The sequence below is a fragment of the Oncorhynchus gorbuscha genome, linkage group LG10 (genome assembly GCF_021184085.1).
Source record: "Oncorhynchus gorbuscha isolate QuinsamMale2020 ecotype Even-year linkage group LG10, OgorEven_v1.0, whole genome shotgun sequence".
Lineage (NCBI taxonomy): Eukaryota > Metazoa > Chordata > Actinopteri > Salmoniformes > Salmonidae > Oncorhynchus > Oncorhynchus gorbuscha.
Window position 1 is genome coordinate 96,185,385 of NC_060182.1, and position 72,089 is coordinate 96,257,473.

Consider the following 72,089-nt stretch of genomic DNA (forward strand, 5'->3'; position numbering starts at 1 on the left):
TGTGTTGTCTTGTCAACTAAAATGAAAACCATAGGGGAACAGGGTACACATCATTCACTGAGTCAACCAAAACCCTGCTGAGTCAACCAAAACCCTGCTGAGTCAACCAAAACCCTCCTGAGTCAACCAAAACCCCTCTGAGTCAACCAAAACCCCCCTGAGTCAACCAAAACCCCTCTGAGTCAACCAAAACCCCTCTGAGTCAACCAAAACCCTCCCATTTATGAGGTAGGATCGTGACCGGCGGTGACAGTAACTCCAGTAATAACAACAACATTACAGTGTCACACTTATCGGGCCAACCACGTTTGTGTATCCAGAGCCACGTTGTCTGACCTGGTACTGAGCGCTCTAATGTCCCTCATTGATGACCTGGTACTGAGCGCTCTAATGTCCCTCATTGATGACCTGGTACTGAGCGCTCTAATGTCCCTCATTGATGACCTGGTACTGAGCGCTCTAATGTCCCTCATTGATGTCCTGGTACTGAGCGCTCTAATGTCCCTCATTGATGGCCTGGTACTGAGCGCTCTAATGTCCCTCATTGATGACCTGGTACTGAGCGCTCTAATGTCCCTCATTGATGACCTGGTACTGAGCGCTCTAATGTCCCTCATTGATGACCTGGTACTGAGCGCTCTAATGTCCCTCATTGATGACCTGGTACTGAGCGCTCTAATGTCCCTCATTGATGACCTGGTACTGAGCGCTCTAATGTCCCTCATTGATGTCCTGGTACTGAGCGCTCTAATGTCCCTCATTGATGGCCTGGTACTCTTTAATAATGGAACACTGGTCCCTTTAATAATGGAACACTGGTCACTTTAATAATGGAACACTGGTCCCTTTAATAATGGAACACTGGTCCCTTTAATAATGGAACACTGGTCCCTTTAATAATGGAACACTGGTCCCTTTAATAATGGAACACTGGTCCCTTTAATAATGGAACACTGGTCCCTTTAATAATGGAACACTGGTCCCTTTAATAATGGAACACTGGTCCCTTTAATAATGGAACACTGATCCCTTTAATAATGGAACACTGGTCCCTTTAATAATGGAACACTGGTCCCTTTAATAATGGAACACTGGTCCCTTTAATAATGGAACACTGGTCCCTTTAATAATGGAACACTGGTCCCTTTAATAATGGAACACTGGTCCCTTTAATAATGGAACACTGGTCCCTTTAATAATGGAACACTGGTCCCTTTAATAATAATATAATAATAATATATATAATAATATGAATGTATGCACACATGACTGTAAGTCGCTTTGGATAAAAGCGTCTGCTAAATGGCATATATTATATCCTTTAATAATGTTTGCACACTGTTTTACCCACTTCATATGTATATGCTGTATTCTAGTCAAGTCCATCCTGTTCAACTATTGCTGTAAATGTACTATTCGATCCACGTATTCGTCAGATAAACTATATATTCTATCCACATACCGTCCATAATGTCTATACATCCCATGGGGTAGTCACCTGGAATGCATTTTAATTAACAGGTGTGCCTTGTTAAAAAGTTAACTTGTGTAATTTCTTTCCTTCCTAATGCATTTGAGCAAATCAGTTGTGTTGTGACACGGTAGGAGGGGTGGTATACAGAAGATAGACCTATTTGGTAAAAGACCACGTCCACATTATGGCAAGAACAGCTCAAATAAGCAGAGAGAAACAGCAGTCCATCATTACTTTAAGACATGAAGGTCAGTCCATCATTACTTTAAGACATGAAGGTCAGTCCATCATTACTTTAAGACATGAAGGTCAGTCCATCATTACTTTAAGACATGAAGGTCAGTCCATCATTACTTTAAGACATGAAGGTCAGTCCATCATTACTTTAAGACATGAAGGTCAGTCCATCATTACTTTAAGACATGAAGGTCAGTCCATCATTACTTTAAGACATGAAGGTCAGTCCATCATTACTTTAAGACATGAAGGTCAGTCCATCATTACTTTAAGACATGAAGGTCAGTCCATCATTACTTTAAGACATGAAGGTCAGTCCATCATTACTTTAAGACATGAAGGTCAGTCCATCATTACTTTAAGACATGAAGGTCCGTCAATCTGGAAACTTTCAAAGTTCTTGACATGTTTCTTCAAGTGTAGTCTCAAAAAACATCCAGCGCTATGATGAAGCTGGCTCTCATGAGGACCGCCATCGGAGAGGAAGACCCAGAGTTACCTCTGCTGCAGAGGATAAGTTCATTAGTTACCTGGCTCTCATGAGGACCGCCATCGGAAAGGAAGACCCAGAGTTACCTCTGCTGCAGAGGATAAGTTCATTAGAGTTACCACCCTCAAAAATTTCAGCCCAAATAAATGCTTCACAGAGTTCAAGTAACAGACACATCTCAACATCATCTGTTCAGAGGAGACTGTGTGAATCAGGCCTTTGTTGTCAAATTGCTGCAAAGAAACCACTACTAAAGGACAATCGTTATCATCAGGTTAAATTAGGTTTGTAAACAAGTATGGCTCATCATCAGGTTAATTTAGGTCGTTAACAGTTGTGCCAGTCCATTATTCTTTGAAGTGACTAATCACTTCAGTGTATTGTAGGCCTACAGTGTATTGCATTGGGACCAATGGAGTGGGTGGAGTAGAAAGTGTTGCTGGGCATATAGATGTCAGTCCCCCAGGAAATAACACCCTATATGGATTCTACAGAACCTAGTGATTAAGCCCAACCCCACTTTTACTTCTGCACCTAAAATAGTTTTCTCTTTGTAAGCCAATATGTATTTCATATACAGTGTATTCCCTTACGAAAAAATATTGCAGTCAGAGTGCAGTATAACTGCAGTTTCCTGTCCTGTTAAGCAGTTCAACTGTGTTTCCTGTCCTGTTAAGCATTGCAAATGTAACCAGTACTTTTGGGTGTCAGGAAAAATATATGGAGTAAAAAGTACATAATTTTCTTTAGGAATTTAGTGAAGTAAAAGTAAATGTTGTCAAAAAATATAAATAGTAAAGTACAGATACCCCCAAAAAAACAAGTAGTACTAATAGTGTTTTTATGTAAGTACTTTACATCACTGCTTTTACTGCAGTTTTAAAACTGCAATCTTTTTGTTGTTGTTGTAAGGGTTGAATTGGGAGCATTGATTTGCCCTTGGAACATGTTTTAAAAGCCTAATTTTATTTTTTATTTTTTATTTCACCTTTATTTTAGTGTGCAAAAGAGCAGAAAGGTAAATAAATAAAAACAGTATGGGGATGCGGTAGGTAAATTGGGTGTGCTATTTACTGATAGACTATGTACAGCTGCAGCGATCGGTTAGCTGCTAAGATAGCAGATGTTTAAAGTTGGTGAGGGAGATAAAAGTCTCCAACTTCAACGATTTTTGCAATTCGTTCCAGTCACAGGCAGCAGAGAACTGGAAGGAAAGGCGGCCAAATTATTATATATTATATTATTATTACAAATGAGGTGTTGGCTTTAGGGATGATCAGTGAGATACACCTGCTGGAGCGCATGCTATGGGTAGGTGTTGCCATCGTGACCAGTGAACTGAGATAAGGCGGAGCTTTACCTAGCATGCACTTGTAGATGACCTGGAGCCAGTGGGTCTGGCGACGAATATGGAGCGAGGGCCAGCCGACTAGAGCATACAGGTCGCAGTGGTGGGTGGTGTAAAGTGCTTTAGTAACAAAGTGGATGGCATTGTGATAAACTGCATCCAGTTTGCTGAGTAGAGTATTGGAAGCCATTTTCTAGATGACATCGCCAAAGTAGAGGATCGGTAGGATAGTCAGTTTTAATGCAAATGCAAAGATAGTTTGAATATAATGCAAATTTCACTTAATATGAACAAATATGAATGATTGTTAATGTTTAGACAATTATTTTTTATACGGAATATCATGAATAAATACAGGTTAATTACACTTTTTTTTACTATTACGTAGGCGAGTTTTATTTTGAAATGACCGAAATTCCGTGACCCGGAAGTACTTTTTTGGCCGATACCGTTTCCTAGATAGTACAGCCACAAAGTCCAAATTTGTTTTATGTTAAAAATGCATAAAAACAAAAATAATTCGCTTTGTGTTATTAATTTAAGGCTAGAGTTAGACATACGGTTAGCTGTGTGGTTATTAAGGTTAGGTATTAATTACAATTTTAAGAACATAGATTTTTAGAAATAGGCGGGGTTTATGACTTTGTGGGTGTGGTAACTAGTGACGAGACGCTGCTATCGAGTAGAACAAGATACCTTACTTACGCCAAGACCTCGGTGCAGGAATTATCCAAAACATGGTTAGTTTTTGTTTGTTTTAAAATAGCATATCTAAATTTGTGTTTAAGTGGTTTTCCAGAGTTAAAAATAAAAAAAATATTTGATTGCTGGCTAGCCTTTTGAAATGTTGCGTGCATGTCAGTCAACGGATGCTAACGCGTTAGCTAGCTAGCTAGCGAAGTGTGTTGTTTTTAAATGTCTTGGTTATAAACCAGTCTGACATATTACATGGTGTTGTATTAATCTTCAACTAGATGTTGTAGTCTGCGTGTTCATTGACATGTCTCTGTTAAATTCCGAGTTTTACGCCTAGTTCCAGTACTAACGTTTTTATTTAGCGACAACAATAATTGTATCAATGGGGGATGGTAGCGAAACAGATGCCTGGCTTTCGGTCCTGTGTTGCAGGATGATCCAGCTCATAACTTTGGACTGAGGTCGTCTAGAAATATTAAGTTACTGAAATTAAAGCATTTTTATTGATGCTCTTCAAAGTAATATATACAGTTGTACTCGTTACTCACAGGTCGTGTTAGTTCAAAGGCCGGTAGATGGCGATGTTGAGTCGTGTCATTTAACCGTCCGAGGGGAATGGATGCAGCCAACTTGATCGGTTGAAATATGACGATAACCAGCGCTCACTTCAAAAAATGCCCCGTAAGCCACGCCCCAGTGGGCAGAGCTAAGCATGTTGCCCTGGGACACGTTTTAATGTGGTGAACCGCATATCATTTTACAATGGGGCCACCTTGGTTCTGTGTATTCTGATTATGCTAATGTATTTGAGACCAGTGTATTGCAGTTAATTTCGTTTTTGACTTTAAGTCAAGTATCTGTGAGTAGTAGACCTAAACAGGGGAAACAACGGAGTCCCAGACAGTTCACAATATAATAAACCGGAGAGGGGGTGTTTACTACATAAATGACTGGGACCCTTACAAAACAAGAGAGCAGTTTTGAAAGTGCAGTAACTTCAGTCGACTGGTATTTTGGACACAGTAACTGCAATTATACTGCATTGTAACTGTGGCTACACTACAAAAGTAATGCATTAAAAAATAAAATAATTTGGATGCAGTATTTGCAGTTATACTGCACTCTGACTGGAATCTTTTTCTTGTAATGGGACGTGGTTCATCTGGAATACAATCTAAATGTAAATGGAGAGAGAATTAAATGGTGTATTTGTTGAAAAGATGGGTCTGGTGGAGAATAGAACATTGTGGTTGAGAATAGAACATTGTGGTTGAGAATAGAACATTGTGGTTGAGAATAGAACATTGTGGTTGAGAATAGAACATTGTGGTTGAGAATAGAACATTGTGGTTGAGAATAGAACATTCTGTTTGAGAATAGAACATTCTGTTTGAGAATAGAACATTCTGTTTGAGAATAGAACATTCTGTTTGAGAATAGAACATTCTGTTTGAGAATAGAACATTCTGTTTGAGAATAGAACATTCTGTTTGAGAATAGAACATTCTGTTTGAGAATAGAACATTCTGTTTGAGAATAGAACATTCATAGAACATTCTGGTGGAGAATAGAACATTCATAGAACATTCTGGTTGAGAATAGAACATTCATAGAACATTCTGGTTGAGAATAGAACATTCATAGAACATTCTGGTTGAGAATAGAACATTTGGGTGGAGAATAGAACATTTGGGTGGAGAATAGAACATTTGGGTGGAGAATAGAACATTTGGGTGGAGAATAGAACATTTGTTTGGAGAATAGAACAGTCATAGAACATTCTGGTGGAGAATAGAACATTCTAGAACATTCTGGTTGAGAATAGAACATTTGGGTGGAGAATAGAACATTCTGTTTTCTGCCTGAGTGTGGTGGTGTTTCCCACAAGTTTCTCGAAGTCCATAATGAACCTTTTCTCTGTCTTACCAACTACAGCAACAACTTATTATTGAACCCTTTTATAGAAAACCTTTTTAATGTATATTTTAAGCTAATGACTAAAAGGTGTGACCATTAACATTGGCTGCATATCTATTGTCCTTCTCCCAAAGTGTGGACTTGCACAATTTTAAAACATTTTCTTTAACCTTTATTTAACTAGGCAAGTCAGTTAAGAACAGATTCTTATTTACAATGACGGCCTAGACCGGCCAAACCCGGACGACGCTGGGCCAATTGTGCGTCGCCCCTATGGGACTCTCAATCACGTCCGGGTTGTGATACAGCCTGGATTTGAACCAGTGACGCCTCTAGCACTGAGATGCAGCGCCTTAGACCGCTGTGCCACCTTTCTTCTAATCTCAGGGATTTAACGATGGTGTAAAGTAGCTCAAGCCAATGCTTGGATATCCATGAGGAGAGGGATTGATTTCAGGGTGCTTCGTCAACAGACGGGCTGTGTCCCCAATAGGCACCTTATTCCCTATACATAGTGCACTAATGCTGACCAAGGCCCTTAAGGCTCTGGTCAAATGTAGTACATTATACAGGGACAGTTGTAGGGAATAGGGTGCCCTTTGGAACCCCCCCCCCCCCCCGGTTAAGCAAACAAAGGGGGAGAGCCTGTGACTGTTAATTATTTATTTTTTGAAAGGGAAAAAAAAACTGGCAATGACTATTTGATTGTGTAAAAGCATACATTAAATTCTCTAACAATGTCTTTAATTTAAAATTGAAAGCATATTCTTCCTTCATTTGTCATTTTTAATAAGGAAAGGGCAAACGCGGTAACAATGGCCAGCAGGCTCAGACGATATCCATAATGACTATGTAGAAAGTACTAAGACTGGGCAGATGGCTTTTCATAAAGATGTCATGGTCTTCATGTTTCTGGGTGTGTGGCAACTCGGTGACTTGAGGGGGAGAAAGAACCAATGGAGGCAGGTATCAGGTAGAGGGGGGGGGCAGGTATATCCAGGTGCCTGGCCAGGGTGTCCTCTGCCCCCCCCCCCCCTGGAAGGGGAGACAGGGAAAGACAGTGTTGCTGTGGACACTGGATAATCTGACTCGCAAACACACACATGTTTGACCTGGCTGTGATACTGTAGTACTACTTATGTATCTTCACTGAGTCGAGTCGGGTAGCATTCAACGTCCTGCGTTTTGTGTTAACCATGGCAACCAGAACTGTAAATAAAAGAGATGTGCCTCTGTCGCCTTTAAATGTATTTTTCATGTCAGCCAGGAACATCCCTTTCAAAAGAAACACCATTTATTTAAATCTCTAGTTGAGGAAAATAAGTTTGTGTTTTTGTTCTGATCACAAGGAAATCCTAACAAATCAGTTAACGAGGCCAGTTAGGCAGAACAATCTGAATGTTCTGGCAGGGAGTGAGAACAATTAATTTCTCTGTCTGTTTATATGGCTGCTACTAGAAATACTATAATTAAGCAATACGTCCCGAGGAGGTGTGGTATATGGCCAGTATACCACGGCTAAGGGCTGTTCTTAGTTACGGAGTGCCTGGACACAGCCCTTAGCCGTGGTATATTAGCCATATACCACAAACCCCAGAGGTGCCTTATTGCTATCATAAACTGGTTACCAACGTAATTAGAGCAGTAAAAATAAAATGGTTTCTTAAACACGTGGTGTACCGTCTGATATACCACAGCTGTCAGCCAATCAGAATTCAGGGCTTGAACCACCCAGAGTTGAACAGTAATTAAATATACTATAAACTTCTCTCCGTATTAAATCGCATAGCCTGCACAGACTCACCGCGGACCTTTTGACAAATAACTGTGTGTGAAGAGGCGCCCCCCCCATGGTCTGTATTATCAACGAGCTCCATGTTTTCCAAACACTGATAATAACCAGATGTTCCCAATCATTTAGGTTGTAAATGAAGCACGCCACTGGTATGTTCTATTGAGACCTGTCTGGCACTCGTTGTTTCCCTGTTTTACTACTCCCAAAATATATTTTACTTATTAAGTCAAAAGAGTACATTTTAAATGCAATATACTGGTCTCAAATATATTAGCGTAACTCGGCTACACTGAACCACGACGGACCCGTAGTAAAATGAGAGGCGTTTCACCATATTAAAACAGCAGCATGTCTATCGTTTCCTTTTGAAATAAGTGCTCGCGTCGTACCAACTGATCGCCGCGTCGTACCAACTGATCGCCGCGTCGTACCAACTGATCGCCGCGTCGTACCAACTGATCGCCGCGTCGTACCAACTGATCGCCGCGTTGTACCAACTGATCATCGTCTATACACCCCTTATCCCTCTGGACCGGTTCCATTCAGGCTGCATAGGCGTTGACATCAATAGATTTTAAGGATAAAAATCAATCTAATAAAACATGTTTTTTAAATGTATTTTTTTATCTTCATCTGTAAATTTAAACTACAGATATTTTTTGTTGTTGCATGGGCTGCGTCTCATTCAGCCCAATGTCGGATTTCTGCGGCAAAAAAAAAGCTATTTTTATGCTTGCTCCAAAAAATGTGGCCTGAGGTCTGCGGGGTGTGGCCTGAGGTCTGCGGGGTGTGGCCTGAGGTCTGCGGGGTGTGGCCTGAGGTCTGCGGGGTGTGGCCTGAGGTCTGCGGGGTGTGGCCTGAGGTCTGCGGGGTGTGGCCTGAGGTCTGCGGGGTGTGGCCTGAGGTCTGCGGGGTGTGGCCTGGGGTCTGGCCTGAGGTCTGTGTGGGCCTGGGGTCTGAGGTCTGGGGTGTGGCCTGGGGTCTGCTGGGGCCTGTGGCCTGGGGTTCCTGGGGTCTGAGGGGTGTGGCCTGGGGTCTGCGGGGTGTGGCCTGGGGTTCCGTATCGCTCCACATTAACATTTTTGTAGTTATTTTTCATTTAACTAGGGAAGTCAGTTAAGAACAAATTCTTATTTACAATGACGGCCTCCTTGGGGGATGGGAATATAGGACAAAACACACATCACGACGAGAGACACCACTACATAAAGAGAGGCCTAAGATGACAACACAGCATGGCAGCAGCCCAACATGGTAGCAGCCCAAAACATGGTACAAACATTATTGGGCACAGACAACAGCACAAAGGGCAAGAAGGTAGAGACAACAATACATCACGCAAAGCAGCCTCAACTGTCAGTAAGAGTGTCCATGATTGAGTCTGAATGAGGAGATGGAGATAAAACTGTCCCCGTTTGAGTGTTTGTTGCAGCTCGTTCCAGTCGGTAGCTGCAGTGAACTGAAAAGAGGAGCGACCCAGGGATGTGTGTGCTTTGGGGACCTTTAACAGAATGTGACTGGCAGAACGGGTGTTGTATGTGGAGGATGAGGGCTTTCATAGATATCTCAGATAAGGGGTGGGAGAAGAGGCGTAACACGGAAACCAAACCCGGCTGCGCATGTGCGCCATCATGCATATATTTATTTTATCCCCCACACCTAACACGATCACAACATGCAGGTTAAAATATCAAAACAAACTGAACCAATTCTATTCATTTGGGGACAGGTCGAAAAGCATTAAACATTTTATGGCAATTTAGCTAGCTAGCTTGCACTTGCTAGCTAATTTGTCCTATTTAGATAGCTTTCTGTTGCTAGCACATTTGTTCTGGGATATAAACATTTAGTTGTTATTTTACCTGAAATGCACAAGGTCCTCTAATCCGCCAATTAATCCACACATAAAACGGTCAACCGAATCGTTTGTAGTCATCTCTCTTCTTTCCAGGCTTTTTCTTCTCTTGACTTTATATTGCGATTGGCAACTTTCATAAATTAGGTGCATTACCGATACTGGCCTTGTTCGTCTATGTCACCCACGTGGGTATAACCAATGAGGAGATGGCACATGGGTACCTGCTTCTATAAACCAATGAGGAGATGGGAGAGGCAGGACTTGCAGCGAGATCTGCGTCAGAAATATAACTGACTATTTTATCCCTTGGCAAGGCAGATGTTCGTTGGCATGTTCGAGCAGTGTGGGTGCAATAATTGAATAATGTAGATTTCTAAATTTATTTTGCTACGCTCACGCACGCGTGACGCAAGTGGTGTCGTCAGCCTGTAAGACATGATCGGTTGGTGGGAGCGGGAGGTCCTGTATAAACACAAACTCACTTCCTTGACAACAGCTCTGTGCTGCTCCGTGAAGGACCAGAAGTATGAATGGCCTGATTTCTACAGAGGCCGTATGATTGTAAATGCTCAATGGCCAATGCAGACGTCAGATTGATCATGCGGTGCCTTTTATGCCATATGTCCATCAGATGCACATGCGTTTTGCCATATGTTGTTTTTGCCTGATGTCTAGCCTGCATTTTCCACACTTGATGCACTCATTGTGTATTTGTTCCTCGTTCTTTTTAAAATCTTTTTTCCCTCTCTGCATTGTTGGAAAGGGCCCGTAAATCAGCTTTTCACTGTTAGTCTACACCTGTGTTGTTTAGGATGCATTTCACTGTTAGTCTACACCTGTGTTGTTTAGGATGCATGTAACCAATAACATGAGATCGTGTGTTGTTTAGGATGCATGTAACCAATAACATGAGATCGTGTGTTGTTGTTGCAGTCTCACACGATCTTGTTGGTCCAGCCCACCAAGAGACCAGAGGGACGGACGTATGCTGACTATGAATCAGTCAACGAGTGCATGGAAGGTAAAATTGACAACCAACTGTGGTCCTTCTGTAGCTCAGTTGGTAGAGCATGGCGCTTGTAATGCCAGGGTAGTGGGTTCGATCCCCGGGACCACCCATACATAGAATGTATGCACACATGACTGTAAGTCGCTTTGGATAAAAGCGTCTGCTAAATGGCATATATTATTATTATATTATTAACTAAACTGACAGAGAAGGATATAGAACCCACATAGTCTGTGAGACTACTGACCCACTGAGCAAAATAAACAACAACGTGCTGGAACATTTAAAAAAAAAATGCTGTTAGATGGTCAATCAGGTTAAACTTATCACTAATCTATAAATCTCTTTTCCAGGTGTGTGTAAGATGTACGAGGAACACCTAAAGAGAATGAACCCAAACAGTCCATCCATCACCTATGACATCAGTCAACTGTTTGACTTCATCGACGACCTGGCTGACCTCAGCTGTTTGGTGTAAGTCTGGGGGCGTTCCAGGAGGTGTTGCAACTTGTCTGTGTAGGCAACCTGGAACGTCTCCCAGTCCTAGTTGTTGTTCTTTCGTCTGAATGAGTCTTGTCTGAACGATATCAAATTTTTATCACATTATTTTAAAAATTTAAATTTTTAAAAAATGTATTTATTAATAACCTGGTTTTAATTTGCGTTACAGTTGTTGTAAGGGTATTGTTGTAAGGGTATTATGAATGCCTATAATGTCTTATAGTTCACTGTAACACCAGTGTTAGATCTGCAGGTATTAAGTAAAGTGTCACCTAAGTTAGAAACATCCTAGGGTTGAGGATTTCTATCGCCTCATAAGGCTCAATTTTGATGGGGACACTCAGTCTCTCTGTCTCCTCTAGGTACCGTGTGGACACAGACGTACCAGCCCATGTTTTAATGAATCGTTCCATCTGTCTCCTCTAGGTACCGTGTGGACACAGACGTACCAGCCCATGTTTTAATAAATCGTTCCATCTCATGTTTTAATAAATCGTTCCATCTGTCTCCTCTAGGTACCGTGTGGACACACAAACGTACCAGCCCATGTTTTAATGAATCATTCCATCTGTCTCCTCTAGGTACCGTGTGGACACAGACGTACCAGCCCATGTTTTAATAAATCGTTACATCTGTCTCCTCCTAGGTACCGTGCCGACACACAGACGTACCAGCCCATGTTTTAATAAATCGTTCCATCTGTCTCCTCTAGGTACCGTGTGGACACAGACGTACCAGCCCATGTTTTAATAAATCGTTCCGTCTGTCTCCTAGGTACCGTGCCGACACACAGACGTACCAGCCCATGTTTTAATAAATCGTTCCGTCTGTCTCCTCTAGGTACCGTGCCGACACACAGACGTACCAGCCGTACAACAAGGACTGGATCAAGGAGAAGATTTACGTGTTGCTGCGACGACAGGCCCAACAGGCTGGGAAATGAGACCTACAGCCTCTAGTTCCAGGCGGACTGCACTGCAGACTCAAGCCAGATGGCAACACATCTGGTTTGGTGTTTAACATGTCACCTAACCACATCCATTACAATACAGCAATCTGATGACAACTGCGTAGTCAATGACATTGGTTGATGCAGTGCGACTTCTGCAACGTAGTCTGCCTGGAACGTGACCAATCTGTGACGGAAGGGGGGGGGGGGGGGGGTTTGATAGGAATAGAGAAGGGTTGAATTATGTTATGAGTCCTGGACATTATACTATTTTATAAGGTGTCTCGATGAGAACTTTTCTAGTAGGATGGGGTGAAGTGTGATTTTTTTTTTTTTGTATTTAAAATTGTTTCCCCCCTCCTTTATGAAGATGTATTTTGTCTTTACTTAAATAAAATAAAAACAGCAAGAAAAACTCTGGGTTTTTGTGTTTAATGTTCTGTACTCCTATGGAGAGGACTTGTCCACTGTGGCCTACTTTGATGTCCTACTAAACTCAGAAACAAAAAAAAAACACAAAAAGTCCCCTTTTTCAGGACCCTGTCTTGTCAACGATCATTTGTAAAAATAAATTAAAATCCAAATAACTTCACAGATCTTCATTGTAAAGGGTTTAAACACTGTTTTCCATGTTTGTTCAATGAACCATAAACATCATGAACAGGCACCTGTGGAACGGTTGTTAAGACACTAACATCTTACAGACTAAGAATTAAGGAATGAGCTTCACATCGGGGCCTGTACTCTGGAGCGGGATCGAGGTGGAGGGTCCGTCATGGTCTGGAGCGGTGTGTCACAGCATCATGAGGCATTCTCATCGCTGTGCGTTACAGGGAAGACATCCTCCTCCCTCGTGGTACCCTTCCTGCAGGCTCATCCTGACATGACCCTCCAGCATGACAATGCCACCAGCCACAATGATCATTCTGTGTGTGATTTCCTGTAATACAGTTAGTGTTCTGCCGTGGCCAGTGAAGGGCCCGGATCTCAATCCCATTGAGCACGTCTGGGACCTGTTGGATCGGAGGGTGAGGGCTAGGGCCATTCCCACCAGAAATGTCCGGGAACTCGCAGGTGCCTTGGTGGAAGAGTGGGGTAACATCTCACAGCAAGAACTGGCAAATCTGGTGCAGTCCATGAGGAGGAGATGCACTGCAGTACTTAATGCAGCTGGTGGCCACACCAGATACTGACTTTTGATTTTGACCCCCCCCCCCCTGTTCAGGGACACATTCAATTTCTGTTAGTCACATGTCTGTGGAACTTGTTGAGTTTGTCTCAGTTGTTAAATCTTATGTTCATACAAATATTTACACATGTTAAGTTTGCTGAAAATAAACGCAGTTGACAGTGAGAGGACATTTCTTTTAATATTGTTTATATTGTTTATATTGTAAGAACCTTAGGGATATTGACAGAATGGTATACTAATGGTTGTTTCTTTTTAATTAGTAATTTTTCGCATCAATGAGAAGTTTGATGCTCACTTTGGAAATAATATTTATCAGGGGAAGTTCAATGATCTTTACTGAAATATGAATGTGCACTTATTGATGCATTATTTCAGTCATATATCGTTTGGTTTATTATGGGGGTAAGGCCTGTCCGTCAGTGGCTATTTGACGATGTTTTAATCGTGGTCCTTCTGTAGCTCAGTTGGTAGAGCATGGCGCTTGTAACGCCAGGGTAGTGGGTTCGATCCCCGGGACCACCCATACATAGAATGTATGCACACTTGTCTGTAAGTCGCTTTGGATAAAAGCGTCTGCTTTGGATAAAAGCGTCTGCTAAATAGCATATATTATTATTATTATATTAATTAGCTGCATGGGTAATTTATTTTCTCACAAGGCCATTTCTGGACATTTTACATGTGGAAATGTTTCAAATGTCATTGATGCCGTTTAACGAATCATTCATTGTAAATGTATGCAACATGATATGATTTTAGACCGTCGCGACTGGAATATATGAGAAATCAGACCGCTAGCTGAATTATAGGTCTATGAAAATGATATATATATTTTTTTATTTAACCTTTATTTAACTGGGCAAGTCAGATCTTTAGAGGACAGGTATTTCCATTGGCTTTCCGTAGTCCTCATACATGCATAATGAAATAGCTCCGAAAATTATCCAAGAGAGCTTGGGATATTTAAAGCAGCGTTTGTAGAACGTCCGCATGATGACAGGAGCAAACAAGAGAGAGAGAACATGCAGCATTCCCATCTCTTCTTCACCAGTGAAGGACGTAGCGGCAGCTGGGCCACATCTCTTCTTCACCACTGAAGGACGTAGCGGCAGCTGGGCCACATTGCTGCCTTCTACTGTTTTCTACCTTTTGTGTTCTGGTCGGCTCTCTCTCTCACTCTTGTTTCGCGCACCCACCCCAGTCCCACCCCTCCTCTTAGCATCTCAAAAGACCACTGAGAGAGAATCGATGGCGCAGAGGCCCGCCTTGCTGACAGGACAATAAAACCACAAAAGAAGAAAAGGGTGAGTTTTTTTTTTCTAAGTTGAATTGCGGGAATTTTCTCTAATGGCAGAAGGAGACTGTGGACGAAGGAGTCTGTAGCTATATTTACACAGCATCCTTTGTTGTTTTCCGCTGTCTCCCCCCCCCTCATCTCTCTCACCTCTCGAAAGAAATAAGCATCACCACCATCCATAGCAACTATCTGTACATTATTTTAGATGTGAGATCTAACTCTCACCACCAAATGTACAGTGTATAGCTTATTCGAAATATAACGACAAAAACACCAGTGTATTATCTAAGACATATATAGATCAACGTTTAAAATTGTGCGGGATGGTTCGAGGTCGGTCGTTTTTAATTCAATGCTCGCTGCGGTAACGTTTACCGTTTACCGTTTACCGCGGCGGGTGTGTGTGTGTGTGTGTTGTGGTTGTAAACAAAAAAAAATATGACAGATCGGTGGAGGAGGTCGGTCTATTTTAAGGGACCTCCCCTGGAAATTGAGCGAGAGGGGTAGGAAATGGAACGAGTAGCCTAATGTTGTTACAATGTGTTATGGGTTAATTCGCACTCGCTTCTCAAGACTGCTCGCTTAAAGGGAGGGGGTGTTTTGGGGGTACCCATCTCCACCACAATCGCCCAGAATAATCTGTTTTCAAATAGGATACTATTTTTCTCACCTACATTTTAAAGCCCATAACATAGGAAAATGGCATATAAACAGAATCATATGAACCATTTCCCACAACATAAAATATGATGTTCAATGCCATTGATATTGTCTGTTATTGTGTGGTTACTGTTTCTTACATGCCATTGATATGGTCTAATGGATACCCATTCATGTCTGCAATCACCCTACACATCTGTTATACTGGGCTGTAATGTATCACACATACATCATACAACACAGCAATGTGTTGGGGCTCCCGAGTAGATCAGCGGTCTAAGGCACTACATCTCAGTGCTAGATGCGTCTGGTTCGATTCCAGGCTGTATCACAACCGGACGTAATTGGGAGTCCCTTAGGGCGGCGCACAATTGGCCCTGAGTCGTCCAGGGTTTGGCCAGGCTAGGTCGTCATTGTAAATAAGAATTTGTTCTTAACTGACTTGCCTAGTTAAATAAAAACACAAATGTTTTGGATGCAAATAAGAATCCAAGCGACACACATAATATATTTGGTTGCTATCATTTCTATAGAATACAGTAACCAAATGACAGATTCATTACGAGAGATGTCCTGAGAGGACTAAGCCCGGACTGTTGTGGGTAACAGACATAGGTCTAAAGCAGAGGACTGGTGCTGTAAGACTTTAGTAGTAACTTTAAATAACCCCATGTTGTGCCTTTAGGACCTGCCTTAGTCCGCTCCGTTGTGAGATCCAGGGATGCCCCGTCAGTCCGAGGACCTTCCCCACAGTCCTGCCTCCTCAACTGGGCACCGCTTTGCTGCCAGCCTCTAATCCCCTGGAGCTTCTGAATCCTCAAACCCAAGGCAGAGGTTCCCATGAGGCCCCCCAGGAGAACTCAGCGTGACACCTCTGTATGGGGCCTCCAGCATATGAAGTAGGTCTGAATTCATCCGTGCCCTTCACAGCAGAGATATAGTATGTTTCACTCTGTTAAACCACTGAAGGAGGAAGAGTATGAGGTGCCCTTCACACCAGAGATATAGTATGTTTCACTCTGTTAAACCACTGAAGGAGGAAGAGTATGTGGTGCCCTTCACACCAGAGATATAGTATGTTTCACTCTGTTAAACCACTGAAGGAGGAAGAGTATGAGGTGCCCTTCACACCATTCACACCAGAGATATAGTATGTTTCACTCTGTTAAACCACTGAAGGAGGAAGAGTATGAGGTGCTGAAAGAGGAAGAGTATGAGGTGCTGAAGGAGGAAGAGTATTGCATGTTACGTTTATATTCAGTGGACAGTACCAGTCAAAAGTTAGGACACACCTACTCATTCCAGGGTTTTTCTTTATTTTGACTACCGTCTACATTGTAGAAAGACTTCAAAACTGTGACATAACACATATGGAATAATGTAGTAACCAAGTGTTAAATCTAAATATATTTTATATTTGTGATTCTTCAAATAGCCACCCTTTGCCTTGATGACAGCTTTGCACACTCTTGGCATTCTCTCAACAAGCTTCACGAGGTAGTCACCTGGAATAGATTTCAATGAACAGGTGTGTCTTGTTAAAAGTTAATTTGTGGAATGTATTTCCTCTTAATGCATTTGAGCCAATCAGTTGTGTTGTGACAAGGTGGGGGGGGATAGCCCTATTTGGTAAAGGCCAAGTCCATATTATGGCAAGAACAGCTCCAATAAGCAGAGAGAAACGACAGACCATCATTACTTTAAGACATGAAGGTCAGTCAATACGGAACATTTCAAGAACTTTGAAAAATTCTTCAAGTGCAGTCGCCAAAACCATCAAGCGCTATGATGAAACTGGCTCTTATGAGGACCGCCACAGGAAAGGAAGACCCAGAGTTACCTCTGCTGTAGAGGATAAGTTCATTAGAGTTACCTGGCTGTCATGAGGACCGCCACAGGAATGGAAGACCCAGAGTTACCTCTGCTGTAGAGGATAAGTTCATTAGAGTTACCTGGCTGTCATGAGGACCGCCACAGGAATGGAAGACCGAGAGTTACCTCTGCTATAGAGGATAAGTTCATTAGAGTTATACCAGCCTCAGAAATTGCAGCCCAAATAAATGCTTCAGAGTTCAAGTAACAGACATCTCAACATCAACTGTTCAGAGGAGACTGTGTGAATCAGGCCTTCATGGTGGAATTGCTGTAAAGAAACCACTACTAAAGGATACCAATATCTCTATACCAGTGTATTTATCCCTGTGTTTCCTGTCTCTCTATACCAGTGTATTTATCCCTGTGTTTCCTGTCTCTCTGTACCAGTGTATTTATCCCTGTGTTTCCTGTCTCTCTGTACCAGTGTATTTATCCCTGTGTTTCCTGTCTCTCTCTACCAGTGTATTTATCCCTGTGTTTCCTGTCTCTCTCTACCAGTGTATTTATCCCTGTGTTTCCTGTCTCTCTCTACCAGTGTATTTATCCCTGTGTTTCCTGTCTCTCTATACCAGTGTATTTATCCCTGTGTTTCCTGTCTCTCTCTACCAGTGTATTTATCCCTGTGTTTCCTGTCTCTCTCTACCAGTGTATTTATCCCTGTGTTTCCTGTCTCTCTCTACCAGTGTATTTATCCCTGTGTTTCCTGTCTCTCTCTACCAGTGTATTTATCCCTGTGTTTCCTGTCTCTCTCTACCAGTGTATTTATCCCTGTGTTTCCTGTCTCTCTCTACCAGTGTATTTATCCCTGTGTTTCCTGTCTCTCTGTGCCAGTGTATTTATCCCTGTGTTTCCTGTCTCTCTGGGCCAGTGTATTTATCCCTGTGTTTCCTGTCTCTCTCTACCAGTGTATTTATCCCTGTGTTTCCTGTCTCTCTCTACCAGTGTATTTATCCCTGTGTTTCCTGTCTCTCTCTACCAGTGTATTTATCCCTGTGTTTCCTGTCTCTCTCTACCAGTGTATTTATCCCTGTGTTTCCTGTCTCTCTCTACCAGTGTATTTATCCCTGTGTTTCCTGTCTCTCTCTACCAGTGTATTTATCCCTGTGTTTCCTGTCTCTCTCTACCAGTGTATTTATCCCTGTGTTTCCTGTCTCTCTCTACCAGTGTATTTATCCCTGTGTTTCCTGTCTCTCTCTACCAGTGTATTTATCCCTGTGTTTCCTGTCTCTCTCTAAGTGTATTTATCCCTGTGTTTCCTGTCTCTCTGTACCAGTGTATTTATCCCTGTGTTTCCTGTCTCTCTCTACCAGTGTATTTATCCCTGTGTTTCCTGTCTCTCTCTACCAGTGTATTTATCCCTGTGTTTCCTGTCTCTCTCTACCAGTGTATTTATCCCTGTGTTTCCTGTCTCTCTCTACCAGTGTATTTATCCCTGTGTTTCCTGTCTCTCTCTACCAGTGTATTTATCCCTGTTTTCCTGTCTCTCTGTACCAGTGTATTTATCCCTGTGTTTCCTGTCTCTCTGGGCCAGTGTATTTATCCCTGTGTTTCCTGTCTCTCTCTACCAGTGTATTTATCCCTGTGTTTCCTGTCTCTCTCTACCAGTGTATTTATCCCTGTGTTTCATGTCTCTCTAAATTAATGTATTTATCCCTGTGTTTCCTGTCTCTCTCTACCAGTGTATTTATCCCTGTGTTTCCTGTCTCTCTCTACCAGTGTATTTATCCCTGTGTTTCCTGTCTCTCTCTACCAGTGTATTTATCCCTGTGTTTCCTGTCTCTCTCTACCAGTGTAATTTATCCCTGTGTTTCCTGTCTCTCTCTAAAAATGTATTTATCCCTGTGTTTCCTGTCTCTCTCTACCAGTGTATTTATCCCCAAAATGTGTTTCCTGTCTCTCTCTACCAGTGTATTTATCCCTGTGTTTCCTGTCTCTCTCTACCAGTGTATTTATCCCTGTGTTTCCTGTCTCTCTCTAACCAGTGTATTTATCCCTGTGTTTCCTGTCTCTCTCTACCAGTGTATTTATCCCTGTGTTTCCTGTCTCTCTCTACCAGTGTATTTATCCCTGTGTTTCCTGTCTCTCTCTACCAGTGTATTTATCCCTGTGTTTCCTGTCTCTCTCTACCAGTGTATTTATCCCTGTGTTTCCTGTCTCTCTGTACCAGTGAATCCCTGTGTTTCCTGCCTCTCTGTACCAGTGTAAAACATCCCTGTGTTTCCTGTCTCTCTCTACCAGTGTATTTATCCCTGTGTTTCCTGTCTCTCTCTACCAGTGTAATCCCTGTGTTTCCTGTCTCTCTCTACCAGTGTATTTATCCCTGTGTTTCCTGTCTCTTTGTGCCAGTGTATTTATCCCTGTGTTTCCTGTCTCTTTGTGAGTGTATTTATCCCTGTGTTTCCTGTCTCTTTGTGCCAGTGTATTTATCCCTGTGTTTCCTGTCTCTCTCTACCAGTGTATTTATCCCTGTGTTTCCTGTCTCTCTGTACCAGTGTATTTATCCCTGTGTTTCCTGTCTCTCTCTACCAGTGTATTTATCCCTGTGTTTCCTGTCTCTCTCTACCAGTGTATTTATCCCTGTGTTTCCTGTCTCTCTCTACCAGTGTATTTATCCCTGTGTTTCCTGTCTCTCTCTACCAGTGTATTTATCCCTGTGTTTCCTGTCTCTCTCTACCAGTGTATTTATCCCTGTGTTTCCTGTCTCTCTCTACCAGTGTATTTATCCCTGTGTTTCCTGTCTCTCTCTACCAGTGTATTTATCCCTGTGTTTCCTGTCTCTCTCTACCAGTGTATTTATCCCTGTGTTTCCTGTCTCTCTGTACCAGTGTATTTATCCCTGTGTTTCCTGCCTCTCTCAACCAGTGTATTTATCCCTGTGTTTCCTGTCTCTTCTACCAGTGTATTTATCCCTGTGTTTCCTGTCTCTCTCTACCAGTGTATTTATCCCTGTGTTTCCTGTCTCTTCTACCAGTGTATTTATCCCTGTGTTTCCTGTCTCTCTGTGCCAGTGTATTTATCCCTGTGTTTCCTGTCTCTCTCTACCAGTGTATTTATCCCTGTGTTTCCTGTCTCTCTGTACCAGTGTATTTATCCCTGTGTTTCCTGTCTCTTTGTGCCAGTGTATTTATCCCTGTGTTTCCTGTCTCTCTCTACCAGTGTATTTATCCCTGTGTTTCCTGTCTCTCTGTACCAGTGTATTTATCCCTGTGTTTCCTGTCTCTCTCTACCAGTGTATTTATCCCTGTGTTTCCTGTCTCTCTCTACCAGTGTATTTATCCCTGTGTTTCCTGTCTCTCTGTACCAGTGTATTTATCCCTGTGTTTCCTGCCTCTCTGTACCAGTGTATTTATCCCTGTGTTTCCTGTCTCTCTCTACCAGTGTATTTATCCCTGTGTTTCCTGTCTCTCTCTACCAGTGTATTTATCCCTGTGTTTCCTGTCTCTTTGTGCCAGTGTATTTATCCCTGTGTTTCCTGTCTCTTTGTGCCAGTGTATTTATCCCTGTGTTTCCTGTCTCTCTCTACCAGTGTATTTATCCCTGTGTTTCCTGTCTCTCTGTACCAGTGTATTTATCCCTGTGTTTCCTGTCTCTCTCTACCAGTGTATTTATCCCTGTGTTTCCTGTCTCTCTCTACCAGTGTATTTATCCCTGTGTTTCCTGTCTCTTTCTACCAGTGTATTTATCCCTGTGTTTCCTGTCTCTCTCTGTATTTATCCAGTGTATTTATCCCTGTGTTTCCTGTCTCTCTCTACCAGTGTATTTATCCCTGTGTTTCCTGTCTCTCTCTACCAGTGTATTTATCCCTGTGTTTCCTGTCTCTCTCTACCAGTGTATTTATCCCTGTGTTTCCTGTCTCTCTCTACCAGTGTATTTATCCCTGTGTTTCCTGTCTCTCTCTACCAGTGTATTTATCCCTGTGTTTCCTGTCTCTCTCTACCAGTGTATTTATCCCTGTGTTTCCTGTCTCTCTCTACCAGTGTATTTATCCCTGTGTTTCCTGTCTCTCTCTACCAGTGTATTTATCCCTGTGTTTCCTGTCTCTCTCTACCAGTGTATTTATCCCTGTGTTTCCTGTCTCTCTCTACCAGTGTATTTATCCCTGTGTTTCCTGTCTCTCTGTGCCAGTGTATTTATCCCTGTGTTTCCTGTCTCTCTCTACCAGTGTATTTATCCCTGTGTTTCCTGTCTCTCTGTACCAGTGTATTTATCCCTGTGTTTCCTGTCTCTCTCTGCCAGTGTATTTATCCCTGTGTTTCCTGTCTCTCTCTACCAGTGTATTTATCCCTGTGTTTCCTGTCTCTTTGTGCCAGTGTATTTATCCCTGTGTTTCCTGTCTCTTTGTGCCAGTGTATTTATCCCTGTGTTTCCTGTCTCTCTGTGCCAGTGTATTTATCCCTGTGTTTCCTGTCTCTCTCTACCAGTGTATTTATCCCTGTGTTTCCTGTCTCTCTCTACCAGTGTATTTATCCCTGTGTTTCCTGTCTCTTTGTGCCAGTGTATTTATCCAGTGTATTTATCCCTGTGTTTCCTGTCTCTCTCTACCAGTGTATTTATCCCTGTGTTTCCTGTCTCTCTCTACCAGTGTATTTATCCCTGTGTTTCCTGTCTCTCTGTACCAGTGTATTTATCCCTGTGTTTCCTGTCTCTCTCTACCAGTGTATTTATCCCTGTGTTTCCTGTCTCTCTGTACCAGTGTATTTATCCCTGTGTTTCCTGTCTCTCTCTACCAGTGTATTTATCCCTGTGTTTCCTGTCTCTTTGTGCCAGTGTATTTATCCCTGTGTTTCCTGTCTCTTTGTGCCAGTGTATTTATCCCTGTGTTTCCTGTCTCTCTCTACCAGTGTATTTATCCCTGTGTTTCCTGTCTCTCTGTGCCAGTGTATTTATCCCTGTGTTTCCTGTCTCTCTGTACCAGTGTATTTATCCCTGTGTTTCCTGTCTCTCTGTACCAGTGTATTTATCCCTGTGTTTCCTGTCTCTCTCTACCAGTGTATTTATCCCTGTGTTTCCTGTCTCTCTGTGCCAGTGTATTTATCCCTGTGTTTCCTGTCTCTCTGTGCCAGTTCGTCTTGTATGTTTCCAAGTCAACCAGCGGTTTTTTTCCCCGTTCTCCTGATTTTTTGCATTCTCCTTTTTCTAGTCCTCCCGGTTTTGACCCTTGCCTGTTTCTGGACTCTGTACCCTTCTGCCTGACCCTTCTGCCTGCCTTGACCACGAGCCTGTCTGCCACTCTGTACCCTCCTGCCTGACCATTCTGCCTGCCTTGACCACGAGCCTGTCTGCCACTCTGTACCCGTCTGCCTGACCCTTCTGCCTGCCTTGACCACGAGCCTGTCTGCCACTCTGTACCCGTCTGCCTGACCATTCTGCCTGCCTTGACCACGAGCCTGTCTGCCACTCTGTACCCTCCTGCCTGACCATTCTGCCTGCCTTGACCACGAGCCTGTCTGCCACTCTGTACCCTCCTGCCTGACCATTCTGCCTGCCTTGACCACGAGCCTGTCTGCCACTCTGTACCCGTCTGCCTGACCCTTCTGCCTGCCTTGACCACAAGCCTTTCTGCCACTCTGTACCTGCCTGCCTTGACCACCAGCCTGTCTGCTACTCTGTACCAGTGTATTTATCCCTGTGTTTCCTGTCTCTCTGTACCAGTGTATTTATCCCTGTGTTTCCTGTCTCTCTGTACCAGTGTATTTATCCCTGTGTTTCCTGTCTCTCTGTACCAGTGTATTTATCCCTGTGTTTCCTGTCTCTCTGTACCTCCTGGACTCTGAACTGGTTGTGACCTTTTAGTCTGTCCACGGCCATCCTCTTGTCTACGCTTTTGGATTAATAAACATTTTAAGACTCCAAACATCTGCCTCCTGTGTCTGCATTTGGGTCTCGCCTTGTGCCTTGATAGCTTTACATGTCTATAATGTCTGTAATGTATCCAAGGAGCATCTCCTAACCAGTTCAGGTGACAGAGGTGTTCTCTTGGCAGCCGCCTTGGCAGCTCTGTCAGCCAGGTCATCACCTTTACTCTCGTCTGTAAAGTTTTTCCCCATGTGCTTTCATTTTCAAAAATTGCAACTTGTCCAGGTAACTGGAGAGCATTCAGTAGAGTCGTCACCTCCGGTACCATTCTTCACAGGAGCTCCCAGTGATGTCATGAATCCTCTGTTTTCCTATATTTATTCAAAATCCTGGGTAGCTCCGAAAGCATACCTCGAGTCTGCGTACCTCGAGTCTGCGTACCTCGAGTCTGCGTACCTCGAGTCTGCGTACCTCGAGTCTGCGTACCCCGAGTCTGCGTACCCCGAGTCTGCGTACCCCGAGTCTGCGTACCTCGAGTCTGCGTACCCCGAGTCTGCGTACCCCGAGTCTGCGTACCCCGAGTCTGCGTACCCCGAGTCTGCGTACCCCGAGTCTGCGTACCTCGAGTCTGCGTACCTCGAGTCTGCGTACCTCGAGTCTGCATACCTCGAGTCTGCGTAGATATTAGCTGTTTTTCCCTTCCGCCTGTTCACCTGCTTCTGTCAAAGCCACCCTTTGGATGTTCCTGCAGGTGCCTGTCACTATCACATTATCCATTGTTACATAACTACCCAAGCCTGCCCTTCTCCCCCCTTCCATAATGTGCAATCAAATCTATCTCTTGATATTGAATAAAGTTCTCAGCTTTCGAAGTATTATTTTTTTCTGCCGAATGATGAGGTGTGCTCCGATGGCTACTTCAAAAACATCTCAATGTCACCAGGTGCTGAAGATGCATCTAGAACGAGAGAGAGAACTATGTGATGTGACTTTCTCGTCCTCGTCCTCCTCTTCTCCTTCAGTTGACATGGAGAATGAAGACGGAACCTGTCTGCTTGATGTTTTGTGGTGAGCGTTGCTGACGAGATCTTTCTGCAAAAAAAGCAATATTGAAATGAAATATGATATTGGTCTGAGATAGCATGTTTAAATGAGCCAGTCCTGTTCTAAGAGCTATATTTCACCCTGTTCTATTTCTCCTTCAGTGATCCCCAAGCCTTAAATAACTTCCTTCATGGAACAAACGAGGTAATGATTTATCTTATTATCCAGCGTTAATCAGAACATGTATCTCAGAGAGACAATGCCAAATGTATTATTGATTTATAAATAGCTGTAGGTGTTGTTTATGGTTACACGAACGATGAAAAGACAACTATTGTTGTCACAGAGAACCAGAGAAAATAGCAATCGGAATACTAGCTCAGTAGGATCTCTATGGTCAGAACTGACTGTCATCTCTATGGTCAGAACTGTCTGTCATCTCTATGGTCATAACGTCTGTCATCTCGATGGTCATAACTGTCTGTCATCTTTATGGTCATAACTGTCTAACTGTCTGTCATCACTATGATCATAACTGTCTGTCATCTCTATGGTCATAACTGTCTGTCATCTTTATGGTCATAACTGCCTGTCATCTCTATGGTCATAACTGCCTGTCATCTCTATTGTCATAACTGTCTGTCATCTTTATGGTCATAACTGTCTGTCATCTCTATGGTCATAACTGTCTAGCTGTCTGTCATCACTATGGTCATAATTGTCTAACTGTCTGTCATCACTATGATCATAACTGTCTGCCATCTCTATGGTCATAACTGTCTAGCTGTCTGTCATCTTTATGGTCATAACTGTCTGTCATCACTATGGTCATAACTGTCTGTCATCTCTATGGTCATAACTGTCTGTCATCTCTATGGTCATAACTGTCTGTCATCTTTATGGTCATAACTGTCTGTCATCTTTATGGTCATAACTGTCTGTCATCTCTATGGTCAGAACTATCTGTAATCTCTATAGTAATAAATGTCTAACTGTCTGTCAGCTCTATGGTCATAACTGTCTGTCTGTCATCTCTATGGTCATAACTGTCTGTCATCTCTATGGTCATAACTGTCTGTCATCTTTATGGTCATAACTGTCTGTCATCTTTATGGTCATAACTGTCTGTCATCTCTATGGTCATAACTGTCTGTCATCTCTATGGCCAGAACTATCTGTAATCTCTATAGTAATAAATGTCTAACTGTCTGTCAGCTCTATGGTCATAACTGTCTGTCTGTCATCACTATGGTCATAACTGTCTAACTGTCTGTCATCTTTATGGTCATAACTGTCTTTCATCGCTATGGTCATAACTGTCTCTCATCTCTATGGTCAGAACTATCTGTCATCTCTACAGTAATAAATGTCTAACTGTCTGTCATCACTATGGTCATAACTGTCTGTCTGTCATCTTTATGGTCATAACTGTCTGTCATCTCTATGGTCATAACTGTCTCTCATCTCTATGGTCAGAACTATCTGTCATCTCTACAGTAATAAATGTCTAACTGTCTGTCATCTCTATGGTCATAACTGTCTGTCTGTCATCACTATGGTCATAACTGTCTGTCTGTCATCACTATGGTCATAACTGTCTGTCATCACTATGGTCATAACTGTCTGTCATCTCTATGGTCATAACTGTCTGTCATCTCTATGGTCATAACTGTCTGTCTGTCATCACTATGGTCATAACTGTCTGTCTGTCATCACTATGGTCATAACTGTCTGTCATCACTATGGTCATAACTGTCTGTCATCACTATGGTCATAACTGTCTGTCATCTCTATGGTCATAACTGTCTAGCATCACTATGGTCATAACTGTCAGTCATCTCTATGGTCATAACTGTCTTAACTGTCTGTCATCACTATGGTCATAACTCTCTGTCTGTCTGTCTGTCTGTCATCACTACGGCCATAACTGTCAGTCATCACTATGGTCATAACGGTCTAACTGTCTGTCATAACTGTCGGTCATCTCTATGGTCATAACTGTCTTTCATCTCTTTGGTCATTACTGTCTGTCTGTCATCACTATGGTCATAACTGTCTAACTGTCTGTCATTACTATGGTCATAACTGTCTAACTGTCTGTCATCACTATGGTCCTAACTGTCTGTCATCTCTCTGGTCATAACTGTCTGTCATCTCTATGGTCATAACTGTCTAGCTGTCTGTCATCTTTATGGTCATAACTGTCTGCCATCACTATGGTCATAACTGTCTGTCATCACTATGGTCATAACTGTCTAACTGTTATCCCTTCAGTCAAAGCAGTCTGTAATCACTATGGTCATAGCTGTCTGTCATCACTATGGTCATAACTGTCTGTCATCTCTTTAGCCATAACTGTCTGTCTCTCTGTCATCACTATGGTCATAACTGTCTAACTGTTATCTCTACGGTCATAACTGTCTGTCATTACTATGGTCATAACTGTCTAACTATCGGTCATCACTATGGTCATAACTGTCTAACTGTCTGTCATCTTTATGGTCATAACTGTCTAACTGTCTGTCATCACTATGGTCCTAACTCTCTGTCATCTCTCTGGTCATAACGGTCTGTCATCTTTATGGTCATAACTGTCTAACTGTCTGTCATCTCTCTGGTCATAACTGTCTGTCATCACTATGGTCATAACTGTCTGTCATCACTATGGTCATAACTGTCTGTCATCTCTATGGTCATAACTGTCTGTCATCACTATGGTCATAACTGTCTAACTGTCTGTCATCACTATGGTCATAACAGTCGGTCATCTCTATGGTCATAACTGTCTAACTGTCTGTCATCACTATGGTCCTAACTGTCTGTCACCTCTCTGGTCATAACGGTCTAACTGTCTGTCATCTTTATGGTCATAACTGTCTATCTGTCTGTCATCTTTATGGTCCTAACTGTCTGTCATCTCTCTGGTCATAACTGTCTGTCATCACTATGGTCATAACTGTCTGTCATCACTATGGTCCTAACTGTCTGTCATCTCTCTGGTCATAACTGTCTGTCATCACTATGGTCATAACTGTCTGTCATCACTATGGTCATAACTGTCTGTCATCACTATGGTCATAACTGTCTGTCATCACTATGGTCATTACTGTCTGTCATCACTATGGTCATAACTGTCTGTCATCACTTTAGCCATAACTGTCTGTCTGTCATCACTATGGTCATATCTGTCTAACTGTTATCTCTACGATCATAACTGTCTAGCTGTCTGTCATCTCTATGGTCATAACTGTCTGTCTGTCATCTTTATGGTCATAACTGTCTGTCACCACTATGGTCATAACTGTCTAACTGTCTGTCATCACTATGGTCCTAACTGTCTGTCATCTCTCTGGTTCTAACTGTCTAACTGTCTGTCATCTCTATGGTCATAACTGTCTGTCTGTCATCACTATGGTCATAACTGTCTAACTGTCTGTCATCTCTATGGTCATAACTGTCTTTAATCTCTTTGGTCATTACTGTCTGTCATCACTATGGCCATAACTGTCTGTCTGTCATCTTTATGGTCATAACTGTCTGTCATCACTATGGTCATAACTGTCTAACTGTCTGTCATCTCTATGGTCACAACTGTCTTTCATCCCTTTGGTCATTACTGTCTGTCATCACTATGGTCATAACTGTCTGTCATCACTATGGTCATAACTGTCTCATCACTACGGTCATAACTGTCTGTCATCTCTATGGTCATAACTGTCTAACTGTCTGTCATCACTATCGTCATAACTGTCTAACTGTCTGTCATCTCTATGGTCACAACTGTCTTTCATCCCTTTGGTCATTACTGTCTGTCATCACTATGGTCATAACTGTCTGTCATCACTATGGTCATAACTGTCTCATCACTACGGTCATAACTGTCTGTCATCTCTATGGTCATAACTGTCTAACTGTCTGTCATCACTATCGTCATAACTGTCTAACTGTCTGTCATCTCTCTGGTCATAACTGTCTGTCACCACTATGGTCATAACTGTCTAACTGTCTGTCATCACTATGGTCCTAACTGTCTGTCATCTCTCTGGTTCTAACTGTCTAACTGTCTGTCATCTCTATGGTCATAACTGTCTTTCATCTCTTTGGTCATTACTGTCTGTCTGTCATCACTATGGTCATAACTGTCTAACTGTCTGTCATCTCTATGGTCATAACTGTCTAACTGTCTGTCATCACTATGGTCCTAACTGTCTGTCTGTCATCTTTATGGTCATAACTGTCTGTCATCTCTTTGGTCATTACTGTCTGTCATCACTATGGCCATAACTGTCTGTCTGTCATCTTTATGGTCATAACTGTCTGTCATCACTATGGCCATAACTGTCTGTCTGTCATCTTTATGGTCATAACTGTCTGTCATCTCTATGGTCACAACTGTCTTTCATCCCTATGGTCATAACTGTCTGTCATCACTATGGTCATAACTGTCTCATCACTACGGTCATAACTGTCTGTCATCTCTATGGTCATAACTGTCTAACTGTCTGTCATCACTATCGTCATAACTGTCTAACTGTCTGTCATCTCTATGGCCATAACTGTCTGTCATCTTTATGTTCACAACTGTCTGTCATCACTATGGTCATTACTGTCTGTCATCACTATGGTCATAACTGTCTGTCATCACTATGGCCATAACTGTCTGTCTGTGATCTTTATGGTCATAACTGTCTGTCACCACTATGGTCATAACTGTCTAACTGTCTGTCATCACTATGGTCCTAACTGTCTGTCATCTCTCTGGTTCTAACTGTCTAACTGTCTGTCATCTCTATGGTCATAAATGTCTTTCATCTCTTTGGTCATTACTGTGTCATCACTATGGCCATAACTGTCTGTCTGTCATCACTATGGTCATAACTGTCTAACTGTCTGTCATCTCTACGGTCATAACTGTCAGTCATCTCTATGGCCATAACTGTCTAACTATCTGTCATCTCTATGGTCATAAATGTCTGTTATCAATATAATAGTATTGTAAACCTTGTGAATGTGATATTGATATGATTATATTATATTGTGAACGTCTCTCAGTGTGATCATGGTATTGTCTCTCTGTTTCACCAGCTGCAGAATGATGACCTGCTCATTACCTGTTCCTCTGGAGAGCCCTCCTCCCTCTTCACTGACACCCCGGTGAGTGTCCTTCCCTCTCCATCTTTCTATCTCTCCCTCTTCACAGACCCACCAGTTTGTCTCTCTCTCTCTCCCTCTTCACTGAGCCTGCGGTGAGTCTCCATCCCTCTCTCCACCGCGCTCTCCCTCCTTTTTCACATCCCTCTCTCCCCCATCCCTCCCTCCTTCCTCACTGACCCCCTGGTGAGCCTGCCTCCCTCTCTCCCCCATCCCTCCCTCCCTCCTTCCTCACTGACCCCCTGGTGAGCCTGCCTCCCTCTCTCCCTCCATCCCTTCCTTCCTCTCTCCCTCGCTCTTCACTGACATCCTGCTGAGTCAGCCTCTGTATGCACAGACAAACCCACACCTACAAAACAAAATATGCTATCAAGAACATAAAAGGGTCCTTTGGCTGTCCCCATAGGATAACCCATAGGATAACCCATAGGAGAACCTATAGGATAACCCATAGGATAACCCATAGGAGAACCCATAGGAGAACCTATAGGAGAACCCATAGGAGAACCTATAGGAGAACCTACAGGAGAACCCATAGGAGAACCTATAGGAGAACCTATAGGAGAACCCATAGGAGAACCCATAGGAGAACCTATAGGAGAACCCATAGGAGAACCTACAGGAGAACCCATAGGAGAACCTACAGGATAACCCATAGGAGAACCTATAGGAGAACCAATAGGAGAACCCATAGGAGAACCTATAGGAGAACCCATAGGATAACCTACAGGATAACCCATAGGAGAACCTATAGGAGAACCAATAGGAGAACCCATAGGAGAACCTATAGGAGAACCCATAGGAGAACCTACAGGAGAACCTACAGGAGAACCTTTTGAAGAATCCTTTTTGGTTCCAGCAAGAACCCTTTCGGGCGGCAAGTTGCCTAGTGTTTAAGAGCATTGGCCAGTAAACGAAAGGTAACAGGTTCAAATCCTCAAGCCGTAGGTGAAAAATCTGTCTGCTGAATTAAATCAATTACTAAAATGTTAACTGTAAATATTCCAGGTGGAACCCTTTCCTTTTTTCTAAGGGTTCAAATCAAGGACTAGCCGTTGCTCATTATTTATCCCTCACACTGTAACTCTAGGAACATTCTGATGTTCTCCTACTCTAGGAACATTCTGATGTTCTCCTACTCTAGGAACATTCTGATGTTCTCCTACTCTAGGAACACTCTGATGTTCTCCTACTCTAGGAACATTCTGATGTTCTCCTACTCTAGGAACACTCTGATGTTCTCCTACTCTAGGAACACTCTGATGTTCTCCTACTCTAGGAACACTCTGATGTTCTCCTACTCTAGGAACACTCTGATGTTCTCCTACTCTAGGAACACTCTGATGTTCTCCTACTCTAGGAACACTCTGATGTTCTCCTACTCTAGGAACACTCTGATGTTCTCCTACTCTAGGAACACTCTGATGTTCTCCTACTCTAGGAACACTCTGATGTTCTCCTACTCTAGGAACACTCTGATGTTCTCCTACTCTAGGAACACTCTGATGTTCTCCTACTCTAGGAACACTCTGATGTTCTCCTACTCTAGGAACACTCTGATGTTCTCCTACTCTAGGAACACTCTGATGTTCTCCTACTCTAGGAACACTCTGATGTTCTCCTACTCTAGGAACACTCTGATGTTCTCCTACTCTAGGAACACTCTGATGTTCTCCTACTCTAGGAACACTCTGATGTTCTACTACTCTAGGAACATTCTGATGTTCTCCTACTCTAGGAACATTCTGATGTTCTCCTACTCTAGGAACATTCTGATGTTCTCCTACTCTAGGAACACTCTGATGTTCTCCTACTCTAGGAACATTCTGATGTTCTCCTACTCTAGGAACATTCTGATGTTCTCCTACTCTAGGAACATTCTGATGTTCTCCTACTCTTTTATCTCCCTCCCTCAGAGCCCAATGTCTCTGTTGTCAGATGACATTACCCCCCCTGCAGAATGCGTTGACCTGTCCTTCCTGGAAGAGGCTCTACTGGGGGGTTCCCCCGAGGGAGGGGGGGAGAGAAGAGGGGAGGGAGAGGAAGTGCAGGAGGAAGAGGAAGTACCGCCCTGTGACATTCTCCAGCAGAGTCTTCAGGAGGCTGACATCACAGAGCACACTATGGCTCAGGAGGCGGGGCTCGTCCAAACAGGGCCTGGGGAGGGCCACACCCTGTCTCTCTACACACCTGGCCCCCCACTCCTCCTCCCTCCTGCTGCAGTGCCGTTCCTCTCCAAAACCCTAGCCTTCCCTCACCCCCACCCTGGTCCCCCCACCCCGCAACACAGGGACACCCAGGCTGCGGTGGAGCCTCCCCAACCATCCCTGCTGGCCGTGGGACCAGGCTGCCCCTCCCTGAAGCCTGCTGCTCCCCAGCTGATGGGCCTCCTCCCTGGGAACATCTTCCCTGCACCCCCGCCAGAGACTTCCTTCTCCCTGACCCCTGCACAGGCCTCCAACACCTCCTTTTCCCTCATCCAGAAGGCAGTTCCTAGCCTGACAGGGCGCCCCCTACTGGCCCCAACCCTCAGAGCAGCTGCAGCCCCCGGGATCTTTCTCCAGAGAGGACCCCTGCCCATCCAGCCCAAGCTGCCTATCAGCATCCAACCCCGACTCGTTCAGATCAGCCCTAAGCCTCCGGGCCCTGGTGGGCCTGGTCAGAAACCCTCTCCAGGTCTCACCTTCCTCCCTGGGACGCCCTCGTCAAACATCCTCCTGTCCCCCCCTCCTCCCCAGCCCAAGCCTGCCCAACACCTCACCAAGCCCCATCCCCAGCCTGCCCAACACCTCACTGCCCCCCACCTCACCAAGCCCCAGCCCGTCAGCCTGCAGCTGGTCAACCAGGGAGGAGGCTCCTTCCTGATCCAGCCTCAAGGTCTCTTCCATGGCCAGAATCAGTTCCTTCTGCCTGGCCAATCCCCTGTCACTCTGTCCCAGCTCCCTGGCCAATCCCCTGTCACCCTGTCCCAGCTCCCTGGCCAATCCCCTGTCACCCTGTCCCAGCTCCCTGGCCAATCCCCTGTCACCCTGTCCCAGCTCCCTGGCCAATCCCCTGTCACCCTGTCCCAGCTTCCTGGCCAATCACCTGTCACCCTGTCCCAGCTTCCTGGCGGTTCCGCGCGGCCCCTGTTCACCTCTGGCCACCAGGGAGCAACAGTCCAGTCTGTCCAGGGTATGACACCCTCCATGGGCCACCACCTGGTAGATGGCTCCCAGATCCTGACGGCCGTGCCCCACCACAGACAGCTCAACTTCAGCCCCCACACAGTCTTCAGCACCACATCAACAGGCCAGCTCTCCCTCCGCCAGGGAACCCTGCTCTCTGGCTCCCTGCAGCTACAGTCAGGGTCGCCTACTGTCTTCCAGATGCCAGCCCAGTTGGCGGGTGCCTACAATCCCCAGGGGTCCCAGGGGCAGGGGGGTCCAGGCCAGCATGCCACCCTGCTCCACAGCCCTGCTCTAGGGAGCCACATCACCCTGATGCAGTGAGTGTGATATAGAGCCTGAGTCCCAATTGGCTCCCTATTCCATGCAGGGCCCTAGTGAATGTCTACGCACCCTTTGCACAGTAGTCAAGGGGTGTGTTCATACTTGTCGAAAGAACCTCATTACACCTGTGAATAATTCTGAATAAGATTCTACCATCGATGCACAACTCATAGAGCAACATATATATCCATTGTTTTTGTCAAAATTGCTCAAAGCACAGTAATTTTGGTTGGGAATCATTGATGGACAGCAATATTCGAACCTTGTCTCATATATATATATATATAGATAAAAAAAATTTTTTTAAATCGTCCACTATGTTTACAACAAGGCCCTTAATTAATACGGTAAAAAAAACATGGCAAAGATGTTTATGTCTTCAATGGAAAAAGGTTATGGTCCTTCTGTAGCTCAGTTGGTAGAGCATGGCGCTTGTAACGCCAGGGTAGTGGGTTCGATCCCCAGGACCACCCATACATAGAATGTATGCACACATGACTGTAAGTCGCTTTGGATAAAAGCGTCTGCTAAATGGCATATATTATTATATTATTATTATATTATTATATTATTATTATTATCTTATAAAAACTTCAAGTTTCCTTCGTCAGTCAGTCAGTTTCGGTACAGCATACTATGGGGATCGTACTCCTGACAAGGCCAATACTATGGGGATCGTACTCTCACGACGCCTGACAAGGCCAATACTATGGGGATCGTACTCCTGACAAGGCCAATACTATGGGGATCGTACTCCTGACAAGGCCAAAACTATGGGGATCGTACTCCTGACAAGGCCAATACTATGGGGATCGTACTCCTGACAAGGCCAATACTATGGGGATCGTACTCCTGACAAGGCCAATACTATGGGGATCGTACTCCTGACAAGGCCAATACTATGGGGATCGTACTCCTGACAAGGCCAATACTATGGGGATCGTACTCACGACGCCTGACAAGGCCAATACTATGGGGATCGTACTCTCTGACAAGGCCAATACTATGGGGATCGTACTCCTGACAAGGCCAATACTATGGGGATCGTACTCTGACAAGGCCAATACTATGGGGATCGTACTCCTGACAAGGCCAATACTATGGGGATCGTACTCCTGACAAGGCCAATACTATGGGGATCGTACTCCTGACAAGGCCAATACTATGGGGATCGTACTCCTGACAAGGCCAATACTATGGGGATCGTACTCCTGACAAGGCCAATACTATGGGGATCGTACTCCTGACAAGGCCAATACTATGGGGATCGTACTCCTGACAAGGCCAATACTATGGGGATCGTACTCCTGACAAGGCCAATACTATGGGGATCGTACTCCTGACAAGGCCAATACTATGGGGATCGTACTCCTGACAAGGCCAATACTATGGGGATCGTACTCCTGACAAGGCCAATACTATGGGGATCGTACTCCTGACAAGGCCAATACTATGGGGATCGTACTCTCACTCCTGACAAGGCCAATACTATGGGGATCGTACTCCTGACAAGGCCAATACTATGGGGATCGTACTCCTGACAAGGCCAATACTATGGGGATCTACTCCTGACAAGGCCAATACTATGGGGATCTCCTGACAAGGCCAATACTATGGGGATCGTACTCCTGACAAGGCCAATACTATGGGGATCGTACTCCTGACAAGGCCAATACTATGGGGATCGTACTCCTGACAAGGCCAATACTATGGGGATCGTACTCTCACGACGCCTGACAAGGCCAATACTATGGGGATCGTACTCTCACGACGCCTGACAAGGCCAATACTATGGGGATCGTACTCCTGACAAGGCCAATACTATGGGGATCGTACTCCTGACAAGGCCAATACTATGGGGATCGTACTCCTGACAAGGCCAATACTATGGGGATCGTACTCCTGACAAGGCCAATACTATGGGGATCGTACTCCTGACAAGGCCAATACTATGGGGATCGTACTCTGACAAGGCCAATACTATGGGGATCGTACTCTAGACTGACAAGGCCAATACTATGGGGATCGGCCAATACTCACCTGCTCACGACGCCTGACAAGGCCAATACTATGGGGATCGTACTCAATCACGGCAAAAACGCCTGACAAGGCCAATACTATGGGGATCGTACTCTCACAAGGAACGCCTGACAAGGCCAATAAATAGGGACTATGGGGATCGTGTGGGAAGACTAAATGATGATTAGGGGAATAGGAACAGCTGACAAGGCCAATACTATGGGGATCGTACTCCAAATGACAAGGCCAATACTATGGGGATCAAGACATGATGACAAGGCCAATACTATGGGGATCGTACTCCTGACAAGGCCAATACTATGGGGATCGTACTCCTGACAAGGCCAATACTATGGGGATCGTACTCCTGACAAGGCCAATACTATGGGGATCGTACTCTCACGACACAAGGCCAATACTATGGGGATCGTACTCCTGACAAGGCCAATACTATGGGGATCGTACTCCTGACAAGGCCAATACTATGGGGATCGTACTCCTGACAAGGCCAATACTATGGGGATCGTACTCCTGACAAGGCCAATACTATGGGGATCGTACTCCTGACAAGGCCAATACTATGGGGATCGTACTCCTGACAAGGCCAATACTATGGGGATCGTACTCCTGACAAGGCCAATACTATGGGGATCGTACTCTCACGACGCCTGACAAGGCCAATACTATGGGGATCGTACTCCTGACAAGGCCAATACTATGGGGATCGTACTCCTGACAAGGCCAATACTATGGGGATCGTACTCCTGACAAGGCCAATACTATGGGGATCGTACTCCCGACAAGGCCAATACTATGGGGATCGTACTCCTGACAAGGCCAATACTATGGGGATCGTACTCCCGACAAGGCCAATACTATGGGGATCGTACTCTCACGACGCCTGACAAGGCCAATACTATGGGGATCGTACTCCTGACAAGGCCAATACTATGGGGATCGTACTCCTGACAAGGCCAATACTATGGGGATCGTACTCCTGACAAGGCCAATACTATGGGGATCGTACTCCTGACAAGGCCAATACTATGGGGATCGTACTCCTGACAAGGCCAATACTATGGGGATCGTACTCCTGACAAGGCCAATACTATGGGGATCGTACTCCTGACAAGGCCAATACTATGGGGATCGTACTCCTGACAAGGCCAATACTATGGGGATCGTACTCTCACAACTTCAGTTAAAGGATTTACAATCAATTAAATCTGTGCCTGGCTGGAACACCCCGCTGTCCAAAGGTGATAGGAGTCTCGGGTTCATTCCTTCAATTATTCCACTCTTCACCTCGGTGTGAACAGGAACGATTCACGCTATTAAAATAAACAATTGTAGCACGAGACTGTCTTAATTGCGCCAACTAAACTGTCCCTTAGTGGTAGAGCGAGCGCACCCCCTAAAAAAATGTGTTTAGAAAAAAATTCTTATTTACAACAACGGCCTAGGAACAGTGGGTTAACTGCCTTGTTCAGGGGGCAGAACGACAGATTAAAATTAGTCAACTCGGGGATTCAATCCAGTAACCTTTCGGTTACTAGTCCAACGCTCTAACCATTAGGTTACCTACCTCCCCCCTCTAACCACTAGGTTACCTGCTTCCCCCTCTAACCACTTGGTTACCTGCCTCCTCGCTCTAACCACTAGGCTAACCCACTAGGCTACCTGCCTCCCCCTCTAACCACTAGGCTACCTGCCTCCCCCTCTAACCACTAGGCTACCTAACCTCCCCCTCTAACCACTAGGCTACCTACCTCCCCCTCTAACCACTAGGCTACCTGCCTCCCCCTCTAACCACTAGGCTACCTGCCTCCCCCTCTAACCACTAGGCTACCTGCCTCCCCCTCTAACCACTAGTCTACCTGCCTCCCCCTCTAACCACTAGTCTACCTGCCTCCCCCTCTAACCACTAGTCTACCTGCCTCCCCCTCTAACCACTAGTCTACCTGCCTCCCCCTCTAACCACTAGGCTACCTGCCTCCCCCTCTAACCACTAGGCTACCTGCCTCCCCCTCTAACCACTAGGCTACCTGCCTCCCCCTCTAACCACTAGGCTACCTGCCTCCCCCTCTAACCACTAGGCTACCTGCCTCCCCCTCTAACCACTAGGCTACCCCCCCCCTCTAACCACTAGGCTACCCCCCCCCTCTAACCACTAGGCTACCCCCCCCCTCTAACCACTAGGCTACCCCCCCTCTAACCACTAGGCTACCCCCCTCTAACCGCTAGGCTACCTGCTCCCCCCTCTAACAACTACACCATTTAACACTACTACTATACCCTTTAACACCACCACTACTACTACACCCTTTAACAACACTACTACTACACCCTTTAACTACACTACTACTACACCCTTTAACAGCACTACTACACCCTTTAACAGCACTACTACACCCTTTAACAGCACTACTACACCCTAACAACACTACTACTACACCCTAACAACACTACTACTACACCCTTTAACCACACTACTACTACACCCTTTAACAACGCTACTACTATACCCTTTAACAACACTACTACTATACCCTTTAACACCACCACTACTACTACACCCTTTAACAACACTACTACTACACCCTTTAACAACACTACTACTACACCCTTTAACAACACTATTACTACACCCTTTAACAACACTATTACTACACCCTTTAACAACACTACTACTACACCCTTTAACAACACTACTACTACACCCTTTAGCCACACTACTACTACACCCTTTAACAACACTACTACTACACCCTTTAACAACACTACCACTACACCCTTTAACCATACTACTACTACACCTTTTAACCACACTATTACTACACCCTTTAACTACAATACTACACCCTTTAACTACACTACTACTACACCCTTTAACAACACTACTACTACACCCTTTAACAACGCTACTACTATACCCTTTAGCCACACTACTACTACACCCTTTAACAACACTACTACTACACCCTTTAACAACACTACTACTACACCCTTTAACCATACTACTACTACACCTTTTAACCACACTACTACTACACCCTTTAACTACAATACTACACCCTTTAACTACAATACTACACCCTTTAACTACAATACTACACCCTTTAACTACACTACTACTACACCCTTTAACAACGCTACTACTACACCCTTTAACAACGCTACTACTACACCCTTTAACAACACTACTACTATACCCTTTAACACCACCACTACTACACCCTTTAACAACACTACTACACCCTTTAACAACACTACTACTACACCCTTTAACAACACTACTACTACACCCTTTAACAACACTACTACTACACCCTTTAAGAACACTACTTCTACTACTACACCCTTTAACAACACTACTACTACACCTTTTAACAACTCTACTACTACGCCTTTTAACAACACTACTACTACATCCTTTAACAACACTACTACTACACCTTTTAACAACACTACTACTACACCCTTTAACAACACTACTACTACACCCTTTAACCACACTACTACTACACCTTTTAACAACACTACTACTACACCCTTTAACTACAATACTACACCCTTTAACTACACTACTACTACACCCTTTAACAACACCACTACTACACCCTTTAACAACACTACTACTACACCCTTTAACCACACTACTACTACACCCTTTAACCACACTACTACTACACCCTTTAACCACACTACTACTACACCCTTTAACAACACTACTGCTACACCCTTTAACAACACTACTACTACACCCTTTAACAGCACTACTACACCCTTTAGCCACACTACTACTATACCCTTTAACCACACTACTACTACACCCTTTCACTCTGTCTTCCTCAACAGCTCTGGGATGCAGCTCACCTCAACCCACCCAGACAGTCACATGACCTCGATATCCATCCTCAACACCACCCCTCCTGCTGTAGTACAGGGCCTGCCCTTCACCCCCCAGACCTCCAGACCCCTAGGGGGCGTTAAAGATGGACAGATCAGTGTTCAGCAGGCGTCTGTAGTGTTGCTGCCTGACAGAGCTGGCCATGAGGAGAGGAGGGAGCAAGCGGCGTCCCCACACCTGCCTCAGGTGAGAAGTCAACACTTGAGTGATTGATTGATTGATTGATTAATTAATTGGTTGGTTGGCTGGTTGATTACTTCATTTATTAATTGATTGGTGCTCAGTTAATTGATTGGTTAATTAATATATCCTCCTAAGTCAAATGCTAGGTGGATCTAGTAAACTAGCAAAACAAATGTACACCAGAACATTCTCTAATCAGTTTGTTGTTCCCCTCAGTCGACAAGGCACCTTTTCCAGCAGCATGCCTCTCTCCAACCCACCACCGCCAGTCTCCAGTCCACTTCTCCCCCTGTAATGGCCCTCCTACAGACCCCGCTGGAGGCCCCACAGGCCCTGGACCCACCTGGTATGCTACCCAAATACCTGCTAGACCAAGTTGGGACGTTACACAAACACCTGCTGGACCCAGTTGGGACGTTACCCAAACACCTGCTGGACCCAGTTGGGACGTTACCCAAACACTTGCTGGACCCAGTTGGGACGTTACCCAAACACCTGCTGGACCCAGCTGGGACATTACCCAAACACCTGCTGGACCCAGTTGGGACGTTGCCTAAACACCTGCTGGACCCAGTTGGGACGTTGCCTAAACACTTGCGGGACCAGACGGAGACAGGGACAAAACCAAGGGTGGAGAAGGTTCACAGCCCCACCCAGGCCTTCATCCATCATCTACAACAGGTCAACTAGCCTTTATGCTCTCTGTTGTGACTTTTTGTTGACTTATAGGGGCAATCAGCAGTTGCTCCATCCATTTGTTGAGGTATAAATTAATTATACAGTGGCAAGAAAAAGTATGTGAACCCTTTGGAATTACCTGGATTTTTTGGGGCATAAAATGGTCATCAAATTTGATCTGATCTTCATCTAAGTCACAACAACAGACAAACATAGTGTGCTTAAACTAATAACACACAAATGTTTGTATTTTTCTTATCTATTTTTTTATATTTTATTTTTATTTTTTACCTTTATTTAACTAGGCAAGTCAGTTAAGAACAAATTCTTATTTTCAATGACGGCCTAGGAACTGTGGGTTAACTGCCTGTTCAGGGGCAGAACGACAGATTTTGTACCTTGTCAGCTCGGGGATCTGAACTTGCAACCTTTCGGTTACTAGTCCAATGCTCTAATCACTAGGCTACCCTGCCGCCCCCATCTATATTAAATGCATCATTTAGACATTCATAGTGTAGGTTGGGAAAAGTATGTGAACCCCTAAGCTAATGACTTCTCCAAAAGCTAATTGGAGTCAAGAGTCAGCTAACCTGGAGTCCAATCAAAGAGACGAGATTGGAGATGTTGGTTAGAGCTGCCTTGTCCTTTAAAAAACACTCACAAAATTTGATTTTGTTATTCACCAGAAGCATTGCCTGATGTGAACCATGCTTCGAACAAAAGAGATCTCAGGGCCTGAATTGTTGACTTGCATAAAGCTGGAAAGGGTTACAAAAGTATGTCATTAGCCATGATGTTCATCAGTCCACAGTAAGACAACTTGTAAATGGAGAAAGTTCAGCACTGTTGCTACTCTCCCTAGGAGTGGCCGTCCTGCAAAGATGACTGCAAGAGCACAGAGCAGAATGCTCAATGAGGTTAAGAAGAATCCTAGTGTCAGCTAAATCTCTGAAATCTCTGGAACATACTAACATCTCTGTTGACGAGTCTACGATACGTAAAACACTAAACAAGAATGGTGTTCATGGAAGGACATGATGGAAGAAGCCACTGCTGTCCATAAAAAAACATTGCTGCAAGTCTGAAGTTTATAAAAGAGCACCTGGATGTTCCACAGCGCTACTGGCAAAATATTCTGTGGATGGTCCAAAATTCCTCCTGACCGTTGTGCAGGTCTGATCCGCAACTACAGAAAATATTTTGTTGAGGTTATTGCTGCCAAAGGAGGGTCAACCAGTTATTAAATCCAAGGGTTCACATACTTTTCCCACCCTGCACTGTTACACGGTGTGTTCAATTAAAGACATGAAAACGTATAAGTGTTTGTGTGTTATTAGTTTAAGCAGACTGTGTTTGTCTATTGTTGTGACCTAGATGAAGATCCAATCAAATTTTATGACCAATTTATGCATAAATCCATGTACTTCCAAAGGGTTCACATACTTCTTCTTGCCACTGTATGTACCCATTGATTCTTGAAGAATTGAACGTATAAATGCCTCATGAGCTTAGTTCAACTGTCATACCCTACGAGAAGCTTAAAATATAAGCTTGTTTTACTGTTTGTAAATAATGTACACTACCGTTCAAAAGTTTGGGGTCACTTAGAAATGTCCTTCTTTTTGAAAGAAAAGCAAAAAATGTTTTTGTCCATTTAAAATAACATCAAATTGATCAGAAATACAGTGTAGACATTGTTAATGTTGTAAATGACTGTTGTAGCTGGAAAGGTGTACAGAGGCCCATTATCAGCAACCATCACTCCTGTGTTCCAATGGCACGTTGGGTTAGCTAATCCAAGTTTATAATTTTAAAAGACTAATTGATCATTAGAAAACCCTTTTGAAATTATGTTAGCACAGCTGAAAACTGTTCTGATTAAAGGAGCAATAAAACTGGCCTTCTTGAGACTAGTTGAGTATCTGGAGCATCAGCATTTGTGGGTTCGATTACAGGCTCAAAATGGCCAGAAACAAAGACCTTTCTTCTGAAACTCGTCAGTCTATTATTGTTCTGAGAAATGAAGGCTGTTCCATGGCGAGAAATTGCAAGAACCTGAAGATCTCGTACAACGCTGTGTACTACTCCCTTCACAGAACAGCACAAACTGGCTCTAACCAGAATAGAATGAGGAGGGGCAGGCCCCGGTGCACAACTGAGCAAGAGGACAAGTACATTAGAGTGTCTAGTTTGAGAAACAGACACATCACAAGTCCTCAACTGGCAGCTTCATTAAATAGTACTGGCAAAACACCAGTCTCAACGTCAACATTGAAAAGGTGACTCCAGGATGCTGACCTTCTAGGCAGATTTCCTCTGTCCAGTGTCTGTGTTCTTTTGCCCATCTTAATCTTTTCTTTTTATTGGCCAGTCTGAGATATGGCTTTTTCTTTGCAACTCTGCCTAGAAGGCCAGCATCCCGGAGTCGCCTCTTCACTGTTGACATTGAGACTGGAGTATTGTGGGTAGTATTTAATGAAGCTGCCAGTAGTACATTGCGCTGTACGAGATCTTCAGTTTCTTGGTAATTTCTCGCATGGAATAGCTTTCATTTCTCAGAACAGGAATAGATTGACGAGAAAGAAAGTCCTTTGTTTCTGGCCATTTTGAGCCTGTAATCGAACCCACAAATGCTGATGCTCCAGATACTCAACTAGTTTAAAGAAAGCCAGTTGTATTGCTTCTTTAGTCAGCAACAACAGTTTCAGCTGTGCTAACATAATTTCAAAAGGGTTTTCTAATGATCAATTAGCCTTTTCAAATGATCAACTTGGATTAGCTAACACAACGTGCCATTGGATCACAGGAGTGATGGTTGCTGATAATGGGCCTCTGTACGCCTGCCTTTTCCAGTTACAATAGTCACTTTCAACATTAACAACATCTACACTGTATTTCTGATCAATTTGATGTTATTTTAAAATGCACAAAAAAAATGTGCTTTTCTTTCAAAAAATACAAATATTTCTAAGTGTGCACGTAAACAAACAATGTATGGGTAAAATGGGTAAAACTATAATGTTGATATCATGGATGATCAGTCCTGGCATCCATAGCTCTATGAATTTGAGTGGTCACATTTCTCCATCCCCGTCCCTCAGCTTTTTACCCGAAAACAGGGTAGGGTTTGAACTGCTGATTGCCACTCTAAATGTTTATTGAATTAAATGTTGAAGATATTGTCTTGATTTACATAACATAACCTTATTGTTTTCCTTCGTCACACCACAATTTCTACCATAGCAAGCACTTACCCCTCCCAATCCCTCCCCATCACCTGAGGGCCTGGCTGGGACTGTGTCAGTGGAGGATCACACTGTCTCCGCTGTGGCCAGTGAGATGGAGGAGGCCCCTCCACCCATCCAGCCAGCAGTTCTAGGACATGCAGGAGCCCAGTCTGCGATGCCCCTCAGCCCTTGTGTGTTGGTGGCCTATCCAGCTTCACTACACCCAGAGACAAAGGAGACTACCCTGCTATGCCACTCTCCTACCCTGCTATGCCAATCTCCTACCCTGCTATGCCACTCTCCTACCCTGCTATGCCAATCTCCATCTGAGCAGGGTTTAGGGACCACACCCCCGGCTGGGCAGGGCTTATGGACCACACCCCCGAATGGGCAGGGCTTATGGACCACACCCCCGAATGGGCAGGGCCTAATGAGCACCCCCCCGAATGGGCAGGGCTTAGTGAGAACACTCCGGAATGGGCAGGGCTTAGTGAGCACACCCTTTACTAGGCAGGGCTTAGGGTCCACACCACAACAAGACAGTTTATCTTCCCCACCAAGTGGGGCCACCTCCCTGGGACTGGCTGGGTCTGGATCTGGGTCTGGAAGTGCCGTCCCTCAAACCCAGGCTGCAGTGTTCAGAAGCCCCTCCCCTCTGCCTGTCAGCACCTCCCCCCAGCTCCAGACTGCAATGTTCAGAAGCCCCTCCCCTCTGCCTGTCAGCACCTCCCCCCAGCTCCAGACTGCAGTGTTCAGACTGTCAGTGCTCCAGACTGCAGTGTTCAAGCCCCTCCCCTCTGCCTGTCAGCGCCTCCCCCCAGCTCCAGACTGCAGTGTTCAGCAATCCCAGCCCCTCTCCTCTACCTGTCTGTGTGCCTCAGCAGCAGCTTGACCCCCTCCTAGCGCAGCCTGACCACCTCCTAGCGCAGCCTGACCCCCTCCTAGCGCAGCCTGACCACCTCCTAGCGCAGCCTGACCACCTCCTGGCGCAGCCTGACCACCTCCTAGCGCAGCCTGACCCCGTCCTAGCGCAGCCTGAACCCGTCCTAGCGCAGCCTGACCCCGTCCTAGCGCAGCCTGACCCCGTCCTAGCGCAGCCTGACCCCGTCCTAGTGCAGCCTGACCCCCTCCTAGTGCAGCCTGACCCCCTCCTAGTGCAGCCTGACCCCCTCCTAGCGCAGCCTGACCCCCTCCTAGCACAGCCTGACCCCCTCCTAGTGACTCCCAGCTCCCATGGAGATCAGGCTAACCAGCAACACACAAAGCAAAGCAGTGAGTCTGATCACACAGATCTGCAACCCAAATGGCACCCTATTCCCTATGTAGTGCACTACTTTTGACTAGGGTTGGCACCCTATTACCTATGTAGTGTCCTACTTTTGACCAGAGTCCTATGGGAATAGGGTTCCATCAGGGCAGCACACAGAGTATTAATACAAATCATCATGCAACAATTCTAACGATCCCTTTCACAGTCTTCCTAACCCACTCCTTTCACTCTGTCTCCCTGCCTCACACACATCATCACCACCACCACCACCATCATCACCATCATCATCATCACCACCACCAACACAATCACCACCACCAACATCACCACCATCACCAAAACCATCATCATCACCACTACCAACACCATCATCATCACCACTACCAACACCATCATCATCACCACTACCAACACCATCATCACCATCACCACCACCACCACCAAAACCATCATCACCACTACCAACATCATCACCACCACTACCAACACCATCACCACCATCATCTCCACCACCACCATCATCATCACCACTACCAACACCATCATCACCACCACCACCATCATCACCACTACCAACACCACCATCATCATCACCACTACCAACACCATCATCACCATCACCACCATCATCACCAACACCAACACCATCACCAAAACCATCATCAACATCATCACCAACACCATCACCAAAACCATCATCAACACCACTACCAACACCACCATCATCATCACCACCATCATCACCACCACCACTACCAACAACACCATCATCATCACCACCATCATCACCACCACCATCACCAAAACCATCATCACCACTACCAACACCACCATCATCATCACCACCATCACCACCACTACCAACAACATCACCACTACCAACACCATCACCACCACCATCACCACCACTACCAACACCATCATCAACACCATCACCAAAACCATCATCAACATCATCATCATCACCACTACCAACACCACCATCATCACCATCATCACCATCATCACCACCACTACCAACAACACCACCATCATCATTACCACCATCATCATCACCACCACTTCCAACACCATCACCATCATCACCAAAACCATCATCATCACCAATACCAACACCACCATCATCAACACCATCACCAAAACCATCATCAACATTATCACCACCACCACTACCAACACCATCATCACCATCACCACCATCATCATCATCACCATCATCCACACCATCATCATCACCACTACCAACACCACCATCACCAAAACCATCATCAACATCATCACCACCACTACCAACACCATCATCATCACCACTACTACCAACATCACCAAAATCATCATCATCACCATCATCCATACAATCATCACATCACAACCATCACCATATCACCCCCATCATCATCACCATATCACCACCATCATCATCATCATCATCACCCCCATCATCATCATCACCCCCATCATCATCATTACCCCCATCATTACTATCATCACCCCCATCACCATCACCCCATCACCACCATCACCCCTCCATCATCATTACCTCCATCATCATCACCTCCATCATCACCATCACCTCCATCACCATCACCCCCATCATCATCACCTCCATCACCATCATCATCACCTCCATCACCATCACCCCCATCACCACCATCACCCCCATCATCATTACCTCCATCATCATCACCTCCATCATCACCATCACCTCCATCATCACCTCCATCATCACCCCCATCATCATCACCTCCATCATCATCACCTCCATCACCATCATCATCACCTCCATCACCATCACCCCCATCACCCTCATCATCACCCCCATCATCATTACCTCCATCATCATCACCTCCATCATCACCATCACCTCCATCATCACCATCACCTCCATCACCATCATCATCACCTCCATCACCACCATCACCCCCACCATCACCTCCATCATCACCTCCATCACCATCATCATCTCCTCCATCACCTCCATCACCATCATCATCACCTCCATCACCACCATCATCACCTCCATCATCACCACCATCATCACCACCATCACCACCATCACCATCACCATCATCATCACCTCCATCATCATCACCACCACCCCCATCATCTTCTGTATTATAATGCTCAGAACCACCAGCTGCCTTGGCCATGGATGTAGAGGGTAAAGCCTTTACTCTTGATGTCCATCCACCTTCTCCCAGACCCCAGTGGCCACCAGGCCCCCACACAGTCCAGGGGCCCAACACAGTTCGGTGGCTCCACACTGTCCCGGAGCCCCAGTACGACCAGGGGCCCCAATCCCATAGAGATCAGGACCAGTGGCTCAGAGCAGTTCAGACAGCCCAACAGTCAAAGACAAAGGTGAGAAACATGGACCCCTATTCCCTTTATAGGGAATAGGGTGCCATTTCAGATATGTCCATTCTCAGATTCTAGGCCTTCCATCCAGCATATTGGTCTGAAACCACAATGCTCTTCATTCTACTCACATTCTGAAACCACTATACTACTCAGATTCTGAAACCACGATACTACTCAGATTCTGAAACCACGATACTACTCAGATTCTGAAACCACGATACGATAGATTCTGAAACCACGATAGATTCTGAAACCACGATACTACTCAGATTCTGAAACCACGATACTACTCAGATTCTGAAACCACTCATTCTGAAACCTACTCAGATTCTGAAACCACGATACTACTCAGATTCTGAAACCACGATACTACTCAGATTCTGAAACCACGATACTACTCAGATTCTGAAACCACGATACTACTCAGATTCTGAAACTACGATACTACTCAGATTCTGAAACTACGATACTACTCAGATTCTGAAACCACGATACTACTCAGATTCTGAAACCACTATACTACTCAGATTCTGAAACCACTATACTACTCAGATTCTGAAACCACGATACTACTCAGATTCTGAAACTACGATACTACTCAGATTCTGAAACCACTATACTACTCAGATTCTGAAACCACGATACTACTCAGATTCTGAAACCACGATACTACTCAGATTCTGAAACCACGATACTCTTCATTCTACTCAGATTCTTCAATCTCCAGTAAACCTAAGGTCATATCTCATCCATACCAGGTGGCCGGTCCTGTGGCGAAGGAGAGAGAGCAGAGACTGACTGAAACGATGTGCAGGTGAGAAGCAGGACACGTCAGGTCGTCAGTCTCTGATATTGACGACGTCCATATCGCATGATGATGAAGTGCAGTACCAAAAGGTTTTCTGGGAAAGAAGGACAGATGCCCTGCTGTTTTATGGTGCAACGGTTCATCCTTAAAGGGATATTTGGCAATGAAGTCATTGCGCTAACGCTAGTTAGCATTTGTTCATTAAACTACCTCTAACTTCCTTCATGTTGGATGCAGAGACATACAAATTGTATCCATGAGTTCATCGGACTCTGGGGAAGCAGATAAAATGGCTTTTAAAAACAGCAGGAGCAGAGTATTGATCCTCTGGTGACTTTTACATTGTTTGAACCCAAACCTAGTGTCTGTGATGTCATCCTCAGGCTCCAGCAGCAGCTGTGTCAGGACCAGAGACCGGTCCAGAGTCCTTACATCTGTTCTCCCTTCTCCTCATTGGGGGAGGCTGTGACACACCTGTTACCATACCACACCTGTGCCGGACACCTGCCTAGTCAGGACGACTTCAACTTAGGTCAGAACACCGCTTTTAATTCACTCTGTAGAGACTGGCAGTACACTCTTAGAGAAAAAGGGGTTCAAAAAGGAACCCTTTGTGAAAAGGGTTCTACAAAAAGGGTTCTACATGGAACCCAAAAGGGTTCTACATGGAACCCACAATGGTTCTACAAAAAGGGTTCTACATGGAGCCCAAAAGGGTTTAAACTGGAACCCAAAAGGGTTCTACATGGAACCCAAAAGTTATACCTCAAAAAGTTATCCCATGGGGACAGCTGAGCAACCCTATTATGTTGTAGATATAACCTTGTTTTTCTAAGAATGTAGTAAAAACGGGAGCATGATGCCATTACGAGTATCTGTATGTCTGATTATTGACGTGTCCCCTTCTCTCTCCAGTGGACAAGCAGTTTGACACTGTGTCAGGGTTCCTACTGAAACGCACCAAGGACATGCTCAACAAATACAGACAGCTACTGCTCGGGGAGGCACTGGTACGACACTGCTCACGCATCTATATTTCCCTTTTTTTCTCCTAAATCATAAATCGCAACTGTCTTTGCTAAAGTTATTTTATTTTCTTCTGTATTTTGCTTTTATTGGATGGAAATTCCTCTAAGTTTTTAGTTTTGGAGTTCCTCAAGGGTCAGTTCTAGGACCACTACTGTTTTCAATTTTACAGTTGAAGTCGGAAGTTTACATACACTAAGGTTGGAGTCATTAAATCTCATTTTCAACCACTCCGCAAATTTCTTGTTAACATATTATAGTTTTGGCAAGTTGTTTAGGACATCTACTTTGTGCTTGACACAAGTAATTTTTCCAACAATTGTTTACAGACAGATTTCACTTATAATTCACTGTATCACAATTCCAGTGGTTCAGATGTATACATACACTAAGTTTATTGTGCCTTTAAGCAGCTTGGAAAATTCCAGAAAATGATGTCATGGCTTTAGAAGCTTCTGATAGGTTAATTGACATCATTTGAGTCAATTGGAGGTGTACCTGTGGATGTATTTCAAGGCCGACCTTCAAACTCAGTGCCTCTTTGCTTGACATCATCGGAAAATCAAAAGAAATCAGCCAAGACCTCAGAAAAAAAAATTGCAGACCTCCACAAGTCTGGTTCATCCTTGGGAGCAATTTCCAAATGCCTGAAGGTACCACATTCATCTGTACAAACAATAGTACTCAAGTATAAACACCATGGGACCACGCAGCTGTCATACCGCTGAGGAAGAAGACACGTTCTGTCTCCTAGAGATGAACGTACTTTGGTGCAAGAAGTGCAAATCAATCCCAGAACAACAGCAAAGGACCTTGTGAAGATGCTGGAGGAAACATGTACAAAAGTATCTATATCCACAGTAAAACGAGTCCTATATCGACATAACCTGAAAGGCCGCTCAGCAAGGAAGAAGCCACTGCTCCAAAACCGCCATAAAAAAACAAGACTACGGTTTGCAACTGCACATGGGGACAAAGATCATACTTTTTGGAGAAATGTCCTCTGGTCTGACAAAAATATAACTGTTTGGCCATAATGACCATTGTTATGTTTGGAGGAAAAAGTGGGAGGTTTGCAAGTCAAAGAACACCATCCCAACCGTGAAGCACGGGGGTGGCAGCATCATGTTATGGGGGTGCTTTGCTGCAGGAGACTGGTGCACTTCACAAAATAGATGGCTTCATGAGGGAGGAAAATTATGTGGATATATTGAAGCAACATCTCAAGACATCAGTTAGGAAGTTAAAGCTTGGTCGCAAATGGGTCTTCCAAATGGACAATGATCCCAAGCAAACTTCCAAAGTTGTGGCAAAATGGCTTAAGAACAACAAAGTCAAGGTATTGGAGTGGCCATCACAAAGCCCTGACCTCAATCCTATAGAAAGGCCTACAAACCTGACTCAGTTACACCAGCTCTGTCAGGAGGAATGGGCCAAAATTCACCCAACTTATTGTGGGAAGCTTGTGGAAGGCTTCCCGACACATTTGACCCAAGTTAAACAATTTAAAGGCAATGCTACCAAATACTAATTGAGTGTATGTAAACTTCTGACCCACTGGGAATATGAGGAAAGAAATGAAAGCTGAAATAAATCATTCTCTCAACTATTATTCTGACTTTTCACATTCTTAAAATAAAGTTGTGATCTATCAGACGTAAAATAGGGATTTTTTTACTAGGATTAAATATCAGGAATTGTGAAAAACTGAGTTTAAATGTATTTGGCTAAGGTGTATGTAAACTTCCTACTTCAACTTTATATGCTACTGCTTGGTGATGCTATTCGGAAACACAGTGTCAACTTTCACTGATACACGGACAATACAAGGATGCTGATGCAGGCTTTATAAGTACATGTGATTTGTAATAATAATAATATAATATATGCCATTTAGCAGACGCTTTTATCCAAAGCGACTTACAGTCATGTGTGCATACATTCTACGTATGGGTGGTCCCGGGGATCGAACCCACCACCCTGGCGTTACAAGCGCCATGCTCTACCAACTGAGCTACAGAAGGACCATTATCCGATTATTTTGTGCCCAACAGAAATGAATGGTAAATAATGTATTGTGTCATTTTGTAGTCCCTTTATTGTAGATAAGAATAACACTTCTACATTAATGTAGATACTACCATGATTACGGATAAGCCTGAATGAATCGTGAATAATGGTGAGTGAGAAAGTTACAGACGCACAAATACCAAGACATGCTAACCTCTCACCATTACAACAGGGAGGTTAGCATTTCATATCATGCCCCTACGACATGCTAACCTCTCACCATTACAATAACAGGGGAGGTTAGCATTTCATATCATACCCCCACGACATGCTAACCTCTCACCATAACAATAACAGGAGAGGTTAGCATTTCATATCATACCCCCACGACATGCTAACCTCTCACCATTACAATAACAGGGGAGGTTAGCATTTCATATCATTTCACCATTACAATAACAGGGGAGGTTAGCATTTCATATCCCCCCCACGACATGCTAACCTCTCACCATAACAATAACAGGAGACATTTCTCATCATACATACATGCTAACCTCTCACCATTACAATAACAGGGGAGGTTAGCATTTCATATCATACCCCCATCATGCTAACCTCTCACCATTACAATAACAGGGAGGTTAGCATTTCATATCATGCCCCTACGACATGCTAACCTCTCACCATTACAATAACAGGGGAGGTTAGCATTTCATATCATACCCCCACGACATGCTAACCTCTCACCATAACAATAACAGGAGAGGTTAGCATTTCATATCATACCCCCACGACATGCTAACCTCTCACCATTACAATAACAGGGGAGGTTAGCATTTCATATCATACCCCCACGACATGCTAACCTCTCACCATTACAATAACAGGGGAGGTTAGCATTTCATATCATACCCCCACGACATGCTAACCTCTCACCATTACAATAACAGGGGAGGTTAGCATTTCATATCATACCCCCACGACATGCTAACTTCTCACCATTACAATGACAGGGGAGGTTAGCATTTCATATCATATTACCAAGACATGCTTACCTCTCACCATTACAATAACAAAGGAGTTTAGCATTTCATATCATACCCCTACGACATGCTAACCTCTCACCATTACAATAACAGGGGAGGTTAGCATTTCATATCATACCCCTACGACATGCTAACCTCTCACCATTACAATGACAGTGATATTTGTGCATCCGTAACTTTCTCAGTTATTATATTATTATTATATTATTATTCATGATTCATTCAGGATGAACTGTAACCATGGTAGTAGCATCAACATTAACGTAGAAGTGTTTAGAAACATTATATTCTTATTTAAAACAAATGTGACTCCAAAATGACACAATACATGATTTACCATTTGTTTCTGTTGGGCACAAAATCATCTGAAACACAACCTAAACAAACAGCAAATACATCCAACAAGTTTTTGTCAAAAGTCAAAAGGTTGATATAATCATTGCATGCTGTGAATATGAGACCAAATACTTAACGGGGCGGCTAGACAGTTGGACTAGTAACCGGAATGTTGCGAGTTCAAACCCCCGAGCTGACAAGGTACAAATCTGTCGTTCTGCCCCTGAACAGGCAGTTAACCCACTGTTCCTAGGCCGTCATTGCAAATAAGAATTTGTTCTTAACTAACTAGCCTAGTGGTTGGACTAGTAACCGGAAGGTTGCGAGTTCAAACCCCCGAGCTGACAAGGTACAAATCTGTCGTTCTGCCCCTGAACAGGCAGTTAACCCACTGTTCCCAGGCCGTCATTGCAAATAAGAATTTGTTCTTAACTGACTTGCCTAGTTAAATAAAGGTAAAATAAAAATTAAAAAACGTTTGACTATTTAAATACACGTGTAAGTGAATATGGCCCAATACTTTGGTCCCAGAAAATGGGGGGTGAACTATGTACAAAAAGTGTTATACTTTCTAAACTGTTCACCTGATATGGATAAAAAAATACCCTCAAATTAAATCTGACAGTCTGCATTTGAACTTTATAGTCAATTAATTTCAAATACAACAATTTGGAGTTTTATATCCAAAAAAATAAAACACACTTCAATGTCCAATAATAATAATAATAATAATAATAATATAATAATAAGAAGAAGAATAAATAATATAATAACAATAATAATAATATATAATAATAATAATATATAATAATAATAATAATATAATAAAAATATAATAATAATAATATATAATAATAATAATATATAATAATAATAATATATTATATAATAATAATAATGATAATAATAATAATATATAATAATAATAATATATTATATAATAATAATAATGTTCAATAATTACAGAAGGCACTTTATCACACTGTATGTACCAATATCCCATAATAATAATAATATAATATAATAATAATGTTCAATAATTACAGAAGGCATACTCCTAATTATTGAACATTATCACACTGTATGTACCAATGTCCCATAATAATAATAATATAATATAATAATAATGTCCCAATAATTACAGAAGGCACTCTATCACACTGTATGTACCAATGTCCCAATAATTACAGAAGGCACTCTATCACACTATGTACCAATGTCCCAATAATTACAGAAGGCACTCTATCACACTATGTACCAATGTCCCAATAATTACAGAAGGCACTCTATCACACTGTATGTACCAATATCCCATAATAATAATAATATAATATAATAATAATGTCCAATAATTACAGAAGGCACTCTATCACACTGTATGTACCAATGTCCCCCATTTATCAATATCAACAGCAAGTGATACCGTCGGCAGAGATGGTGATGCTGGATCGTCTGTTCCTCCAATCAGAGAGGTTTTCCCTGGGGGAGGACCGACACAGGGCCCGTAGAGACCCAGGTCAGTGCCGTGGGGGAGTGGAGATGCACTATATATACACACAGCAGTATGTGGACACCCCTTCAAATGAGTGGATTCGGCTATTTCAGCTACACCCGTTGCTGACAGGTGTATCAAATCGAGCAGACTGCCATGCAATCTCCATAGACAAACATTGGCACCTTTCCAACAAGTCAGTTCTTCAAATTTTTGCCCTGCTCGAGCCGGTTAACTGGAAGTGGAAACGTCTAGGAGAAACAACGGCTTAGCCACGAAGTGGTAGGCCCACACAAGCTCACAGAACAGGGTTTAGTGGATGCCAGGAGAACACTACCTGCCCCAATGCATACTGCCAACTGTAAAGTTTGGTGGAGGAGGAATAATGGTCTGGGGCGGTTTTTCATTGTTCGGGCTTGGCACCTTAATTCAAGTTAAAGGAAATCTTAACACGACTCTTAGACGATTCTGTGCTTCCAACTTTGTGGCAACAGTTTGGGGAAGGCCCTTTCCTGTTTCAGCATGATAATACCCCTGTGGACAAAGCGAGGTCCATACAGAATTAGTTTATTGAGATCGGTGTGGAAGAACTTGACTGGCCCGCACAGAGCCCTGACCTCAACACCATCGCACACCTTTGAGATGAATTGGAATGCTGAATGTGAGCCAGGCCTAATCACCCAACATCAGTGCCCGACCTCACGAATGTTCTTGTGGCTGAATTGAAGCAAGTCCCCGCAGTAATGTTCCAACATCTAGTGGAAAGCCTTCCCAGAAGAGAGGCTGTTATAGCAGCAGAGGGGGGACCAACTCCATATTAATGCCCATGATTTTGGAACAGGTACAGGTGTAGTGTACCTACTGGTGTGTACAGGTACAGGTGTAGTGTACCTACAGATACAGGTGTAGTGTACAGGTGTAGTGTACCTACAGGTACATGGTGTAGTGTACCTACAGGTACATGGTGTGGTGTACCTACAGGTGTACAGGTGTAGTGTACCTACAGATACAGGTGTAGTGTACAGGTGTAGTGTACCTACAGATACAGGTGTAGTGTACCTACAGGTACAGGTGTAGTGTACCTACAGGTACAGGTGTGTACAGGTACAGTGTACCTACTGGTGTGTACAGGTACAGGTGTAGTGTACCTACAGGTGTGTACAGGTACAGGTGTAGTGTACCTACAGGTACAGGTGTACAGGTGTAGTGTACCTACAGGTACAGGTGTACAGGTGTAGTGTACCTACAGGTACAGGTGTACAGGTGTAGTGTACCTACAGGTACAGGTGTACAGGTGTAGTGTACCTACAGGTACAGGTGTACAGGTACATGGTGTAGTGTACAGGTGTAGTGTACCTACAGGTGTACAGGTGTAGTGTACCTACAGGTGTACAGGTGTAGTGTACCTACAGGTGTACAGGTGTAGTGTACCTACAGGTGTACAGGTGTAGTGTACCTACAGGTGTACAGGTGTAGTGTACCTACAGGTGTACAGGTGTAGTGTACCTACAGGTGTACAGGTGTAGTGTACCTACAGGTGTACAGGTGTAGTGTACCTACAGGTGTACAGGTGTAGTGTACCTACAGGTGTACAGGTGTAGTGTACCTACAGGTGTACAGGTGTAGTGTACCTACATGTACAGGTGTAGTGTACCTACATGTACAGGTGTAGTGTACCTACATGTACAGGTGTAGTGTACCTACATGTACAGGTGTACAGGTACAGGTGTAGTGTACCTACATGTACAGGTGTAGTGTACCTACATGTACAGGTGTAGTGTACCTACATGTACAGGTGTAGTGTACCTACATGTACAGGTGTACAGGTACAGGTGTAGTGTACGTACAGGTACAGGTGTAGTGTACCTACATGTACAGGTGTAGTGTACGTACAGGTACAGGTGTAGTGTACCTACATGTACAGGTGTAGTGTACCTACATGTACAGGTGTAGTGTACCTACATGTACAGGTGTAGTGTACCTACATGTACAGGTGTAGTGTACCTACATGTACAGGTGTAGTGTACCTACATGTACAGGTGTACAGGTACAGGTGTAGTGTACCTACATGTACAGGTGTACAGGTACAGGTGTAGTGTACCTACATGTACAGGTGTACAGGTACAGGTGTAGTGTACCTACATGTACAGGTGTAGTGTACCTACAGGTACAGGTGTAGTGTACCTACATGTACAGGTACAGGTGTAGTGTACCTACAGGTACAGGTGTACTGGTACAGGTGTAGTGTACCTACATGTACAGGTGTAGTGTACCTACATGTACAGGTGTACAGGTACAGGTGTAGTGTACCTACAGGTACAGGTGTAGTGTACCTACAGGTACAGGTGTACTGGTACAGGTGTAGTGTACGTACAGGTGTAGTGTACCTACAGGTACAGGTGTACTGGTACAGGTGTAGTGTACCTACTGGGCTAAAAGTGAAGCACTGTGATGTTTAACCAGAAACGTCATTTTAATGTCTTTCTTTGAAGTTAAATGAGCTCTTCTGTGAACAGTCAGTCAGTGTTATGTAATGTACCGATGTGTAGCGTTCCCTCCCCTTGTACCTTTATGCTTGTATCTTCCAGAGTCCTTCCTGATGACCCTGCATGCATCTGAGTCCTCCAGCTCCGCGTCATCCCGTGTGGGGCTGGATCGGTCTGGCAGCCTCCCCTCTCCCCCAGCTTGGACCAGACTCTCCGACCGACCCCCGGGACTCAGGACCTACCACTCCACCAGCCGCGGAGGCCTTAGGCTCACCATCAAACACAAGGCTGGATCCAGGATGGTGGTTCACAACTCAGCCTGTGACACCGTGCACGATACTGCCCCCTCTGGTCACAAGCGGTACTACAACGGCCAACTGATCAATGGGAGTGTTGATCTGACTGAGCAGGGCTCCTCCCATAGGACCTCCTGCCATCCAATCGATGAGGAGATGTCGAACGGAGCCCTGCCCTCCAAAGTAGTAGAGGACATCCCACATGGTCACCATAGTGACAGCAGGGAATCTGTTGCACAGATTCAGACAGCAGCACAGGGTTCACAATATACAAGTTCCCCAAACTCCCTTACTATGCCGAGCTTAGACCCACAGACTGCCTGTCTAGAGCCTCCCCCTTCAGACCCTGGAGAGATGAGTAACCCCAAACTGAAACGCTTCAGGCCCACGCTTCCGGACCTCCCATTCCAGGCGGACAGGCACAGCGACAGGCCCCAGCCTTTTCCACAGACCAGCTACAGGCCCCCGCCTTTTCCACAGACCAGCTACAGGCCCCAGCCTTTCCCCCAGACCAGCTACAGGCCCCCGCCTTTTCCACAGACCAGCTACAGACCCCAGCCTTTCCCCCAGACCAGCGACAGACCCCAGCCTCTTCCCCAGACCAGCTATAGGCCCCTGCCTCTTTCCCAGACCAGCTATAGGCCCCGGTCTCTTTCCCAGACCAGAGACAGACACCAGCCTCTTTCTCAAACTAGCTACAGGCCCCAGTCTCTTTCCCAGACCAGCAACAGACCCCAGCCTCTTCCCCAGACCAGCGACAGGCCCCAGCCTCTTCCCCAGACCAGCGACAGGCCCCAGCCTCTTCCCCAGACCAGCGACAGGCCCCAGCCTCTTCCCCAGACCAGCGACAGGCCCCAGCCTCTTCCCCAGACCAGCGACAGGCCCCAGCCTCTTCCCCAGACCAGCGACAGGCCCGAGGCTAGTCCTAGCCCCCAACCCCCCCTGCCAGAGGACAACACCCTCAGTGAACATCTGCAGAGTGCCATCGACAGCATCCTGGAGCTGCAGCGCCTGCAGGGTCCTACGGCTGCAGCCCAGCCCCGGATCCAGGGGGCGTGCCCGGTTGCAGGCCCCGCCTCCCTACTGGACCAGGCCATCACTAGCATCCTACAAGGAAACCTCTAGAGACTCCTGAGATGAGGGACACCTGGCAGGAAGGGTGAAGAACTCAGCCTGTTTCAAAACGTTCGGTCTGCTTTAACCAAGCTAGGAGAACGAGGGATAAAGACTAGGCACAAAAAAAACAGGAAATGCAGAGAAATTTACACTAAGCATTATCTTCTAGATGGCCTTCTAGATACTTCATTTGATGTACATGTGAGATTAAATGAAATTCAGTAGGAGATATACCGTGTCAGTGGTAGTTTGAGGATCACGACGCCAGGTGTATCATATTTATAAATAACAGTGAGAAACAGAGACAGGAGAACAGCAGGCTGAGATTATTAATTTAATACTTTGTTTAAAAAAAATATGTTCTTCAAATATGAATTATTATTTTTGCTTTATATTACTAAGAAGATCCTAATCTGTGCCAACTGTGTAAAATGTGATTATTGGGTTGATTTAAGAGCAGAAAGGTTGTCTTTATGTGAATCTCTGTGCCTGGGTGTCGGGGGTAGATGGTGAGTTTGAGTGAGTCAGTGTTTTTATTGTGAATGACCTGATGATTCTTTCTTCAACATAACGGTTTAACCCCAAAGAAACGTTCATCTGGGGTGTATTCACTACGAACAAGCAGAAACAAGACAGGGGGCGAAACAGGGAAGCACCTACCTGACTTTTGCCCAATAGAATCTCTTGTTTCGGGTTCGCAAAATGTTTTCTGTTGCAAAAAAAACAAAAACATTTTTTGTTGCGGTGTGCACTAATGAATACACCCCTGAATACACCAGCAAATGGCAGCATATCCCATACATTCACAAGTCACAGCGAAAAGAGAAAAGATTTTGACGCAAGGTGTGAAAGATAGTCCTGCTTTTTGGGGAGAAAAAAAATTGACGTTCACGCTGGATTCTAACTGTGATTTGAATGTCTTTTATTTTATTTTATTTTTTTTTTTTTTGGGGGGGGTTAAAAGACGAGAACAGATTCAAAACTTCTTAACAAGCAAGCAATAAGAGGAGAGGGTTTCTGTGTGAGGGTTCTGTAGTGTAGTGAGAGGTCTCCAAGTATGTCCCAAATGACACCCTTATTCCCTATCGAAACGAGTGTACTAAATAGGGAATAGGACGCCATTTGGCACACACAGTATACCTGGCCTCCTAACACACCACATTACCAGCCCGGCCCCAGAGACTGGAGCTCACCTGTATCTTCTACCAGCCTTGGACCAAAAACTAGGAGAATCATCAGCTTTATACAGTTGAAGTCGGAAGTTTACATACACCTTAGCTAAATGCATTTAAAAACTACGTTTTTCACAATTCCTGATATTTAATCCTAGTCAGAATTCCCCGTTTTAGGTCCGTTTGGAACACCACTTTATTTTAAGAGTGTGAAATGTCAGAATAATAGTAGAGAGAATTATTTATTTCAGCTTTTATTTTTTTCATCACATTCCCAGTGGGTCAGAAGCTTACATGCACTTAATTGGTATTTGGTAGCATTGCCTTTAAATTGTTTAACTTGGGTCAAACATTTTGGGTAGCCTTCCACAAGCTTCCCACAATAAGTTGGGTGAATTTTGGCCCATTCCTCCTGACAGAGCTGGTGTAACTGAGTCAGGTTTGTAGGCCTCCTTGTTTGCACACGCTTTTTCAGTTCTGCCCACAAATTTTCTATAGGATTGAGGTCAGTGCTTTGTGATGGCCTCTCCAATACATTGACTTTGTTGTCATTAAGCCATTTTGCCACAACTTTGGAAGTATGCTTGGGGTCATTGTCCATTTGGAAGACCCATTTGTGACCAAGCTTTATCTTTCTGACTGATGTCTTGAGATGTTGCTTCAATATATCCACATAATTTTCCTCCCCATGATGCAATCTATTTTGTGAAGTGCACCAGACTGTCCTGCAGCTAAGCACCCCCACAACAAGATGCTGCCACCCCCGTGCTTCATGGTTGAGATTGTGTTTTTCGGCTTGCAAGCCTGCCCCTTTTCCTCCAAACATAACGATGGTCATTATGGCCAAACAGTTCTATTTTTGTTTCATCAGACCAGAGAACATTTCTCCAAAAAGTACAATCTTTGCCACCAGGTGCAGTCGCAAACCGTAGTCTGTTTTTTTATGGGGGTTTTGGAGCAGTGGCTTCTTCTTTACTGAGTGGCCTTTCAGGTTATGTCGATATAGGACTCGTTTACTGTGGATAAAGATTATTTTGTATCTTCACAAGGTCCTTTGCTGTTGTTCTGGAATTGATTTACACTTTTCGCACCAAACGCGTCTCCTGCCTGAGTAGTGACGGCTGCGTGGTGCCATGGTGTTTATACTTGCATACTATTGTTTGTACAGATGAACGTGGTACCTTCAGGTGTTTGGAAATTGCTCCCAAGGATGAACCAGACTTGTGGAGGTCTACAATTTTTTTCCTGAGGTCTTGGCTGATTTATTTTGATTTTCCCATGATGTCAAGCAAAGAGGCACTGAGTTTGAAGGTAGGTCTTGAAAGACATCCACATGTACACCTCCAATTGACTCAAATTATGTCAATTAGCCTATCAGAAGCTTCTAAAGCCATTACATAATTTTCTGGAATTTTCCAAGCTGTTTAAAGGCACAGTCAACTTAGTGTATGTAAACTTCTGACCAAACTAGAATTGTGACACAGTGAATTATAAGAGAAATAATATGTCTGTAAACAATTGTTGGAAAAATGACTTGTGTCATGCACAAAGTAGATGTCCTAAACAAACCTGCAAAAACTATAGTTTGTTAACAAGACATTTTGTGGAGTGGTTGAAAATGAGTTTAATTTTTTATTTATTTTACCTTTATTTAACCAGGCAAGTCAGTTAAGAACACATTCTTATTTTCAATAAACAGTGGGTTAAACTGCCTGTTCAGGGGCAGAAGGACAGATTTGTACCTTGTCAGCTCGGGATTCGAACTTGCAACCTTTCGGTTACTAGTCCAACGCTCTAACCACTAGGCTACCCTTCCGTCCCAATGACTCCAATCTAAGTGTATGTAAACTTCCGACTAAACAACTAACTGTATATTACCCTGAATTAGGCCGTTTATGTTTACCCTGTATGTTCAAGGCTGAATAATTAAGGGAAGACACAAATGTGAAGAAAAATGTTCGGCTTGTACACTTGACAATCTATCATTCATGTAAAAAGGCTAATTAATGTGGGAGTAGTGTTTTCAATACCACATTTTCAATACTTTTATTTTTTAATTGAGATGTTTTGTCTTGATAATATGGTCTTAACCATTACTCTTAAATGACCTCTTAAAACGGAGAGCCCTGAATATGTGAAAGTAAAAGCAATGCATTTGTGTGTTTAAACTCTTAGTCCAGAAACCATTTCAGAGAATTGGGAGAGAGTCACCTTTTTGGGAGTTCAGGGTTTACAAAATAAAATCATACAAACAAGTTCCACTTTACTGAACAAAATGTGAACTCTGGTATTCAGTAGTATAGTACAGTGCTGCTAGGCAATGCGATAATTCAGTAGTTCATAGTAATACCAACAGGGGGAATGGATTGATCCAAGGCGTGTTATACCAACAGGGGGAATGGATTGATCCAAGGTGTGTTATACCAACAGGGGGAATGGATTGATCCAAGGCGTGTTATACCAACAGGGGGAATGGATTGATCCAAGGCGTGTTATACCAACAGGGGGAATGGATTGATCCAAGGCGTGTTATACCAACAGGGGGAATGGATTGATCCAAGGGGAATGGATTGATCGATACCAACAGGGGGAATGGATTGATATACCAACAGGGGGAATGGATTGATCCAAGGCGTGTTATACCAACAGGGGGAATGGATTGATCCAAGGCGTGTTATACCAACAGGGGGAATGGATTGATCCAAGGCGTTATACCAACAGGGGGAATGGATATACCAACAGGGGAATGGATTGATCCAAGGCGTGTTATACCAACAGGGGGAATGGATTGATCCAAGGCGTGTTATACCAACAGGGGGAATGGATTGATCCAAGGCGTGTTATACCAACAGGGGGAATGGATTGATCCAAGGCGTGTTATACCAACAGGGGGAATGGATTGATCCAAGGCGTGTTATACCAACAGGGGGAATGGATTGATCCAAGGCGTGTTATACCAACAGGGGGAATGGATTGATCCAAGGCGTGTTATACCAACAGGGGGAATGGATTGATACCAACAGGGGGAATGGATTGATCCAAGGCGTGTTATACCAACAGGGGGAATGGATTGATCCAAGGCATGTTATACCAACAGGGGGAATGGATTGATCCAAGGCGAGTTATACCAACAGGGGGGATTGATCCAAGGCGTGGGGGGAATGGATTGATCTGCAACAGGGGGAATGGATTGATCCAAGGCGTGTTATACAAGGCGTGTTATACCAACAGGGGGAATGGATTGATCCAAGGCGTGTTATACCAACAGGGGGAATGGATTGATCCAAGGGGAATGGATTGATCCAAGTGTTATACCAACAGGGGGAATGGATTGATCCAAGGCGTGTTATACCAACAGGGGGAATGGATTGATCCAAGGCGTGTTATACCAACAGGGGGAATGGATTGATCCAAGGCGTGTTATACCAACAGGGGGAATGGATTGATCCAAGGCGTGTTATACCAACAGGGGGAATGGATTGATCCAAGGCGTGTTATACCAACAGGGGGAATGGATTGATCCAAGGCGTGTTATACCAACAGGGGGAATGGATTGATCCAAGGCGTGTTCAGTAAATTCCATCTATAGAACTGACGTGACTCTAGCTGCACGTTTCTCTACCGACCCAAAAAATATTTTAAAAAACAAGTTAAGTGTTGGTCTCATGAGCTGAAAAACAAGATCCCAGAAATGTTCTGTATGTCGGAGTATTTCTGTCTGAAATAGCTCTTTTGTGGGAGAAAAAAACCGAATTCTGATTGGCTGGGCCTTTCTCCCCATGTGGCTGGGCCTGGCAACCCAGTGGGTGAGTCTATGCCCTCCCAAGGCCCATCAATGGCTGGACCCCTGCCCAGCCATGTGGAATCCATAGATTTGGGCCTAAATAAATGTATTTCAATTGACTTTTCGATTTATATATACACACTAAGTAAAATCATTTAACATGGTTGCGTTTATATTTTTGTTCAGAATACATTGCATATTTCCACCTGAACGTAAAAAATAAAATAAAAACATTAGCATCCTGCTGAACGTGCCTCACATTTATGGTTGTGACATTCCACTGTTACGTCTGTTGAGCAGCACTGAACCAAACAAATTACTGTTTGAATTGAAGAACATTTTGGGGGGGGGCGAATGAGGAAATTTCTGCTCGTTGAGACTTTTTTTTGTAATGTATTTTGTTTGTTGTTTTGACTGAACTGCGAAACTAGAAGGTGTGATTGGACAGCCCATAAGGCCCTGGTCGAAACGTAGAGCACTGTACAGGGGAAAAAGGGTTGTAAATTTGAGACAGCCCATAAGGCCCTGGTCGAAACGTAGAGCACTGTACAGGGGAAAAAGGGTTGTAAATTTGAGACAGCCCATAAGGCCCTGGTCGAAACGTAGAGCACTGTACAGGGGAAAAAGGGTTGTAAATTTGAGACAGCCCATAAGGCCCTGGTCGAAACGTAGAGCACTGTACAGGGGAAAAAGGGTTGTAAATTTGAGACAAACCATTTGACTAACAGAATGTTTTTAATGGCAATATCAAGAGGCCTTAACACCACAACAGTGGATTGTATAAACTTCATTAAATACTGACAACATCCAACTAAAGACTCCTGGGAGATGAACGACATGAGAAGCGATTCGTTCGTTTACAAAAATGTAAAAGGACAACGCTTTTGTACAACATTTTTACAGACTATTAAAAATTATTTTGTATTTAAAAACAGAGTTTATTTTGTGTTTCTCTTGTTCAACTGATGCCCCCCTCCCTTCACCGCCCCCTGCCCCCCTCCCTTCACCGCTCCCTGTCCCCCCTCCCTGTCCCCCCGCCCATCTCATCCTTGATATAAAACATGCAGACAGAACAAGAGGTGATAAATACATTGCATCTCTGGCTAATCTTTAACTGAACACGATGGTAGAAAAAAATGACAAGATGTTACAATACTGTTTTACTGCATCGAATGAGGTTTCTCAGTACTCTCATCTGTGTGTGAGGTGAGTTGGGCCTCTGGGGTATGACACTAAGAAATGGATTTGTGATGGCTTGGTGATTAAACCTACAACCTGCATTCCATAGAATGAGTTGGTGTTTGGGGACCTGAGCTAGAGACGGCCTGGAGGAGAAAACACACAAACCCCTCGTTTCTAAATCATCTTGGCGTCTGAGAAACACCAGAAAACTCACAAGATGAACCCAAGATGGCTTGTGATGCCACCGAGCTGCAGGGGAGGGGTGGAATCAGCCATGACTAAGCATTTTTAGTGTCAGCTATATATATATATATATATGAAAGACCCACGGTTTCCTTCTAAGGTTATCAAACTATCAACAATGGATGGTCGTTGATCAGCTTCATTATTGCAATTCTTAAAAATCAATAAAAAAGATTAATTGTTTGAAGAAATAAATAAGTCTCTGACTTAAAGAACTGTCCATGACAACACTCCAATCCATCCACTCTGAATAAATCAAAACCAGCCTCACAAGAAGACAAATCTGATCTTTTATTTTACAATATTAGGGAAACAGAACAGCTTCTATGGGGGTTACATCTGGACAAATGTAAATAAAAGAAAAAGCTGCTGGTTTCTTTTAAGTTAAACACTTCTCAATTTAAACAAACGCCGTTGTCGTCGTCATGCTCAAGAACATGAACATCTCTGCTTTGCAAACGGCCGCGCCGTACGCGCCAACAGGTTAGCCGCGCCGTACGCGCCAACAGGTTAGCCGCGCCGTACGCGCCAACAGGTTAGCCGCGCCGTACGCGCCAACAGGTTAGCCGCGCCGTACGCGCCAACAGGTTAGCCGCGCCGTACGCGCCAACAGGTTAGCCGCGCCGTACAAGAAGGCCATCATTCTTTACTAACCAATGAAGCTAGTCACTCTCAGGCTACCAATACATACAGGCTGGTCCTTATCTCAATGTGAAATGATGAGGGGGGAAAGGAGGTTGGACTGGAACTGTTGTAGAGGAAGGAAGATGTGTCCTGATTTTAGTCTCTTCTAATGAGGGGAAGAGCCACACTAAAACATGTGACACGAGGTGTCCTGATTAGAGAGAGAGAGCGAGAGAACACATCCACGGCCAACATAGAGTAGTGCACCATGTAGAGAAAAGGGTGCAATTCGGGATGCAGCCGGACAGTACAGGAGGAAGTGATGTCACGTCGCCAAGCCAACCATTGTCCTACTGAACCTGAGAGTGGCTGTGACTGATATGGAACCTTAAATCACTATAAAAAAAACGCACTGCCTTATGGGTCCCCGTTCAAAAGTAGTGTACTTTGTGACGCATCCAAATGGCTGGTGGTCATATATATAATAATATCATAATCTGTTGAAGATAAACAACAAATGGGAACATCACATCGTGTCGTTGAATTAAAGTCACCTTTGCAAAGCAAACCGTTGACTTCCGCACATACAAACGCATAGGAATTATCATTAGGGCTGAAAACCTGCAGGGGAAAATTATAATTTATATTTCATGAGAATTAAGAGCAGGTTTCAGCGTAGTCTTAAAATACATGATTTTCTGAAATTGGTGAAAATCACATTTCACATTTTTATATATTGATATACATAGGGTTGGTTTACTGGCCCCAGATTAAATCAAGTCCTGGAGAGAATCTCCATTTAAAATGGATTTTTAAGACCAGGACTAGTCAATCTGTCTGGGAAACCAAACCAGTGTTGGTTAAAAAGTGTCCATATGCAATATAATTTCATTATGAATCCTGCAGCATGGATGGTGTTTTTGATACAGACTTCCTTTACCTGTCAGAACCAAGGCAATCTGTCCATCTCCTCGGGCTCCAAGCTAGGTCGTACCTCTATCAGAACCAAGGCAGTCTGTCCATCTCCTCGGGCTCCAAGCTAGGTCGTACCTGTCAGAACCAAGGCAGTCTGTCCATCTCCTTGGGCTCCAAGCTAGGTTGTACCTCTATCAGAACCAAGGCAGTCTGTCCATCTCCTCAGGCTCCAAGCTAGGTCGTACCTCTATCAGAACCAAGGCAGTCTGTCCATCTCCTTGGGCTCCAAGCTAGGTCGTACCTCTATCAGAACCAAGGCAGCCTGTCCATCTCCTCAGGCTCCAGCTATCTGAAATGGCTCTAGACACTACATGGTGCACCCCTGTGGGCCCTGGTCTAAAGTACTGCCCTTTATAAAGAATAGGGGTACCATTTCAGCCAATGGTCTCTGCTAGTCGTCTCTGGCTCTAGTTCATCGGAGGGCCTGTAGGGGACGGTTTAAGTTCAAGCGAGGTCCATAATTCTATAGGTCTGACTCAACATGTATGTCACCACATAGGAACAGGGTGACAGACTGCCTCGTCCCAGGCGGAGGTGAGACTTACCACCAGACACCGTAGGTCGGTCAGTCAGCCCTCTGGGCTCCAGTGTGGATAATGTAGCTTCCGTTTTAACTACTGACAACACAGTGAACCAGAGAAGAGAAGAGAGAAGCTGATGGATAAATAGAGAGAGATATGGAGCCTGGCTACCAATCCATTAGAATCCTTGTCATGCCAAACTGCCTGGCCCTTTTCAGGTTAAAAACGTAGACTGTAGTTCAGTTGAGTTGGATGGGGAGATCCTCGCCGTATTTGCGTAGGAACTTGCTGTGGTTGTGGTTGACGGACCACAGAGGAGGGAGGTAGCGCGGCGTCATGGTAGACAGGAAGTGCTGCCTCCAGTGGCGTTCTAGACCCATTAACCCCTTCAGACCCTGCTTGGCATGCGCTTGCACCACCTTCAGCCCGTGGGGAACGTAGCTCTCATTGAAGATCCTGGGAGGGGGACAGGGAGGGGTGAAGGCAGGGGAGGGGGGACAGGGAGGGGTGAAGGGAGGGGGGTGAAGGGAAGGGGGGGTGAAGGGACAGGGAGCAGTGAAGGGAGGGGGAAGGGAAGGGGGGGACAGGGAGCGGTGAAGGGAGGGGGGGACAGGGAAGGGGGGGGGACAGGGAGCGGTGAAGAAAGGACTACACATTTTTAATTTTTTTATAAACAATCAACAAACAAAAACAAATCATAGTTTGTAATTTATTCCACAGACCGATATCCAACATGACAGTACATTTAGAGTATGTGCATGTGATCCCTGTGGGAATTGAACCCACAACATCGGCTTTGATAGTTCCTCAACAACCTCTCCCTCCCTCGGTCTCACCGTGTCTCCAGGCCAGCAGCCCACTGCAGGGTGTGGTGATATCTACCTCCAGCCTAGCCCCTCCCCCTCGCGGTCTCACCGTGTCTCCAGGCCAGCAGCCTAGACCCTCCCCCTCTCACCGTGTCTCCAGGCCAGCAGCCCACTGCAGGGTGTGGTGATATCTACCTCCAGCCTAGCCCCTCCCCTCCCCCCTCCCTCTCGGTCTCACCGTGTCTCCAGGCCAGCAGCACTCTGCAGGGTGTGGTGATATCTACCTCCAGCCTAGCCCCTCCTCTCCCCCTCTCGGTCTCACCGTGTCTCCAGGCCAGCAGCCCACTGCAGGGTGTGGTGATATCTACCTCCAGCCTAGCCCCTCCCCTCTCCCCCCCTCTCACCGTGTCTCCAGGCCAGCAGCACTCTGCAGGGTGTCTGTCGTCAGCTCCCCGTCGAGGTCGTTGAAGAAACTCCTGATGACTTCCTGCAGCTCGTCTCTGCGGGGCCCAGGGAGCCCTTCCCCGGCAGTCAGGAGGGCACGGGCTGCAGAACGTACCCTCCTGCGGTCCGAGTCCTCCAGGAGCCGCACGCCCTCCTCACAACCCTGGGGGGGTAGAAATTAATCCATACAGTTGAGTAGAGCAAAACCACCACCCGGCTCCTACCCCCTCCCCCAAAACCACCACCCCTCCCCATAACCCCTAAAAACCACCACCCCATCCGATAACCCCCAAAACCACCACCGCGGGACACACACCACCCCCCCCCAAAAAAAATCACCACCCTGCCCCCAAACCCCCACCTCCCTGCTCCTACCTGGGGGGCAGCGTGTTCATCAGCCAGCTGCTGCTTCAGGAAGCCATCGTGGACATTGGAGGCCGCGTGACAGGAAGTGCACAGCAGCAAGATGTCATGGGAGTTGTGATCTTTCATCTCCGTGGGAAAGTGACGTCTGTACTCATGGGGAACGATGTTCTTCCTGTAGGGGTAAGAGGGGGGAATGATTAATAACAGGGGTGTATTCATTAGTGCACACACTGTAGCAAAGGTTTTGGCAATAAAAACAATGTTGATTAAAAAAAAACACAAATGTTTAGGTTAGTGCCACACAGGTTCTCCTCACCTGATATAAGTGTCGTTCTTGCCACACAGGTTCTCCTCACCTGATATAAGTGTCGTTCTTGCCACACAGGTTCTCCTCACCTGATACAAACTCCTGAGTTCCTGCAGCTTCTTGCCACACAGGTTCTCCTCACCTGATATAAGTGCTGCAGAACGTTCCCTTGCCACACAGGTTCTCCTCACCTGATATTAATCCATACAGTGAGTCGTTCTTGCCACACAGGTTCTCCTCACCTGATACAAGAGTCGTTCTTGCCACACACCACATAGGTTCTCCTCACCTGATACAAGTGTGCTTCAGGAAGCCATTCTTGGAGGCCGCGTGCCACACAGGTTCTCCTCACCTGATATAAGTGTCGTCTTGCCACACAGGTTCTCCTCACCTGATACAAGAGTCGTTCTTGCCACACACCACATAGGTTCTCCTCACCTGATACAAATGTTGTTAGTGCCACACAGGTTCTCCTCACCTGATATAAGTGTCGTTCTTGCCACACAGGTTCTCCTCACCTGATACAAGAGTCGTTCTTGCCACACACCACACAGGTTCTCCTCACCTGATACAAGTGTCGTTCTTGCCACACAGGTTCTCCTCACCTGATATAAGTGTCGTTCTTGCCACACAGGTTCTCCTCACCTGATACAAGTGTCGTTCTTGCCACACAGGTTCTCCTCACCTGATATAAGAGTCGTTCTTGCCACACAGGTTCTCCTCACCTGATACAAGTGTCGTTCTTGCCACACAGGTTCTCCTCACCTGATATAAGAGTCGTTCTTGCCACCAACCACACAGGTTCTCCTCACCTGATATAAGAGTCGTTCTTGCCACACACCACACACAGGTTCTCCTTGGCAGTCAGGTAGTAGTCCTGCTGGGAGTCTGGACGTCCCGAAGGCTCAAACAGCAGACGCACAATGAATGGATCCTCACTCTGCAGCACTAGAGGAGGAGGAGAGGAGGAGGAGGAGAGTAGAGATGGGAGAGAGAAACGAATTTAGTGTCAACTTCAGAATTCAAGTGAACTGGGGTTGTGTAAGTACATTTTTAAACCACATTTAACAGTATGAATCCAACTACTATAGTAAAGAATTCCAATTAACTGTTCATTCATATGAGAATACTTGGTGGGTTTAGGACCAGGGAATGCTGTGGGCCGGGCAGTGCTGTGGGCCGGGCAGTGTTGTATGTACCTCCTATTCCTTTATCCAGGTACCACTTGGCCTTCTTCTTGTCGCAGGTACAGAGCGGTTGTCCATCCGGGGCATGGAGGAAACAGTTGTCATAGAGAGGGGACTTCCTGTAAACAGTGACAGGGAATCCTGGTCAGTCACTACACTGGATACAGAGCTGCTCTAACGTGGTGAGAAAAAGGTCAACTGCTGCCCAGGGGTAGGATGTGTAACAGTGTAACTTTAGACCGTCCCCGCTCCCCTACCCGGGCGCGAACCAGGGACCCTCTGCACACATCAACAACAGTCACCCACGAAGCATCGTTACCCATCACTCCACAAAAGCCGCGGCCCTTGCAGAGCAAAGGGGGAACAACTACTTCAAGGTCTCAGAGCAAGTGACGTCACCGATTGAAACGCTACTTAGCGCGTACCACCGCTAACCATTTCACATCCGTTACAGATGCACCAGTTGGGTGGTAAAATTACACTTGTTCCACCACGGGGGGCGTGGTGGACCATGGTGCTTGCCTACGGAGCTGTGAGGGGAACGGCACCTCAGTACCTCCAGGCTCTGATCAGGCCCTACACCCAAACAAGGGCACTGCGTTCATCCACCTCTGGCCTGCTCGCCTCCCTACCACTGAGGAAGTACAGCTCCCGCTCAGCCCAGTCAAAACTGTTCGCTGCCCTGGCCCCCCAATGGTGGAACAAACTCCCTCACGACGCCAGGACAGCGGAGTCAATCACCACCTTCCGGAGACACCTGAAACCCCACCTCTTTAAGGAATACCTAGGATAGGTTAAGTAATCACTCACCCCACCCCCCCTAAGTTTTAGATGCACTATTGTTAAGTGACTGTCCCACTGGATGTCATAAGGTGAATGCACCAATTTGTAAGTCGCTCTGGATAAGAGCGTCTGCTAAATGACTTAAATGTAAAATGTAATGTAATGCGTAAGCCCTCCTATGAGCTACGACTGGGCCTCAAATCTACACCTAGTAGGGAACAGGTATATGGCGTTTACATCAGATCACCTTTATAGCATGATACCCATAGAAAATAGCAGGAAGAATGAGTTATCCAACATGTTGGGGTGTTTATGTAGCGGATGCGAAACGGCTAGCTTAGTTAGCGGTGGTCCGCGCTAAATAGCGTTTCAATCGGTGACGTCACTTGCTCCGAGACCTTGAAGTAGTGGTTCCCCTTGCTCTGCAAGGGCCGTGGCTTTTGTGGAGTGATGGGTAACGATGCTTAGAGTGTGACTGTTGTCGATGTGTGCAGAGGGTCCCTGGTTCGCACCCGGGTAGGGGAGAGGGGACGGTCTAAAGTTATACTGTTACATTTAGTGTCTCAGAGGCAGGTGGGTGCCGAGTTAGGCGATTGGATTTTCTACTGTGTGTGAATGTGAATTGCCAATGCATCCTGTTCATATCTCACAACCTCCGCAGGCTTTTGGAGTTGCCTATGAGCGAGTCGATAGCAAAATAACACACTTGATTTATGCTACATCGTAAACTGGGTGGTTCGAGCCCTGAATTCTGATTGGCTGACAGCTGTGGTATATCAGACGGTACACCACGGGTTTGACAAACCATGTATTTTTACTGCTCTAATTATGTTGGTAACCAGTTTATAATAGCAATAAGGCACCTCAGGGGTTTGTGGTATATGGCCAATATACCACGGCTATGGGCTATATCCAGGCACTCCGTAACTAAGAACAGCCCTTAGCCTTTAGAATAGCCATATACCACAACCCCTCGTGCCTTAATTACAGCATGCAAAATGTTTGTGATCAGTGATAACCACCACGGAGATAAAAAATATAGCCGACAGATGAAGATTGAAACAAAATCATAAACTCCATTTAGCTAACATTTCCCAGCCTAATCGTTCCCAAATATCCAAAACTGTTTCAGTTAAAACAAAATCTGACATTGATTGATTCATCAAGACCTCAGGTGGGTATCAAAGCAACCGAACGCACCGCAACGCTTCAATGTGAAGGCTTTAAACAGCCTGGAAAAATCCAGAAAATTATGTCATGGCTTTAGAAGCTTCTGATAGGCTAATTGACCATCATTGGAGTCAATTGGAGGTGTACCTGTGGATGTATTTCAAGGCCTACCTTCAAACTCCAGTGCCTCTTTGCTTGACATCATGGGAAAATCAAAAGAAATCAGCCAAGACCTCAAATTTTATGTAGACCTCCACAAGTCTGGTTCATCCTTGGGAGCAATTCCCAAAACTGCTGAAGGTACCACGTTCATCTGTACAAACAATAGTACGCAAGTATAAACACCATGGGACCACGCAGCCGTCATACCGCTCAGGAAGGAGACACGTTCTGTCTCCTAGAGATGAACGTACTTTGACGCGAAAAGTGCAAATCAATCTCAGAACAACAGCAAAGGACCTTGAGATGCTGGAGGAAACAGGTACAAAGGTATCTATATCCACAGTAAAACGAGTCCTATATCAACAACCTGAAAGGCCGCTCAGCAAGGAAGAAGCCAAATGCTCCAAAACCACCATGAAAAAGCCAGACTACAGTTTGCAACTGCACATGAGGACAAAGATCGTACTTTTTGGAGTGTCCTCTGGTCTGATGAAACAAAAATAGAACTGTTTGGCCATAATGACCATCGTTATGTTTGGAGGAAAACGGGGGAGATTTGCAAGCCGAAGAACACCATCCCAACCGTGAAGCATGGGAGTGGCAGCATCATGTTGAGGGGGTGCTTTGCTGCAGGAGGGACTGGTGCACTTCACAAAATAGATGGCATCATGAGGAAGAATATTATGTGGATATATTGAAGCAACATCTCAAGACATCAGTCAGAAAGATAAAGCTTGGTCACAAATGGGTCTTCCAAATGGACAATGACCCCAAGCATACTTCCAAAGCTGTGTCAAAATGGCTTAAGGGCAACCAAGTGAAGGTATTGGCGTGGCCATCACAAAGCCCTGAACTCAATCCTATAGAAAATGTGTGGGCAGAACTGAAAAAGTGTGTGCGAGTACAAACTTGGAGGCCTACAAACCTAACTCAGTTACACCAGCTCTGTCAGGAGGAATGGGCCAAAATTCACCCAACTTATTGTGGGAAGCTTGTGGAAGGCTACCCAAAATGTTTGACCCAAGTTAAACAATTTAAAGGCAACGCTACCAAATACTAATTGAGTGTATGTAAACTTCTGACCCACTGGGAATGTGATGAAAGAAATAAAAGCTGAAAAAAAAAAATCACTATTATTCTGACATTTCACATTCTTAAAATAAAAGTAATCCTAACTGACCTAAGGAAATTATTACTAGGATTAAATGTTAGGAATTTTATTTTTATTTTTTAAATTACCTTTATTTAACTAGGCAAGTCAGTTAAGAACAAATTCTTATTTTCAATGACGGCCTGGGAACAGTGGGGTTAACTGCCTG

The 72,089-nt window shown here is 44.6% G+C and overlaps 3 protein-coding genes across 3 annotated transcripts in view; 2 read left to right on the forward strand and 1 right to left on the reverse strand.

Moving 5' to 3' along the window:
- Positions 1–4,185: 4,185 nt before the first annotated feature.
- On the forward strand, positions 4,186–12,689 carry LOC124046814 (enhancer of rudimentary homolog). The gene is made up of 4 exons (XM_046367570.1): positions 4,186–4,289; positions 10,749–10,836; positions 11,178–11,298; positions 12,166–12,689. The coding sequence occupies exons 1-4, from the start codon at positions 4,287–4,289 to the stop codon at positions 12,266–12,268; spliced, it is 315 nt and encodes a 104-aa protein (XP_046223526.1). The 5' UTR covers positions 4,186–4,286; the 3' UTR covers positions 12,269–12,689.
- Positions 12,690–14,432: 1,743 nt separating this feature from the next.
- Positions 14,433–57,053, forward strand: si:ch211-168d23.3 (BRD4-interacting chromatin-remodeling complex-associated protein). Its single transcript, XM_046367741.1, has 15 exons — positions 14,433–14,770; positions 16,109–16,322; positions 24,038–24,162; positions 24,300–24,342; positions 29,224–29,292; positions 31,206–32,776; positions 38,658–38,895; positions 39,109–39,573; positions 42,814–43,556; positions 43,606–44,069; positions 46,269–46,428; positions 47,620–47,768; positions 48,152–48,246; positions 53,068–53,170; positions 55,735–57,053. Exons 2-15 carry the CDS (start codon positions 16,302–16,304, stop codon positions 57,051–57,053), a joined length of 5,565 nt encoding a protein of 1,854 aa, XP_046223697.1. The 5' UTR covers positions 14,433–14,770; positions 16,109–16,301.
- Positions 57,054–63,703: 6,650 nt separating this feature from the next.
- Positions 63,704–72,089, reverse strand: part of exd2 (exonuclease 3'-5' domain containing 2) — a 23,368-nt gene continuing 14,982 nt past the window's right edge. Inside the window, exons 7-11 of the mRNA XM_046367563.1 lie at positions 68,668–68,774; positions 68,281–68,416; positions 67,171–67,333; positions 66,756–66,958; positions 63,704–66,001 (exon numbers count right to left, since the gene is read on the reverse strand). Of these exons, the coding sequence (XP_046223519.1) occupies positions 65,785–66,001; positions 66,756–66,958; positions 67,171–67,333; positions 68,281–68,416; positions 68,668–68,774 (826 nt within the window). The 3' untranslated portion in view covers positions 63,704–65,784. The remainder of the gene's footprint in view (positions 66,002–66,755; positions 66,959–67,170; positions 67,334–68,280; positions 68,417–68,667; positions 68,775–72,089) is intronic.

Bases quoted from the DNA above. Each gene is read 5' to 3' on its own strand.
- LOC124046814 (XM_046367570.1), top strand. The intron at 10,837-11,177 runs GTAAAATTGACA...TCTCTTTTCCAG, and splicing joins AGTCAACGAGTGCATGGAAG to GTGTGTGTAAGATGTACGAG. The intron at 11,299-12,165 runs GTAAGTCTGGGG...TGTCTCCTCTAG, and splicing joins GCTGACCTCAGCTGTTTGGT to GTACCGTGCCGACACACAGA.
- si:ch211-168d23.3 (XM_046367741.1), top strand. From the start codon at position 16,302: ATGGGGCCTCCAGCATATGAA. The intron at 29,293-31,205 runs GTGAGTGTCCTT...TCCCTCCCTCAG, and splicing joins CCCTCTTCACTGACACCCCG to AGCCCAATGTCTCTGTTGTC. The intron at 44,070-46,268 runs GTGAGTCTGATC...ACCTTCTCCCAG, and splicing joins GCAACACACAAAGCAAAGCA to ACCCCAGTGGCCACCAGGCC.